Below are 72,089 nucleotides of genomic sequence, written 5' to 3'. Positions count from 1 at the left end.
AAAGAGTAAAAAAAGTAAACAAATAAATTGGCCGCTATGGAATGGGAGAAGGGACTACACGTAGTCCCTTCTCCCTTTCCATGGCAGGCAAAAAAGATATGTTGGTTGCCAGAAGAGCAAAGGTCAGAGCGGAAACCTGCTGTGGTGAGGGATTCACAGGATAGTAACGCCCGCATTCCAGCCAATCACAGGCATTGTAATATTGTTACAGCTGCCTGTCGGGTGCTTATCTTTATCAATGTATTCCACTAGATACATTTTTTCTGTTTGTGATACTGTAGCAGTCGTTCGATTAAGTGGACACCCTGCCATTTTTTTGGTATGTATTAAAATGCACACCTCCATTTACAGGAGAAGCCTGAATATACCCCATGAAAATCATGTCTAAGCATTTCTATATGAAAATGTGCCCTGGCAAAAAGTCGCCAAGTAGGCTATTTTTTTCCTGCACCCCTAAAAGCCTTTCCCAACATATTCTAAAATGAGTATTAATTACTATTTTAACTCCTGTACTAGAATATTTGGGGATCGTGCTTAATGGTTGTGCGAGTGAAAATTTAGGGAAATGCCACCGCCTGGTGACCTTTTCCCGAGCGACTTCATCACTGTTTGAGCTTGTGCTGAGCTCCAGTAAATTGCTAATAAAGGAGTTCAATTGGGTCATGGTGCTGATGTGGGAGCAGAATAGAAGCATATTGCTAGTACATTAGTTGGGTAAAAGCAGGATGTTGCCATAGGTGTTATGTTGCAGAATGCTGATGGCATAGGAGGCAGGCAGGTGCATGATCCTGGCCCAGTAGAACATGTAGGCTCATGGTGCAGAATACAGGAATCACAAATGAGCATACTCTTGCATAATAGTTGTTTAGGAGCATTGTGCTGGTAATGGTGATACATAGTAGCATGGCACTGATACATTAGTCATGAGGGAGCATGATGCTGATACAGGAGTCGTGTAGGAGCATCAGACTGACCAGAACTGAGCTGGTAAAGGAGCTGTGCAAGAGTTAGTTGATGGTTCAAACGAAATGGTACAGCAAGGTTCTGAATAGGTCAGTACCATTAATGTGGAATAGTTATTTATTGGTAGAAGAACAGCACTTTTGTTTCATACTGACTAGAGCAGTGTTGGTGCTGGAGGTCTTTGTGAGTTATTTTCAATACAAGAGCAGTGCCACAGATCAATACCGACTCGACCATTGGTGGTACTGGATCCAGCATGAGTAATTCAGCTGTACAAAACAGCACTCCAGTTCTATGACAATAGCATTTCTCCACATGAGCTAGATGCTGGAACAATGAGTATGTCAACTCGGGGATGGTATGGGAGTCCTTTGTGTTTTGCCAAAAGTTGTAGCTGGTCTCAGTAATGGTAGTGTATCTGTGTATACATGATACTTGAATTCCACTAGACCTCATCTACGGATCACAAAGACACTTGACTCTAGCCCCATTTTCTGTACGTCTCGCTGATGACACATATGCATTATTTTCCTCTTGCTTCACTGATTACCCACAGGCACCAATCATGTTTTATGCATGACTCGCCATTGTCTTCAGCACTCCAGTGTGCACCCCACTTCATCATAGCATAGAGAAAGCACTATACCATATTGGCAAGGATCTGCAAGGCCTAAGCAGGTATACATATCAGGAAATGGGTAGACAACACTTCCTTTATTGTCGGAGGCCCACGCATTTAGCTGCTTAGATAAATCGCCTTTAGGGTACTTCAGTGCAATATGGCGTCTCTCTGAAGGGCTTGAATCACTGTATGCAACTCAGCCCCAGCATAGCTCCATAGTTGTTTGGATATGTTATCAGAACGTACACAGCTTGAATATTGCTGTGTTTATGGTCTCTTGACACTTAGGAGCGTGCAGAAGATGAGTTGGTAGGGCGTTTGTTGACATGGAAAGTTAGCAGGAGTAGAGGGAAGGGAGAGATGTTGCTGTTGCTGCAACATTGCTGCATGCACAGTGGGTGAAACAGTGATCTTTATGTCGGTAAACCCTTGGTGTTTTTGGAGCCTACGTGTCTGCAGAAAACCATCATGGGTATACCCTTGGTGGAAATGTTTTGTATCAAAGGTGAGTTTGTGTTGATACACATCCCGGTCCATGAATGCATGTCTTGTGAGATTGTGATCGAGGAAGATTAGAATTTTGTGTTTTAGGGTAATTGTGGTCGGAAGGGATTCCTTGTCAGTTTGGGACGGAGTCTGGATGGTTTATCAATGGTTGGTATTGGATTTGAGAGTTGGAGTGCCACAGGAGGCTGGCTCTGGTACCTTCCATCGGGAAGGTTCCTTAGTGTTTAATAGTCCCCATTTTCTTTTATATATATATTTCTTTAATTGTGCATTTTGGTCAAACAAAATGACCTTAACACAAGATAAAAAAGAGGATTTACAATATCACATGATAACACAATAAGGTCACAGATCAATTCTACTTATTACATCATAAAAACATCAAATTTAAATTTAAAATGTAGACACATACAATACAATATACCCCAACACATTAACTATGGCACATTAGGGGGGGGCCCATGATAAAGTCCATCATGTAGCGCCCACCACATGCCTTACCACTTCTTGGATGTTGTTAGAGTTGGAGAACAAACTTCAATATGCCCTGCGATATGTATAAACGAGAGTTGTGCATTGAATCAGTATATGACGGCTAGATTCAATATGCAGAGCCGACACAGCCACTTCTCGAGAACCAAACCAGACCTGCTCCCAATATATTCGTAGGTTGGTAGGATTTTTAAACGTAAGTGTATGATAAAGTCTCTCATTTTTTGGGAGCAAGGTCTGGTCAGGTAGATGCATGGGCCATACCTTTTGAAGGCCTGCTGTGTGAACACTGTATATTGACTTTTCTCAGTGAGTTTGATTAAATAATTTGTACGGTCCCAATCCCAGATTTTCCTCTTCAGGGTAAAATAATCTGTAAAATCGATTGCATTAGAGAGCTGGAAACCTATCTCTTCGCAATGTAGCTCAGTGGTTTTAATCAATGCTCCCAGAAAGGGGATTTTACAGGTCGCACCAAGGCCGCAAGCGACTAGACTCAAATACTTATGGTCATCCAAAGGACATAAACACAGGGCACAGAATAGGTTACACCATTTAAGGAGGCAATATGCCTGAAGCGTCCAAACCCCCAGTTCTGAAGCCCAGTTCTTAGGGCTTTGACCGTAGTGGTCTTGGGGACAGCCAGAATAGACCTTAACAATTTGCCCTCTAGATTTTCCAACCAGGCCACATGTACCTCAGAAAGGAGATCCAAACCATAGGTCAGGGCAGGAATGATGCTTGTCTGATCAATCTTGATCAGAGCCTCCACATTGCCGCCACATGAGCTAGATGCAAACCGTTTTACCAGTAGCCATTTCTTCAGTATATGGCAAGTGATGGACTCACCAAAGAATCCCTTTGTTGGATTGGCGAATCACGAAACCCAAGTGTGAGTATCCCTCTACAACCTCTAACTTGGTGCCATTGAGCCACCATGCAGAGGGGAACCGCTGCTTTGACCTTCTGCCAAGGACCATGACCTTTGTTTTAGATGGATTTATTATCAGGTCATTTGCCCTTGCGTACTCCCCTAGTTCATTGATAGCTTGCTGGAGGCAAATTAGTGTGTGGTCCATTAAGATGGCATCATCCACATACATTATCCAAGTTAATGCCACCCCACGCATCTTAGGCGGGAATGATCTGATACCTTGCATAGCAAGGTCAAAATCTGATGTGTACAGGTTATATAATGTTGGTGCTAATGCACAACCCTGTTTTAAGCTGATGCTAGTTCTAATAGTATGGGACAAGACCCCCTCCTGTGATAGACAAATAGGGACCTGGGTGTTATATATAATTCCTTAATAAATGCAAGAGGACGGGATCTAGACCCCACTGTCAGAGTTTATGGCAGAGCCTATCACGACACGCTGTAACAAAAGCCCTTGAGTAATCAACAAAACACATGAAGATCTCCTGCTTACCGATGAGGCACTGAACGATACAGTTTTTGTGAATAGTGCAGTGACCCTTACAAAAGTCTGTTTGGCAACGGTGCATGCGACCAGAGGTTTCGGCCCAAATGTTACATTTTTTAAATAATAGAGTGGAGAAGATTTTAGCACACGAGTCCAGCATGGCTAGCAGTCTGTAATTAGAGAGGGCCCCTGGATCACGCCTCTTGAAGACCGCTATCAAGATGGACTCTCTCCAACTGCTTGGAATAATGCCTGAAGACAGAATACTGTGAAACTAGGGGACTACAATATTTGCCCATGCGAGTGGATTGGCATTAAATACAATGTTAGGAATAGAATCAGGTCTAACTGCAGGGGAGGAATTAAGATTTTAAAAACCGCCACAATCTCCTCCGTGTCAAACGCACCAAGGACTCCCCATGGAACAGGGGGCGCCGCCCCCCTGAAGGAGTTATTGAGGGATTAAAGAAAAGGCATCCCATGTACGTCAGCCAAGTTTCTTCTGGTATCGGGTTCAATTCCAGAGGGGAATGACCAAACAGATATGACTGGGAAAATGACCAGAACTTGGCATTATCATTGGTTTGGAGAAGGTCAAACATGTTGACCCATCTTGCACTCTGTAGGGACCTTTTATGATGGCGTAACCAGTTTTTATACTACGTGGAAAGTACTCTGAGCTTGCTTTCCCATCCACCGCTTCTTGATGGGAGCAAGTTCTGCTTGGGAAACCCTTTTCCTCTTTTTAATAACTGGGTCAAAAGGAGCACATTCACCTCTGGATCTCGCGGGTCCAACTCTGATCAGCTTTAGATGATTAAAAAAGCTGACCAATGTGGTCCGCAATAGATCAAGCTGTTGGTAATTGAATGACCCTGGTTCTCAAGAGGACTATTCATCCTGTTAATCACTGTGTCTGATCAACACAGGTGGTTACCCAAAATGTTCATCGCCACACTGGGGCAGGGCGACTTATTCCTCCTCCTGCCCCCTCCTCTTGCTCACTCCCAGGCCAGCACCAAATGATCACTCAAATTAGTTTAAACCGTGGTAATTTGGCTAAATAATCCCCATAGCTCTAGACATACAAAGACATAGGGCCTCATTATGACCCGGGTGATAAGGGATTACCGATACCGGTAAGGGCACCAGTACCGGTAATTCCTTACCGCCCTATTACGAGTTCCCTTTGCAGGTCCTCCCTTAACACCTGGTTTTACCATGCGTTAAGGACGGGACTCGCAAAGGGACTTTGGTGCTAATAACGGTACCGCAATTTGCGGTACCGTTATCAGCTCCTTCCCAATTCCCATTGAGCCCTATGGGGGCTCAAATGGGAATGGGAACGGCCCTGGTGAATGGGGAATTACCGCCCCTGCCAACCTTGGAACGGGGCGGTAATAGCTCCATTCACCAGGGCGGAGTCGGTAAGGATTTGGAGGCAGCCATGGCGCTAATAGCGCCATGGTTACCTCCAAACTCCTAATGAGGCCCATAGTCTATGCATGAATGATGCTCACCATTCGACCAAGTATACCTGACATCATTTCCCCTGTCAACTTTCTGTTCAGGCATATCATATTCCAAATATCTATCTAATTGAGCGAGCCAAACCTTAGGTGTAGAATATGTTGACAGTCCACCCTGTATTACTGATCTGTTCACATATGGACCCAACTACCCCCGCCCGGGTGGACTGAGCATATGTTCATTGAAATCCCCCGTAATGAGGGATGCCCCCCGGGGTGATAGGCATACCAGAGAGCCAACAATTCCATAACTCTCCTAGGAATAGCAGCTGCATTTGTCCCCCCGCCCTGGGGGTTTGTACAGGTTTATGATCCCCATTGTGTAAGGCAATTTTTGAATGGTAATCGTTCATATTCTGCAAAAGTAAATTAAAATACAACTACATGAGAAATATCATGACACATTATTGTATTTATTTTTTATTTATATTTATTGTGTTGTGGCTTGAAACAAACCTTTCACAAAATTCAATAAGAAAACAGTATTAGACGTAAAAGAGAATTCAGGAATGTTTCCTACAATGAAAAGGAAAAATGCATTAAACATACAAAACAAGGGGTCACACAATAATAATTCATAACACATATATTAAAAATGTGTTAGTAAAATGCACATTTGATAATTTTACAATGAATCTTCATATAAAAAAGTGTGAATTTTAATATCACTAACAAGGCCAAATCTTCCCATTAATACGTTAAATAAATAATAAGTTTGGAAAATAGATAGTAAAAATCTTTTCACTGCTAAAATAAGGGAAGTGTTATTTCCTTCATGGATCCAGTCCAAAATTCACCTGGTGATAGATAAAAAAAGTCCCTTGTATAATACAAAAACATTTCTGCCATAAGAAAGCTAAGCAACAACAATCAATCAGAAGATATTTTAGAGATTCAATGTTAGTCATAATCTTACAGAATCTACAATATCTCCCCGTTCTTGGTAGATTTTTCATAATTCCCATTATTTCATTAGTTGGGAGAGTATTCATCTTAAACCTTAAGAAGAGTTCATGTCTTTTAGGACAAGGAAATCTCATAAGGTATTTTTGGGTACCTCCAAGATGTTTCTCCAGGATAGCAGTATGTTTAAACAACTTTTGAACACTCCTCTATATTTAAGCACCACTCTCTCAGCCAAAGTTTCTTCTTTAGAATACTTGGGTGAGATATTAAAGATTGTATCATACATCTTAATTCTAATAACTTTTTGTCACAGAATGATGTCCTATCCTTACGGTACTACTTAGCAAGTTCCTGTTTTAGATGATAAAATAATGATCTTATAATGGATCCAAAATCTTGCTATATTGAGACAGGATTTTCCAAGTAACCGTCGCCTCAATAGACAGAAGACCGAATTCGAATCTAATAATTTGCCCAGGAACCCCATTTGGGAGGTTAACAACATACCTCCAATCCAATACGTACCATCAACTTTCCTCCACAAGATACCATCAGTAATACCCAGGGTCTACAAACCATATGTCACAGTGGGGAAAAACCTTGGCTTTGTAGAAATACATCAAAAGCATCATAGAAAGCATCCAAACTTTGTATGCAAATCTTTTGCTTGATTAGCGTGTTCTAAGGTTTTGACATGTATTCTATCATAAATCTTCTTTTTGGTTAGTTGCCTATGAAAGTCAAAACCCAAATATGTCATCTTGTCCACCACTTTTAATGATTATTCAACCAGACATATTTTTTTTCAGGGGGGGTCTTAAAGAATACCATAATTTTAGACATTTGCAAATTGATTTCAAAATTATTACTTGTAATATATGATTCTAGATCTAGCAGTTGATGTTGTAGTTCAATCTAATCAGTGCATAATCCATCAAGACCTGGTCATCCGCATATACAAGCCAGGAAACAGCTCCTTGTTGATGGGGAAAAGTTTCTTGGCTCTGTAAAAGCTTCTTTTATATGTGCACTATATACATTAAATATGGATGGAGTAAGAACACAGCCCTGCTTTAGACCTCTAGATGTCATTATAGCCCATATTAAAAATCCTCCCCCAGTTTTAAGTGAAACATGTATATTGGTATCTGAATGCAAATACCTTTGGCGGGGGGATCAGAGATTGTGGAACACCCCAAAGTGACAGTTTGGCCCAAAACATATTGTAGATGACTCGAATGCCATGGCAGGAACAATGAGGTCTAGGTAGACACTTTCAGGGTAATTCATAGAATTTCGCACAAAAGTGGCGCACGCGTCTGGCGCACAGCATGCCCGTGCGAATGTCTGCGCCAGCCACGTGCGCTACAATCTATTTCCGCGCACAGCGTATTTATGGATTTTCGCATCCAAAACCAGCCGTGGCGCAGCGTGGCGCAGCGACCCTGCAGCAGCACCAGTTACGCCCCCAAGAACGCCCTCGCGCAAGGAAAAGCCTTCAAAATCCCCAAATAATCGCAAAGGTCTGCGCTAACCCTGGACCAGTTCACAGGGCTGGCAAACAGCAAACGCCAAGCGGGAACGTGTATTTCAGTGGTTCGCGGGAAGTTCCGCACACGATTGTCCTGTGTACGTGTGCATCAGGGGTGCGCGGGAAGTATCACATGCAAAATCAGCAGGGTACGTGTATTTCAGGGTGCGCGGGGAGTATCACACGCGATTCCAGCAGGGTACGTGTATTTCAGGGGTGCGCTGGAAGTATCACACGCGATTCCAGCAGGGTACGTGTATTACAGGGGTGCGCGTGAAGTTCCACACGCGATTTCAGCAGGGTACGTGTATTTCAGGGGTGCGCGGGAAGTTCCACATGCGATTTCAGCAGGGTACGTGTATTTCAGGGGTGCGCGGGAAGTTCCACACGCGATTGGCCCCGTGCGAGCAGGGCACGTGTATTTCAGGGGTGCGCGGGAAGTTCCACACGCAATTTCAGCAGGGTACGTGTATTTTAGGGGTGCGCGGGAAGTTCCACACGTGATTTCAGCAGGGTACGTGTATTTCAAGGGTGCGCGGGAAGTTCCACACGCGATTGGCCCCGTGCGAGCAGGGTACGTGTATTTCAGGGGTGCGCGGGAAGTTCCACACGCGATTTCAGCAGGGTACGTGTATTTCAGGGGTTCTGGGGAGTACTACACGTGAATTGGCCGTATGGGTCCTCCCAGGTGTTCGCTCTACAACCTCCATGGCCCCTGCAGGCAGCTCACACCACGGGGGACTACCCTGCATCCCTGCTCATGTCCCGCAGGCAGCCCATCCACCATGGGCATGCCCCCCAGCAAACTCACATGTCACCTTGCACTACTGATCAACAATGCATGTCTCCCACCACCCCCACCCCCCAGCAGTGCAGGGGCAGCCTCCACCAGGCCCCCCACCCATGTCTACCACCACCCCCACCCCCAGCCACCAGGGGCAGCCTCCACCAGGCCCCCACTCATGTCTCCCACCACCCCCACCCCCCAGCAGTGCAGGGGCAGCCTCCACCAGGCCCCCACTCATGTCTCCCACCACCCCCACCCCCCAGTAGTGCAGGGGCAGCCTCCACCAGGCCCCCACCCATGTCTACCACCACCCCCACCCCCCAGCCACCAGGGGCAGCCTCCACCAGGCCCCCACTCATGTCCAACTCATGTCTCCCACCACCCTCACCCCCCAGCCACCAGGGGCAGCCTCCACCAGGCCCCCACTCATGTCTCCCACCACCCCCACCCATGTCTCCCACCACCCCCACCCCCCAGCAGTGCAGGGGAAGACTCCAACAGGCCCCCACCCATGTCTACCACCACCCCCACCCCCAGCCACCAGGGGCAGCCTCCACCAGGCCCCCACTCATGTCTCCCACCACCCCCACCCCCCAGCAGTGCAGGGGCAGCTTCCATCAGGCCCCCACCCACGTCTACCACCACCCCCACCCCCCAGCCACCAGGGACATCCTCCACCAGGCCCCCACTCATGTCTCCCACCACCCCCACCCCCCAGCAGTGCTGGGTAAGCCTCCACCAGGCCCCCACTCATGTCTACCACCACCCAGACCCCCCAGCCACCAGGGGCAGATTCCACCAGGCCCCCACCCATGTCTCCCACCACCCCACCCCCCAGCAGTGCAGGGGCAGCCTCCACCAGGCCCCCACTCATGTCCCCCTGCACCCCCACCCCCCAACAGTGCAGGGGCAGCCTCCACAGGCCCCCACTCATGTCTCCCACCACCCCCAGCCACCAGGAGCAGGCTCCACCAGGCCCCCACTCATGTCTCCCACCACCCCACCCCCCAGCAGTGCAGGGGCAGCCTCCACCAGGCCCCCACTCATGTCCCCCTGCACCCCCACCACCCAGCAGTGCAGGCGCAGCCTCCACCAGGCCCCCACTCATGTCTCCCACCACCCCCACCCCCCAGCAGTGCAGGGGCAGCCTCCACCAGGCCCCCACCCATGTCTACCACCACCTCCACCCCCAGCCACCAGGGGCAGCCTCCACCAGGCCCACACTCATGTCTCCCACCACCCCCACCCCCCAGCAGTGCAGGGGCAGCCTCCACCAGGCCCCCACTCATGTCTCCCACCACCCCCACCCCCCAGCAGTGCAGGGGCATCCTCCACCAGGCCCCCACCCATTTCTACCACCACCCCCACCCCCCAGCCACCAAGGGCAGCCTCCACCAGGCCAGGCCCCCACTCATGTCCAACTCATGTCTCCCACCACCCTCACCCCCAGGCCACCAGGGGCATCCTCCACCAGGCCCCCACTCATGTCTCCCACCACCCCCACCCCCACCCCCCAGCAGTGCAGGGGCAGCCTCCACCAGGCCCCCACTCATGTCTACCACCGCCCCCACCCCCCAGCCACCAGGGGCAGATTCCACCAGGACCCCTCTCATGTCTCCCACCACCCCACCACCCAGCAGTGCAGGGGCAGCCTCCACCAGGCCCCCACTCATGTCCCCCTGGATCCCCCACCCCCCAGCAGTACAGGGGCAGCCTCCACCAGGCCCCCACTCATGTTTCCCACCACCCCCACCCCCCAGCCACCAGGGGCAGCCTCCACCAGGCCCCCACTCATGTCTCCCACCACCCCCACCCCCCAGCAGTGCAGGGGCAGCCTCCACCAGGCCCCCACTCATGTCCCCCTGCACCCCCACCCCCAGCAGTGCAGGGGCAGCCTCCACCAGGCCCCCACCCATGTCTACCACCACACCCACCCCCCAGCCACCAGGGGCAGCCTCCACCAGGCCCCCACTCATGTCTCCCACCACCCCCACCCCCCAGCAGATCAGGGGCAGCCTCCACCAGGCCCCCACCCATGTCTACCACCACCCCCACCCCCCAGCCACCAGGGGCAGCCTCCACCAGGCCCCCACTCATGTCTCCCACCACCCCCACCCCCCAGCAGTGCAGGGGCAGCCTCCACCAGGCCCCCACTCATGTCTCCCACCACCCCCACCCCCCAGCAGTGCAGGGGCAGCCTCCACCAGGCCCCCACCCATGTCTACCACCACCCCCACCCCCCAGCCACCAGGGGCAGCCTCCACCAGGCCAGGCCCCCACTCATGTCCAACTCATGTCTCCCACCACCCTCACCCCCCAGCCATGAGGGGCAGCCTCCACTAGGCCCCCACTCATGTCTCCCACCACCCCCACAACCCCAGCAGTGCAGGGGCAGCCTCCACCAGGCCCCCACTCATGTCTCCCACCACCCCACCCCCCAGCAGTGCAGGGCAGCCTCCACCAGGCCCCCAAACATGTCTCCCACCACCCCCTACACCCCAGCAGTCAGGGGCACCCTCCACCAGGCCCCCACTCATGTCTACCACCACCCCCACCCCCCAGCCACCAGGGGCAGATTCCACCAGGCCCCCACTCATGTCTCCCACCACCCCCACCCCCCAGCAGTGCAGGGGCAGCCTCCACCAGGCCCCCACTCATGTCCCCCTGCACCCCCACCCCCCAGCAGTGCAGGGGCAGCCTCCACCAGGCCCACACCCATGTATACCACCACCTCCACCCCCCAGCCACCAGGGGCAGCCTCCACCAGGCCCCCACTCATGTCTCCCACCACCCCCACCCCCCAGCAGTGCAGGGGCAGCCTCCACCAGGCCCCCACTCATGTCTCCCACCACCCCCACCCCCCAGCAGTGCAGGGGCAGCCTCCACCAGGCCCCCACCCATGTCTACCACCACCCCCACCCCCCAGCCACCAGGGGCAGCCTCCACCAGGCCAGGCCCCCACTCATGTCCAACTCATGTCTCCCACCACCCTCACCCCCCAGCCACCAGGGGCATCCTCCACCAGGCCCCCACTCATGTCTCCCACCACCCCCACCCCCCAGCCGTGCAGGGGCAGCCTCCACCAGGCCCCCACTCATGTTTCCCACCACCCCCACCCCCCAGCCACCAGGGGCAGCCTCCACCAGGCCCCCACTCATGTCTCCCACCACCCCCACCCCCCAGCAGTGCAGGGGCAGCCTCCACCAGGCCCCCACTCATGTCCCCCTGCACCCCCACCCCCAGCAGTGCAGGGGCAGCCTCCACCAGGCCCCCACCCATGTCTACCACCACCCCCACCCCCCAGCCACCAGGGGCAGCCTCCACCAGGCCCCCACACATGTCTCCCACCACCCCCACCCCCAGCAGTGCAGGGGCAGCCTCCACCAGGCCCCCACCCATGTCTACCACCACCCCCACCCCCCAGCCACAAGGGGCAGCCTCCGCCAGGCCCCCACTCATGTCTCCCACCACCCCCACACCCCAGCAGTGCATGGGCAGCCTCCACCAGGCCCCCACTCATGTCTCCCACCACCCCCACCCCCCAGCAGTGCAGGGGCCACCTCCACCAGGCCCCCACCCATGTCTACCACCACCCCCACCGCCCAGCCACCAGGGGCAGCCTCCACCAGGCCAGGCCCCCACTCATGTCCGACTCATGTCTCCCACCACCCTCACCCCCAGCCACCAGGGGCAGCCTCCACTAGGCCCCCACTCATGTCTCCCACCACCCCACCCCCCCAGCAGTGCAGGGGCAGCCTCCACCAGGCCCCCACTCATGTCTCCCACCACCCCCACCCCCCAGCAGTGCAGGGGCAGCCTCCACCAGGCCCCCACTCATGTCCCCCTGCACCCCCACCCCCCAGCAGTACAGGGGCAGCCTCCACCAGGCCCCCACTCATGTTTCCCACCACCCCCACCCCCCAGCCACCAGGGGCAGCCTCCACCAGGCCCCCACTCATGTCTCCCACCACCCCCACCCCCCAGCAGTGCAGGGGCAGCCTCCACCAGGCCCCCACTCATGTCCCCCTGCACCCCCACCCCCAGCAGTGCAGGGGCAGCCTCCACCAGGCCCCCACCCATGTCTACCACCACCCCCACCCCCCAGCCACCAGGGGCAGCCTCCACCAGGCCCCCACACATGTCTCCCACCACCCCCACCCCCCGGCAGTGCAGGGGCAGCCTCCACCAGGCCCCCACCCATGTCTACCACCACCCCCACCCCCCAGCCACCAGGGGCAGCCTCCGCCAGGCCCCCACTCATGTCTCCCACCACCCCCACCCCCCAGCAGTGCAGGGGCAGCCTCCACCAGGCCCCCACCCATGTCTATCACCACCCCCACCCCCCAGCCACCAGGGGCAGCCTCCACCACGCCAGGCCCCCACTCAAGTCCGACTCATGTCTCCCACCACCCCCTACACCCCAGCAGTCAGGGGCACCCTCCACCAGGCCCCCACTCATGTCTACCACAACCCCCACCCCCCAGCCACCAGGGGCAGATTCCACCAGGCCCCCACTCATGTCCCCTTGCACCCCCACCCCCCAGCAGTGCAGGGGCAGCCTCCACCAGGCCCCCACTCATGTCTCCCACCACCCCCACCCCCCAGCAGTGCAGGGGCAGCCTCCACCAGGCCCCCACTCATGTCCCCCTGCACCCCCACCCCCCAGCAGTGCAGGGGCAGCCTCCACCAGGCCCCCACTCATGTCTACCACCACCCCCACCCCCCAGCCACCAGGGGCAGCCTCCACCAGGCCCCCACTCATGTCCCCCTGCACCCCCACCCCCCAGCAGTGCAGGGGCAGCCTCCACCAGGCCCCCACCCATGTCTACCACCACCCCCACCCCCAGCCACCAGGGGCAGCCTCCACCAGGCCCCCACTCATGTCTCCCACCACCCCCACCCCCCAGCAGTGCAGGGGCAGCCTCCACCAGGCCCCCACCCATGTCTACCACCACCCCCACCCCCAGCCACCAGGGGCAGCCTCGACCAGGCCCCCACTCATGTCTCCCACCACCCCCACCCCCCAGAAATGCAGGGGCAGCCTCCACCAGGCCCCCACTCATGTCTCCCACCACCCCCACCCCCCAGCAGTGCAGGGGCAGCCTCCACCAGGCCCCCACCCATGTCTCCCACCACCCCCTACCCCCCAGCAGTCAGGGGCACCCTCCACCAGGCCCCCACTCATGTCTACCACCACCCCCACCCCCCAGCCACCAGGGGCAGATTCCACCAGGCCCCCACTCATGTCCAACTCATGTCTCCCACCACCCTCACCCCCCCAGCAGTGCAGGGGCAGCCTCCACCAGGCCCCCACTCATGTTCCCCTGCACCCCCACCCCCAGCACCGTGGGGCACCTGCCAGCAGGCCCCCACTCATGTCCAACTCATGTTACCCTGCGCCCCCACCCCCCAGCCACCAGGGGCAGCCTCCACCAGGCCCCCACTCATGTCCCCCTGCACCCCCACCCCCCAGCAGTGCAGGGGCAGCCTCCACCAGGCCCCCACCCATGTCTACCCCCACCCCCCAGCCACCAGGGGCAGCCTCCACCAGGCCCCCACTCATGTCTCCCACCACCCCCACCCCCAGCAGTGCAGGGGCAGCCTCCACCAGGCCCCCACCCATGTCTACCACCACCCCCACCCCCCAGCCACCAGGGGCAGCCTCCACCAGGCCCCCACTCATGTCCAACTCATGTTCACCTGCACCCCCACCCCCCAGCACTGTGGGGCACCTGCCAGCAGGCCCCCAATCATGTCCAACTTATGTTCCCCTGCACCCCCACCCCCCAGCACTGTGGGGCACCTGCCAGCAGGCCCCCACTCATGTCCAACTCATGTTCCCCTGCACCCCCACCCCCCAGCACTGTGGGGCACCTGCCAGCAGGCCCCCACTCATGTCCACCTCATGTTCCCCAGCCAACATATCATCACAATCTAGATCCCCGGTCCCTATGGTCAGCCGCCAAATGCAAAACACCCACCCGAGTATTGCCTCCACCCACTCAAAAATGGCAATAACATGATAGAACTGCAATTGCAAGTTTGGAAACAAACACATGTCCCTCACATACACCCAATGGGTGTCAGTGAATCTCAAAACCCATATCATGATATGCATGAAACCAATGAGATGATACTACACATTAAAGTTTGATCAAAAAATATGCATTAAAAAAAACATGAATTGAATCAAAAATAAACTAACAGAAATGGGAATGTAAAAAAAGTAAAAAGAAGCATGTCCATGAAAAAATGCAAAACCAAAAATCAGAATCCAAAGGAATGGTGTCCAAAGTCACAGTCCAGAAAAGAAAATCCAATGGGAAATTATAATTGAAAGCCATTACTCCTTGGGTAAATAGTAAAAAGAAAAGAAAATCCAACAGTGAACTATGTACAGGTGAACAAGCCAGGGTCCATGATCCCAACAAAAGAAATGAAACCTATCTAACAACACTACCTAATAAAAAATAACTATATACAAAAATGTTGCCCATTGTCCAAAAGGTCCAAAGAAAATGCAAAAACAAAGGAAACCTAACACTAACTACATAACTATTTACATGGGCAGCGGGCTAGTCCAACGCCTCACTGGATGTTGTCATGGGCCAGGGCATCATCGAACTCCTGTTCAATGGCTTGTAGGCGGGCATGTTCCCTGGCCCCGAGGTCTCGCAGGGATAAAGCAGTGTCCAGCTCCAACTCCCTGCGAAGACCCTCGAGGCACTCAGCCCGCCTCAGCGCCCTCCGCATGGAGTTCTCCGCCCTGACCATTGTGAGCCGTTCCTCCTCTGCCCGCTGCCGCTCCGCACCTATCTGCTGGCCCAACCGCTCCCACACGGAAGCCACTCCCATTCCAGGGTTCTCCTGCCCTCCGGCTGATTCCTGCACCCCTGATGTTGATGGCCCCGAGCCATGATGCCTCCCACGTCGAGCCTGCCGCTGCCTCCGACGCAACTGCCTGTGCCAGCATGACGGCATCCAGGCTGATGGTATCCACCGAGGCCGTTGTGCACGTGCCCTGACCGATGATGCCGTCACATCCTCCATCTGCTGGGGTCCAGTTGCTGGTGTGTCCACCCCTGCTGGACCTCCGACTCCCGACTGTGGCAGGGATGGGATCCCCACCAAGCCGGCTGCATTGGTCGGGGCAGGTCCACAGGGGGCCCTGGTGGCATCTGGGCCGGAAGACGGCATGGAGAACGACTGGTGCATAGTCTCCATAGAGGAGGAGAGGGTCGCCAGATTGGCCGACACATGTAGGAAACCCCCGACCATGGCCGTTCCCAACTGGGCCACGTCGGCACAGTGCTCTCCGTGATGACGTGCACGCTCCTCCCGGGAAGCACGCACCTCATCACAAATTGCACCTGTGCGCAACGCGACACCAATCAGGACCTTCTCCATACGGCCAGGGGTCCCCTCGTACGCAGGTGGAGGGGAGTCAGATGACATGGACATCCCCTCTACCTGCGGACAGGCCTGGGATGGGGCATCCCTGCTGGTGCATGGTGGTGCAGTCACAGTGTCAGGGCCAGTGACATGCACAGGCCCCTCCACGGCGACCTTTGCTGCCTCCTGCCCCTGCCCCTGGACTGCAACACTTGCACCAGCAGGGATGCCCCCACCAGGCCCCATGTGCGCCTCAGTAGCAGCCTCCTCCTCCTCTGTGGAAACCACCAACCTGGATGGCTCCATCCCGTCTTCCACCGTTGCAAGCCCCTGTGGGGGTTCACCCACCCCTTCCGCTGCAGCCGTGGGGGCATCCCCGCCGCTTTGCTCCACAAAGCCGTCTCTGCCCTCTTCTTCACGTGGCGCTGTGTAGAGGGAGACATAGAACACAAGCATCAGTGTACTGTACAATGGTCCCCTAGACAGGAAGCAATAGCAGATGAGTGGCACTGTCAAAGATCACTTCCATCATGTCCCTCCACAACACATGGCCCAGTGCAGGTAAAACACATGCGATAACAGGCATGGCGCATGCTATGGACATTAGCATACATGGCCAAGTGATTCTTGAAACATACACTGTTGTTTTGGAACTCACATGCATCATGTGCCATGCCTATCACATGCACACACTTCACCCTATTTTCATCCATCTGGCCTCGTACACCACAGACACAGTGGATACAAGGATGACTAGGCTGCATCTGTGAACCTGAACATTGCGACAGACATGTGTCATGCATCCCTGGCATTCACAAGTCACAGACACGCAGGTCAGACACACAGACATGGACAGCAAACATGTACATGGCATCAGCACCCATCCCTCACCCATGTCCAAGAACAGAGACTGGCATGCTTTCATGTGGCCATTCCGCATAGGGCAACCCATGTTGCATTTGAACACATGCACCAACCATGTGGTTCACACATTACTGGTCTCACATGCATGACGTCCCTGCACACACACATGCATACATGGCCTATGTCACACATACAGGCAAGTATCAGACAACCAGCACACTGCGACATGTCCTGTCTCATACATCAATGCTTGGCCACTTACCGCTCAACTCCAGACGGGTCTGCCTCTCAAGGATCTGGGCGTGGAGCGCTGGGCCTACGCGTTCCAGGACCCTCATCTGGATGGTACTCATGCGGCCCCGGCCCCCCTCCACGAGGCGCCGGGCCTTCAAGAGGGTCCTGGACCTGCAGTCATCCCAGCGCTTCTTGACATGTTGGTAGTCGCGGACTGCCACCCCCTCCACGTTGATGGCAGTCACGATGTCCGTCCAGATCCGAGTCCGTCCTTCCTTGTTGGCGCACTTACTTCCGAAGAGGGCATCATACTGCCCCAGGACTTGCTCCACCAGGACACCAACTTCGGTGGCAGTGAAGCTGGTGCCCCTCTGCCTCTCTGGCCGGGGGTTGCCAGTGGTGCCAGATGTTGCAGTGCCCGACATGGCAAACCCAGAGGCAGGAGTGGGTGGGAAACTGGGTCCTGGGGCTGGGCTGTGGAGCGATGGTATCCCAGTCGGGAGTCTTTTGTTCCAGCAGGGGTGGACACAGCAAATGGACCCCTGCAGATGGCTGATGTGCAGGCACCAAATGGCAGGGCACGGTGGCAGCAGGCAGGCAGCAGCAGATGGCTCGTGGGAGACTGCTCGGGGCTCTGGAGGGCAGTAATTCAGCCTTTTGGGCAGGAGCGTGGTCTTCCGTGTGCTTACGCGTGGCCAGCTTGATACGGAGTGATTTGGCACGTGAAAATCCTGCACGTCTGCGTGTAAATCGAGGAAAGGCCCTTAGCGCGTATGCACGTCAGCAAGCATATGCGATTTCATTGGACCAAAGGGCCTTAGCGCGTGAGCGCGTCTGTGACGTGAGGCGCGCGGGTGTTTCCCTCATTACACGTGATGACAGAGCACACGTGGATTTCCACCAATCGCGTGTGGAACTTCCTGCTCACCCCAGAAATACACGTACCCAGGCCAATCGCGTGTACGGTCACTTCCCTCCGATTACACGCGATGACACTCGGACGTGCAGTTTTACCACGTGTGCTCGCATATGCGATTTCATTGGCCCAAAGGCCACCATGCGCAGCTGTGACGTCACGCGCATGGCCGTAGAGAATGGCGCGTGTAAAAATGAAGAGATACACGCCCGAGTGTCAAAGCGCGTAATTGGTGGAAATGGCCTCATTGCGTATGCGCGTCTGTGACGTGTGTATAAAAGGTACGTGTAGAATGCCATTTCCTTGTACGTGCTTTTTGTGGAGAGCGAGTGGGTGAAATCTGTACTTCTTGTCGGTTCACACACGATTTACTTCACGGCGTTTCCAGTTCGTACTCCCTGTTACCTCTGACAGCTTTTTCTCTTTTCCTCTTTTTCCTGGGCCTGTTTCCTCAAACAGCGTTCCCTACTACTGTTGTCCTGTCTCCTCAGACAGCATACAATTCTTCTTTTGGCGGGGGTGTTGCCAACGCGCACACTCGCATATTTTTCACGCTTTTGTTCCTGGCGGACGGTGAGTCATGCACGTATTTAACATCTGTGCTTGCCCCGTGTGTCGCGTACCCCTTCAGAGGTCATTCTAGGCTGCGTTACCGCATACGTTCATTCTTGTGTTCCTGGGTGCCACAGCATAGTGCAGGTTTATTTTTCCACGCACGTGGTCTAGGAGGGGTTGCGTGCACCTTACTTCGCTTTTTTGGGGTGCCTGTGCGTTGCCTGACCCGTCATCTTTCCCCAGGGGTGACATACAGCCTTGCTAGAGCACTATGGTACGATTACCATTTGGTACCCAACCCCTTTGTCCCCCAATTGCCCAGGACAATAGTTCACATCGACTCCCATACGCACAATAACATTAGTGCCATGGCTGGGAGGCGAACAAGCCGTAAGGGTGGCAAAGGTGGCCGAGCCCCAAGTGGTGGCCGTGGTGGATCCGGTAGGGGACGTGGCCGTGACTTGCAGGGTGCCCCTAGCCCCCCATGTGTAGAGGAGCAGTCAGGGACACCCATGCCCCCCCCCTGGTTGAGGTTACCGTGGCTGACACCATCCATGCTCAGCCCTTGTTGGACCCGCCCACTGTGGAACCAGACCTGGCACAGGGTGACTCCAGGGCTGACTTCCAGGTCAGCAGGTCTAGGCCACGTGCGCCGGTGAACGTTGGTGTCATCAGGCCACGTGGATCAGGGGCAGCTAGGTCATCTGCTGCCCCGCGTAGGCAGGCTGGGGAGGCTGCAGGGGCAGCTGCGGCTCCATCCACCCCACCTCTCACACACCCATCCAGGACAGTGTCGGTCCAAGTCCATCATGCTGACATTCCCCCTGACACCATCACACTTGAGATAATGCCTGCACCAACTCCCATGCTGAGTGTGCAATCCCACGCTCCTGCCCCTAGTGTCCAGAGCGGCGCAGGATACTCTGGATCCCCACCACCTTCCAAGCGGAAGAGGAAGAGTGCCCCAGACACGGCTACACAGTCCAGCCCGTCAAGGAAGCCCAGCTTCAATGAGGCCGAACTGAATGCACTTGTAGAGTATGTGTCCGCACATGACCTCGAAATGATGATTGTTGCAGGATCCAAGACCACACCTGCACAACGTCAGGCACACTGGCAGACCATTGCGGACATCATAAGTGCCCTTGAAATCGTGAGGTGCACATCTAATGAATGCTACAAGCGCTGGAATGACATGAAGTGCAGGGCAAAGAATAAGCTGGCCTCAAGTCATGCCGCAACTCTAGTGACTGGAGGTGGGTCTCCAGCAGATGACATAGAACTCACTCCACATGAGCAGGTTGCTGGGACCTACGTCACGTAGGAACAGATCCAAGGCGTGGGAGAAGTGGCAGATTACGAGGCATTGTCCGGTGAGTGCACATGCATGTGTGTGTCATCCATGTGCATGTGTGTGTGGGAGGGCTTCTGTTTGGGTGCCAGGGGAGGGTGTGTGTGCCTGAGTGGTTCGGCTCACCCATGTGCCTCTTCCTAAACATTCTTGGCAACAGCATTTGGGTATAGCAGCATCCCTTCGGCCAACATTAGACATCCAGCCCGACACCACGCCAGTTGCCCTTGGAGTGTCATCTTGCCACTACACTGTTGCTTATTTACCTCTGTTTATTCAGGCAGATTGTTTGCATACCACCACTTTTACTCAGGATTTCTCAGTCCTATTGTCACATGTCTGACATGGCTATGGTACAGTGGACTGGCTCAGTTTCGTGGACATGATTAGTTTGGACATGTCCCTGTGCTATAGGACCATTTTTGACTGGCAGCTGCATGTTAAACATTTGAACCATTACAATGAAAATAATCAATCAAATGAACAAACTGGACTGAATGAACAATTGGTGACCTCCTCTCCCTCTTCACTTCATGGCTAGGGTACATGCCATCTGTGTGATGGCATGTGTATTTGACCTGCCAATCACTGGCCAAGGTGTGATGCCACTGCTAGGCAGCATGCAGCAAATGTGTTCATCTTCCATCTTGGTGTCATCAATGTGTGCCATCTGCCTCCCCATCACACGCAGTGACGGTGCATGCATGGGAGTGTTTTAGTCATGTGGGACATGTGTCAATCAAGTACTGTTTCTGTAGCCTCTCAGCCCTCATTGTGTGCCATAGTGCTAATGCCTGTTTCCATTTGTTTTCTTTTATGTCTTTGCAGGGGAAGACGCACCTGATACTGCTGGGGTTGTGGAGATGGTGCAGACCCAGGAGGGGTCTGAGGGCCGACCGACCACCAGTGAGGGACGTGGTGTGGTGGTGGGTGAGAACCCACAACTGCTGCAGGTCATGCTCTCAAGGGGTGTCTCTGGCTGCACCTCCCCCGAGCTGTAATCAGGTGTTGATTCGGATGATGAGACCTACGTGCCGTCGCAGGTGAGTGTTCCTGGGAGGGATTCTGTTCTGTCCGACCCACCTGCACCAGGGTTAGAACCCTCAATGGGGATGTCAGTGTTGGCAGCTACGCCTTTGGTGGTTACGGATGCAGGGTCACACTCCGCAACATCTGATCCTGTTCCTGGGCCAGCAGATCAGAGGGGGAATTCAGTCCTGCAGCCTCAGGCAGTGCCGGCACAGCAAGGCGCAGTTCGACTTGCCCCAGACAGGTGTGGTGCCCGCCGACGTGGTGGCCGTACGCCACCTGGCAATACCGCATGGGAGCAATCCATTTACGGTATGGCAACCCAACAGGCAGCATCATCAGAGATGATGGCTCAGGCCATGGATAGGGTGGCCACTTCCATTGTCCCCCCGAAAGGCTGATGGAGCGACTACAGCAGGAAACTGACTCCATCTGCCAGTCACACATGGAGGACATGCTGGCTTCCTACAGGGACAGGCGGGCAGCACTGGCGACTCTGCAGGAAGCCATCTCCATAGAGTCCCAGGGCCACAGGGAAGCCTTGAGGCTGGAACTCCTTCACCTCAGGACGACTCTTGTTGAGCTTGAGGCTTCAACAAACCGAAGGACAGAACAGCAGCTGGAGCGTCTCACCCGTACGCTCTCAGCTGAGATGCCGGCAACTAGGGCAGAGGTCCGGGCATCCCGTGAGTTGTTGCAAGGGGACCTCCGCACACTTATCCTCCAGAACGAGACCTACCACACCTGCATGCTTGCAGCCATGGAGGAACAGACTAGGGCTTTGCGTGGGCTGCCTCCCATAGTGCCACCACCTCCGGATGCAGCTGCAGAGGGCGAGGATAGCGACAGCAGTGATACTCCCACAATAGGGTAGCCGCCTTGGCCATGAGCCCATGGAGGTGTTTTTTTTTTGCAAGATCCACACAGGTGGGTTTTGGTGTGCACCCTGTCGTCGGACCTCCTGGGTGGCCTCCCCAACACCCCCAGGCACATTAATGGCCATTTTTGATTTTATTTTATTTTATTTATTTTTTTTATTTTTTTTGGGACATTGTATTGCCTTGTGTGGCTCCCGTGGGCATACGCTCCATTGTGGCTGGGCACATGCAGGCTTGTCATGGATTTGGTTCAGATGCTTGGGTTTTTGTCACACACCCCTCCTGCTTCCCGTTTCCATGGGCTTGCAAAGGGTGTGCCCAAGTGACATTGACGTACATGGTGACATTGGACTCCCATGAGCTGTGTGGGCAGTCTGTAGTCAATACTGTGTATACATTCATAGTGCATATTGTTGTTGTATTGTACACTGCGTGGTGTATTGATATGTGCCTCTGCATCCATCTCATCCTCCATATTTGCAGGTCCATTCCTCATGTCTTCACAATGCGGTCCACCTTGGAACTGGAGTCCATGTTGTAAGCAGTGCACCTACACTCTTGCGTGGCGCTAACACTGTATACGTGGAAGTGTTCGGAGGGCTGTCATCATCAGGTGGTGAGGCTAGCTAATTTTTAAGTCTGTTTAAGGTAGGTTGAGGTTGTGTAGGTGATTGGTATTCTTGGTAAGTATTTGGTAATGTGGGTTGTAGGTCCTGCATTACTGTGAGCATTTCATGTGTGGACATGTTTCCATTAGGGACACTGTAGCTGCTGACACTTGGGGCATGTTGTGGGGATTCATTTCTTTCCTCTCACATTGCATGACATGCCATGGTGTGTTGTGTGGCCGTGCCGGGGAGGGGGTGGGTGACATGGCACTGTTTTCATGTAGTATTTTGCAAGTGGGTATTCATTTCTGCAGCATGGAAGTGTTTTTCATGACACTGCATTGGTGGTGTTTGTGTAGGTAGGGATGCACACATTGTGACACTTCCACATGAAAAATCTCAGGCTGCTATGGTTCTGACAGTTGACAGTTCCTTTGTTTGTCTTAATTGTCAGGTCGAGTCATCATTGCTTATCAGATGGTATGTGCCAGGCCTGTGTGCACTCCAGTGGGATGTGATTTCTATGTGAAGTAATTAGCCACCAGCTGCGTACGGGCTGCCTCACCCTGTGCCCTCTCCCCTCCCATGCGCTGCGGGCGTGCATGTGGTTGGGGATGTGGGGGCACCACCATGTCCACGGCCAGGCCCCGGCGTGTTGCAACATTGTGCAGGACACATGCTGCCACTATGATCCTGCACACTACTGGGGGCGCATATAACAGCTGCCCACCAGAACGGTCAAGGGAGCGAAAGCGTGACTTGAGCACTCCGAATGTGCGCCCCACTATGCCCCGGGTTGCAATATGGGCTGTGTTGTATCTTACCTCTGGAGGCGTGATGGGGTTCCGAATTGGCGTCATCATGTGGGTGCTCAGAGGGTAGGCACTGTCCCCTGGGGAGGATGTGATGGGTATCATTAGTGGGGTAGTGACATAACTCTGCATCTGACATACATGCATGTGCAGTGGCATTCATACTCACCAAGCAGCCATGTATCGCCATGCCGCCCAGCTTCTAGGTCCCGGCTTAGGGTAGACATTCGGTAAATGAAGCTGTCGTGGGTGGACCCTGGATAGTTGGCATATACTGAGGTGATGATTTCCTTAGCATTACATACTACCTGCACGTTGATGGAATGCCAGTGCTTGCGGTTCCTATAGATGTGCTCAGGTGCCCTGGGGGGATGTAGTGCCACATGGGTGCAGTCAATGGCACCTAGCACTTTTGGGAATTTTGCCACACTGTAGAAATCGAGGGTGGCAGCCTGCCTTTCTGCAGGTGTCCTGGGCAGGTATATGTGCCTACGGACTGATGGGCGTGCAGTGATGATGTTCAAGACCTGGTGTAGGCAGCGTGACTGCGTGGCCTGTGACACCCCACCCACTATGGCACTTGTCCGCTGAAATGATCCTGTGGCCAAGAAGTGCAGTACATTGAGGACCTTCTCCAGGGGGCTGAGTGCTTGGGAGCACAGGGTGGGTGATGTGAGGTCATCCTCCCACTCACTGACCAGGTCCAGTATTATGTGTGGGGGAAACCTGTACCTCCCATAGACCTGGTCATCAGGCATCCCAAAAAGGCTGGTTCTGGGAGTGAAAATTCGGGCCCTCACTATCCTCCTCCTCCTTTGGTAACCCACGGCCACTGCTGCTAGGAATGGTATATTCATCCTGGCGTATGAGCTTGTTTGTTGTTTGCGCACACTTTTATGCTGCGCGGGTCGACGTACGCCTGCTTCATGCTGGCGTACGTGTCTCAGGATTGGACCATTTTTCGGCACGTCGTAGGCGAACGTGTGAATCTTCGCGCCCACCCCAGGAATACACGTAGCACGCTCTCACAGGCACAGTCGCGGGTAAATATTCCCGCCAACCGCTGAAATACATGTAACCCACTCTCACAGGCCCAATCGCGTGTGGAAGTTCACGCGCACCCCGAAGTACACGTACCCAGGCCAATCGCGTGTGGGACTTCCCGCGCACCCCGAAGTACACGTACCCAAGCTAATCGCGTGTGGAACTTCCCACGCACCCCGTAGTACACGTACCCAGGCAAATCGTGTGTGGAAGTTCACGCGCACCCCGAAGTACATGTACCTAGGCTAATCGCGTGTGGAACTTCCCGCGCACCCCATAGTACACGTACCCAGGCAAATCGCGTTTGGAAGTTCACGCGCACCCCGAAGTACACGTACCCAGGCCAATCGCGTGTGGGACTTCCCGCGCACCTCGAAGTACACGTACCCAGGCTAATCGCGTGTGGAACTTTCCGCGCACCCCGTAGTACACGTACCCAGGCAAATCGCGTGTGGAAGTTCACGCGCACCCCGAAGTACATGTACCCATGCTAATCGCGTGTGGAACTTCCCGCGCACCCCATAGTACACGTACCCAGGCAAATCACGTGTGGAACTTCCCGCGCACCCCGAAATAACGTACCCAGGCTAATCGCGTGTGGAACTTCCCGCGCACCCTGAGGTACACATACCCAGGCCAATCGCGTGTGGAACTTCCAGCGCACCCCAAAGTATACGTACCCAGGCAAATCGCACGGCTGGGGGGTGGGGGTGGTGGGAGGCATGAGTTGGACCTGAGTGGGGGGCTGGTGGAGGCTGCCCCTGCACTGCTGGGGGGTGGGGGTGGTGGGAGACATGAGTGGGGGCCTGGTGGAGGCTGCCCCTGGTGGCTGTGGGATGGGGGTGGTGGGAGACATGAGTGTGGGCCTGGTGGAGGCTGCCTCTGCACTGCTGGCGGGTGGGGGTAATAGGGGACATGAGTGGGGGCCTGGTGGAGGCTGCCCCTGGTGGCTGGGGGGCGGGGGTGGTGGTAGACATGGGTGGGGGCCTGGTGGAGGCTGCCCCTGCACTGCTGGGGGGTGGGGGTGGTGGGAGACATGAGTGGGGGCCTGGTGGAGGCTGCCCCTGCACTGCTGGGGGGTGGGGGTGATAGGGGACATGAGTGGGGGCCTGGTGGTGGCTGCCCCTGCACTGCTGGGGGCTGGGGTGGTGGGAGACATGAGTGGGGGCTTGGTGGAGGCTGCCCCTGGTGGCTGGGGGGTGAGGGTGGTGGTAGACATGGGTGGGGGCCTGGTGGAGGCTGCCCCTGCGCTGCTGGGGAGTGGGGGTGGTGGGAGACATGAGTGGGGGCCTGGTGGAGGGTGCCCCTGGTGGCTGGGGGGTGGGGGTGGTGGTAGACATGGGTGGGGGCCTGGTGGAGGCTGCCCCTGCACTGCTGGAGGGTGCTGGTGGTGGTAGACATGAGTGGGGGCTTGGTGGAGGCTGCCTCTGGTGGCTGGGGGGTGAGGGTGGTGGGAGACATGAGTTGGACATGAGTGGGGGCCTGGTGGAGGGTGCCCCTGCACTGCTGGGGGGTGGGGGTGGTGGGAGACATGAATGGGGGCCTGGTGGAGGGTGCCCCTGGTGGCTGGGGGGTGGGGGTGGTGGGAGACATGAATGGGGGCCTGGTGGAGGGTGCCCCTGGTGGCTGGGGGGTGAGGGTGGTGGTAGACATGGGTGGGGGCCTGGTGGAGGCTGCCCCTGCACTGCTGGGGAGTGGGGGTGGTGGGAGACATGAGTGGGGGCCTGGTGGAGGCTGCCCCTGCACTGCTGGGGAGTGGGGGTGGTGGGAAACATGAGTGGGGGCCTGGTGGAGCCTGCCCCTGGTTGCTGGGGGGTGGGGGTGGTGGTAGACATGGGTGGGGGCCTGGTGGAGGCTGCCCCTGCACTGCTGGGGGGTGGGGGTAATAGGGGACATGAGTGGGGGCATGGTGGAGGCTGCCCCTGGTGGCTGGGGGGAGGGGTGGTGGTAGACATGAGTGGGGGCCTGGTGGAGGCTGCCCCTGGTGGCTGGGGGGTGGGGGTGGTGGTAGACATGCGTGGGGGCCTGGTGGAGGCTGCCCCTGCACTGCTGGGGGGTGGGGGTGGTGGGAGACATGAGTGGGGGCTTGGTGGAGGCTGCCCCTGGTGGCTGGGGGGTGAGGGTGGTGGGAGACATGAGTTGGACATGAGTGGGGGCCTGGTGGAGGGTGCCCCTGGTGGCTGGGGGGTGGCGGTGGTGGTGGACATGGGTGGGGGCATGGTGGAGGCTGCCCCTGCACTGCTGGGGGGTGGGGGTGGTGGGAGACATGAGTGGGGGCCTGGTGGAGGGTGCCCCTGGTGGCTGGGGGGTGGGGGTGGTGGTAGACATGGGTGGGGGCCTGGTGGAGGCTGCCCCTGCACTGCTGGGGAGTGGGGGTGGTGGGAGACATGAGTGGGGGCATGGTGGAGGCTGCCCCTGCACTGCTGGGGGGTGGTGGTGGTGGGAGACATGAGTGGGGGCTTGGTGGAGGCTGCCCCTGGTGGCTGGGGGTGAGGGTGGTGGGAGACATGAGTTGGACATGAGTGGGGGCCTGGTGGAGGGTGTCCCTGGTGGCTGGGGGGTGGGGGTGGTGGTAGACATGGGTGGGGGCCTGGTGGAGGCTGCCCCTGCACTGCTGGGGGGTGGGGGTGGTGGGAGACATGAGTGGGGGCCTGGTGGAGGTTGCCCCTGGTGGCTGGGGGGTGGGGGTGGTGGTAGACATGGGTGCGGGCCTGGTGGAGGATGCCCCTGCACTGCTGGCGGGTGGGGGTAATAGGGGACATGAGTGGGGGCCTGGTGGAGGCTGCCCCTGCACTGCTGGGGGGTGGGGGTGGTGGGAGACATGAGTGGGGGCCTGGTGGAGGCTGCCCCTGGTGGCTGTGGGATGGCGGTGGTGGGAGACATGAGTGGGGGCCTGGTGGAGGCTGCCCCTGCACTGCTGGGGGGTGGGGGTAATAGGGGATATGAGTGGGGGCCTGGTGGAGGCTGCCCCTGGTGGCTGGCGGTGGGGGTGGTGGTAGACATGAGTGGGGGCCTGGTGGAGGCTGCCCCTGCACTGCGGGGGGTGGGGGTAATAGGGGACATGAGTGGGTGCCTGGTGGAGGCTGCCCCTGCACTGCTGGGGGGTGGGGGTGGTGGGAGACATGAGTGGGGGCCTGGTGGAGGCTGCCCCTGGTGGCTGGGGGGTGGGGGTGGTGGTAGACATGAGTGGGGGCCTGGTGGAGGCTGCCCCTGCACTGCTGGGGGTGGGGGTTCTGGGAGACATGAGTGGGGGCCTGGTGGAGGCTGCCCCTGGTGGCTGGGGGATGGGGGTGGTGGGAGACATGAGTGGGGGGCTGGTGGTGGCTGCCCCTGCACTGCTGGGGGGTGGGGGTGGTGGGAGACATGAGTGGGGGCCTGGTGGAGGCTGCCCCTGGTGGATGGGGGTGGTGGGAGAAACGAGTGGGGGCCTGGTGGAGGCTGCCCCTGCACTGCTGGGGGGTTGGGGTGGTGGGAGACATGAGTGGGGGCCTGGTGGAGGCTGCCCCTGGTGGCTGGGGGGTGGGGGTGGTGGGAGACATGAGTGGGGGGCTGGTGGTGGCTGCCCCTGCACTGCTCGGGGGTGGGGGTGGTGGGAGACATGAGTGGGGGCCTGGTGGAGGCTGCCCCTGGTGGCTGTGGGATGGGGGTGGTGGGAGACATGAGTGGGGGCCTGGTGGAGGCTGCCTCTGCACTGCTGGCGGGTGGGGGTAATAGGGGACATGAGTGGGGGCCTGGTGGAGGCTGCCCCTGGTGGCTGGGGGGTGCGGGTGGTGGTAGACATGAGTGGGGCCTGGTGGAGGCTGCCCCTGCACTGCTGGGGGGTGGGGGTGGTGGGAGACATGAGTGGGGGCCTGGTGGAGGCTGCCCCTGGTGGCTGTGGGATGGGGGTGGTGGGAGACATGAGTGGGGGCCTGGTGGAGGCTGCCCCTGCACTGCTGGGGGGTGGGGGTAATAGGGGACATGAGTGGGGGCCTGGTGGAGGCTGCCCCTGGTGGCTGGGGGGTGGGGGTGGTGGAAGACATGTGTTGGTGATCAGTAGTGCAAGGTGACATGTGGGTTGGCTGGTGTGCATGGCCATGGTGGATGGGTTGCCTGTGGGACATGAGCAGGGGTGCAGGGTAGTACCCTGTGGTGTGGGCTGCCTGCAGGGGCCGTGGAGGGTGTAGAGGGAACACCTGGGGGGACCCACATGGCCAAATCACGTGTAGCATTCTCCGGCACCACCAAAATACACGTACCCTGCAGAACTCGCATGTGAATCTTCCGCGCACATCGGAATACACGTACCCAGGCCAATCGCGTGTGGAACTTCCCATGCACCCCGTAGTACACGTACCCAGGCTAATCGCGTGTGGAACTTCCCACACACCCAGGAACACGCGCACACGCTATTTTTCACACAGCGGGTGTCCGTGTTTGTCGGTGCCCCTTTGCACCTCATTTGTCCTAGAGGCCACTCTATGGGCCATTCATCATGGCTGTATATGGGTGCTTTTTGTTAGCGCACATTTTGGCGCACATTTTTTTCAGTCGCAGGGGCGCTACCGGCTGCTTTCTTGTGGCGTACTTGTTTGGCCCTGTGCGCGTCTTTGACCGTGCGCTGGTTTGCCCTATTCGATTCCATGAATACGGGTTGTAGGCGAGCGTGTGGGCGTTCCGCGCACTTCCCTCCTGTACTTCCCCCGTGACGCCCATATTTTCACGCGTTGTTCCCCATTCCGAGTGTTACGCCCCGTGTTCCGCCTACTTTTGTGATGTGCGCCGCGCTATGTGCGATTTCGCAGGGGCCGTGGCGCACGCTGTTGGATGACCTGTGCGCCGGCGTGCGCGGTGCACATTTTTAGCGCACATCCAATGTTTTTCTCGCGCACGGACTTCCATGAATCGCTGTGCGCTGGGTTTCCTGCGATTTTCGCACTTGCACTGCGATTTTCGCACTTTTCCTGCGATTCGCACGTTTTGGCACCTCTGCGCGGGAATTTTCGGCGCACATTAATTCCATGAATCAACCCCTTTGTTTTTTGATCCTTGAGTGATTTTGTAAGTGTGACAATATACAACTATTTAAGGAAGTGCTCATTTATTTTCTAAACCCTGATTGAAGAGAATCAACATTTGCAGATTGAAATGCCCATAGTTTTAGTTGTTTCAATAAAAGAACTGGAAACAATTGTACTTGTAGCATTAAGTAGTGCTATAGGGTGATCATTTTTTAGGGTAATCCATATCACCTTGTTGGCACTAAATGGTATGTTTTTCAGGAAGAAGGTGTGGGCCATTGCTAAATAAAACATTCAAATAAATTGGACAAAACACATGACCACAATTCTGGATTACACTTCAGAGTGAGGCTGGAAAGCCCATCGGGCACCGGAGCTCTTGATGGTTTAAGTTGTATAATTATTTGTAGAATGTCTTCTCTAGAGAAGTCAACTTGCCAAGATATGTTTCCCAGAAAAATAAAGCAACTTTGTTCTTTTGAAGGTCTGTTGAAGATAGAGCTAAAATGGGTAATCCACACTTCCTCAGAGATAGCATTATGTAAATAAAGTGCCTTTTCCACCCTCTGTGTTAATGAGTTTCCAGAAATTGGCTGAATTATTTGAGATCAGGATATGCAGCATTAATTCTGAATCCTGTTGGGCTAAGTAACATGTATGCATTGTCAGCTAGTTCTTGTAATTTAGCATTAAGCATTTTTCCAGTTCTCTTGCTTCCTCCGGATGTATACCGCAAAGCTTTTTGATATCCTGCCTTAGTTTTCTTTTGGTGATTTGAGCTTTTTTATTAAAGCAATGGGCATGAGGTGATATGATCTTCGAGGTAAACTGTTTAATACATTTAAGAGATTCTATGAACATGTGCGAAATGTCTCTCAGGTACAACAGACCTGTAGTTCCTCAGGGTGCTGGTTTTTAAGCTGAGTGTCAAAATGATCATTAAAAGTAGCAACATTACTCGAATTCCATGAGATATGTTTACATTGCAGGTTCAAATTAATGTTGTCAGAGTATTTAGATCTGAGGGTTACAACATTATGACCTACCCAAGAAAGGCAGAGCGCCGAGTGATCACTTCTATCAAGGTGCATAACAGTGAATTAAGAACAGCCAAAGAGAAAGAGAGAGGTACATATAGTCAAGTACTGCTTCAGATTGGCCATGGCCCCATGTTTATTCAGCAGGTATATCAGCCTTCAGATTACCATTCAATTTTTAGAAACCCCATGCATTCATTAATTGCAGCCATTTTTTATCAGGTGCTTTGTAACTCATTGTGATCACTGATCATGGAATCCTCGTTACATGACCAGTTCAAGTCAGCTGCCAGCAATATCATATTACCATTGTCTAGAAGTCTCCACCCCTCAAATATATATGCCATTGTTTAAAACAAATTGTGTTCTGTTGCCATTACAGGGTTCCAAAATACATTAATTAGAAGAACCGGCTCAGTGTGAGGATACAGGCATTCTTCCCACAATAGTTTAACCAGTTGAATATGGGGAGAGCGATCAGGCCCCAACAAGGCCACCATAAGGCCTTTCCTTTTTTCCATTTAAGGCTAGGTTCCGAAGGACTGTAAACCCATCTTACAGGGGTTTCTCTCTTAAAAAGACCCCCTGTAAGAAAAGTATATCAGATTTTCCCAAACTAAGATCATTTGTTTGATCACCAAATAAGTGAGAAAATCCCCTTGTCTTCCTTGAAAGACTTCCTAGTTTACGATTGTTAAAGGCAGTGTATGTTATCGAGCCATGTAGCGCTGTTGTTAGCCATGACCAGTTCTGGGAATCAAGTATTGTACAGTTTGGGGGGAAAACTGATCATTTTCTACCATAGAGTGTATTCCTATCACAGTTGACTAATGAGGGGACTAGACTCATAGGCTTGAAGTTGAATTTAGTACTGTTATTTGAAACATGCATATTAAACCACATATCCCTCCTATCCTTCACTTTGAATAGATCATATCCTGACACAATCAGCATAGGAGCAGCCCTAAGCAATACATCAACAATTAATCTCCAACGTATGTGAAGCAGAAATGTATTCAATTTAGTATCATGGACACATTCAACCTGATCCATAGCACTATATTTCAAACGTTTCAGACTAGAAACTGTGTCCAATATTGAAAGTACATTACATCTGTTTAGAATAATCAATGATTGGGAAGACACAATACGTTCCAAACCCAGATAGAAATCTAAAGCTTGTTGTGGCAGAGATATCAAATGATCTTTAACTATCCCAGGGGACAACAATCCAGTATCTTTTGCCAGTTTCTGGGCCTCATTATAAGGCTGGCGCTCCCGGAATGAAGGGGGCCGGTACAGCACCGGCCCCCTTCATTCCGGGAGCGCTGATTACAAGCTTCCCATCGCGGGACCCGGATCACACACCTGGTAAAACCAGGCGTGCTTTCCGGGTTCTGCAAGGGGAAGAGGGAGGCAATAACGGGCCAGATGTAATCTGCCCGTTATTACCTCCCTCTCCATTCCCATTGAGCCCTTTGGGGGCTCAAATGGGAATGGGAATGGGTTCCTGCAAGGAGGAATTACCGGGTCCTCCTATGTCGGAGTAACCCGGTAAGTCCCCATTGCAGGAACCCGGTAAAGGAGCCCGGAACGGAGACAGCCTTGGAGCTAATAGCTCCATGGCTAGCTCCATTCTCGTAATGAGGCCCTCTGTCTTTTTCTGCGGGAGTGCAGCAATCCTTTGAGCCCTCAGAAACTTGACCAATACTTTGCCCAGGCAAAAAGATGGCCACTTGCCAACCCAGCACACCAGCTGCACTGTGAAACTGCAGCTGCACCTAACCTGGCCACCGATTGGCTGCTGGCTGCTATTTCCCGGCCAATGAGAGCCGGTAAGCGAGAGAGCCGGCCTCCACACGAAGGCAGACACACAAAGGCTACCCCTGTCTTGAGCCTGTCCGGAGCCATAGGAGCCTGGGGCCCATATCTCTGCCCGCTCTGCTCCAGGTAAGCTGATACTGCCACATTGTTCCTCGTAACACTAACCTCCTTATCATATCCTACAGCAATGTACGTTGGCTAGTATCGCTGTGACTACGAATGACCCGCTCCAGTTGGAACCTTGCACCTCTATGTATCCAAATATAGACACTCCGCCAGTAAAGTCTTAGTCCAGATTGAACTTTAATGCTAGCAAATGCATATTCTGAATTTCCATCACAATGTACTACCCCTGTACTATGCGTCTCCGGCATGGATATATACTAACATAGCTTCTGCACGTGCAGACAGGATACAGTTATAGATACCTAATACATAGAGTAATCTGATTGCAATCCACACCTATTGCCTAGATGCTCACAGTATTGCCTCATTTCCTCTTAGCCTCCTTTGTATGCATGTTGCTTAGAGAGCTACAGATGCATTGTAAATGTACCCTCTCGACCTACCATAGTATCACTACATGTATTGCCTAAGGTTGCATTCTAGACACTGTTGGATTGTCGCATCTAGGTGCCCTTATGCTATGTATTTTAGTCACTGTTCAATTGCCACATTTAGGTGCCTTTATCATTTGCATTTCAGTCACTGTGGGTTTGTCGCATCTAGGTGCCCCTTATGCTATGTATTTTAGTCACTGTTCAATTGCCACATTTAGGTGCCTTTATCATTTGCATTTCAGTCACTGTGGGTTTGTCGCATCTAGGTGCCCCTTATGCTATGTATTTTAGTCCCTGTTCAATTGCCACACTTAGGTGCCTTTATCCTTTGCATTTCAGTCACTTTGGGATTATCGCATCTAGGTGCCCTTATGCTATGTATTTTAGTCACTGTTCAATTGCCACATTTAGGTGCCTTTATCCTTTGCATTTCGGTCACTGTTGGATTGTCGCATCTAGGTGCCCCTTGTGCTATGTATTTTAGTCACTGTTTAATTGCCACATTTAGGTGCCTTTAACCTTTGCATTTTAGTCACTGTTGGATTGTTGCATCTAGATATTATCTGTTAACTTCACCGACTACCCACACAGTTTAACTCACCAGCTAGGTCACCTTACCTTACGACAGGAAGCATCTACCCTGCATGACTACTACCCACCCAACTAGGGGCCGATTCATGGAACAAATGTGCGCTGAAAATCCATGTGCAAGCAGGCGCAAGGGAGCGCAAGCGTGAGAAGCGCACGCGCACGCGTGCGATTTTTATTTTGATGCTGCGCGTGTTTCCCGCTGTCCGTGCGCCCAATCCAGCCATTGCGCACGCAGGCATACACGGCGTAACTGGGGAAGTACTGCAGGGAACTACACGGAACAACCACACGCATGCGAACAACCCGTATTCATGGATCCGAATACGGGAAACTCGCACACGGCAAAAGACGCGCACAGGCGTCAACGCGTCTGCCACACGAAGGCAGGCGGAAGCGTCCCCGCGCACAGTATAAAAGTGCGCGCAAACAACAAACGCGTATATACAGCTACGATGAATGCCCCATTTGTCGCAGCACTGATCGTGGGACACCGCAGGAGGAGGAGAATAGCCAGGGCACGCATTTTCGCACCACGGACAAGCCTTTTTGGGATGCCTGACGACCAGGTCTGTGGCAGGTATAGGTTTCCACCCCATATCATCCTAGACCTGGTCAGGGAGTGGGAAGATGACCTTACATCCCCCACCCTTTGCTCCCAAGCATTGAGCCCCTTGGAGAAGCTGCTCAATGTCCTGTATTTTTTGGCCACTGGGTCATTTCAGCGGACCACTGCCATAGTGGGGGGGGTCTCACAGGCCACGCAGTCACGCTGCCTACACCAGGTACTGGCAATCATGACAGCGCGCCCCTCAGTCCACAGGCACATATACATGCCCAGAACACCCGCAGAAAGGCAGGCCATTGTCCTGGATTTTTTCAGGGTGGCACACTTCCCCAAAGTGCTCGGTGCCATAGATTGCACCCATGTGGCCCTACGTCCACCTAGTGCCACTGAGCACATCTACCGAAACCGCAAGCACTGGCATTCCATCAATGTACAGGTGGTATGCGATGCAAAGGGAATCATCACCTCTGTCCATGCAAACTACCCTGGCTCCACTCATGACAGTTTCATATACAAAATGTCAGCCCTGAGCCGGGCCCTGGAATCTGGGCAGCATGGCGACACATGGCTCCTAGGTCAGTACAAATGCCCTTGCACATGCATGCAAGTCACACACAGACAAATATCCAAACCCTAATAATCTCAACTATTATCACCTCCCCAGGGTACAGTGCCTACCCTCTGAGCAACCACATGATGACGCCAATCCGGAACCCCACCACACCACCCCAGGTAAGATACAACGCCGCCCATATTGCAACCAGGGCCATAGTGGAGCGCACATTCGGAGTGCTCAAGTCACATTTCCGCTCCCTTGACCGCTCTGGCGGGCAACTACTCTATGCACCACCAGTAGTGTGCAGGATCATTGTGGCAGCATGTGTCCTGCACAATGTTGCAACAGGGCAGGGCGTCCCGGTGGACATGGTGGTGCTCCCACATCCCCAACCACAGGCACAGGCACTGCCCATGGGAGGGGACAGGGCACGTGGCGAGGAAGCCTGGACCCAGCTTGTGGCCAAATTTTTCACCTAAACTCCCACCCCTGCGGAGTGCACACAGGCCTGGCACATACCAGGTGACAATCGATGATGACAAAGAGACAGTCAACTGTCACAACCCTACCACCCTGAGATAGTTGCCATGGAAGTGCCACATCCTCTGCATCCCTAGCTACTTAAACACAAGCTATCCCGTGTGACCAAAAGGCACACATATGACATATGACATGATATGGCCTATACACAAGTATTTCAAGGTGCAATGAGGCAGGGAGGGGGAACAAGCGAAGACAGACAACGGTACTACTAGGCCATGTGTCATTTAGATTGTGCAAGTGCAGGGGTAGGGGGAAGGAAAAGAGCAAAGGGAAGGGGGGCAGGGGGAGTGCAGTACAGGGGAAGTAGACCAAAAAAAAAATACAGTGCAGGGGTTGCCAGGGAGGCAGTGCAAGTGGAGAGTGGCTGGGCCAGGGACCGAGGTCGGTGAGAGTGGCCCAGTTGCAGCTCCAGTGCAGTTCCAGTGAAGAATTCTGCAAGGGAGAGGCAGAGAGAAAGCAGAAGCAAAGAGGAAGGTCTTGAGGTGCTTCCAGAACTGGAGATGGTTCCCCTCAAGTTCAAGTGAGGCAGGAAGGCTGTTCTAGAGGGAGGGCCCTGCCGCGGAGAGAGATCTACCCCCCCCAGCTAGTTGCTCTGAGAAGCGGATGACCCTGACATGCAAGGTGTGCATCACACACACCTGCAAAACAGGCCATGGCCATCACTGTCATGTCACTCAAAGCCTCCCAAACCACAACATGACATGGCAAGCAATACCCATACACCAACACAGTAACGATAAGGTACACATTGCCATGTCCTAAATGTACAGTGGCATCAGACAATGATGCCTGACCCGGAATCAGATGAAATGACAGACCAACAAAATCTCCCACCCAAAATAAGTCATTTCCAAATGCATTACAAGAGTTGTAGATGTAACATAACAATGAATGCTTGTCTACATGCACATTGTGCATTGCAAAATCAACACTGCAGCTCATGTGTGCTGTGTCCTACTCCTGCAACACACTGCTCAGCGCACAGCACAGTGAACAGCCATTGTGTGTGCTGCACACCCTGAGCATCACATCTAAGTGACAGACCGCATCAAACAGCAAATTAGGCATGTACAGGATCCATAATCGGTCACAGAACATGTGCTGCAGGGACACAGTGGGCACCAGAAGGCAAACAGTGTACACGTGGATATGCAAGGGTGGGAGTACATGTAGTGCATCAGAGTGCAAGTGTGTGGTTCTGCAAGGACATGCACTCCACATATGCATGTGCACTCAAGTGACCATTAGTGTTCTCTACACATCACATGTGAACATTCACCATGTGTACACCCCAGCATGTCAAACCACAACTATCCCCTCGCACCTGAAAGGTAAACACAACACATGAACAGGCATTGATCAGCAGAACACAACATGTACATGGGAACTCTGACATTGTAATGGTGGTATCCTATCACACTGCAGGGCAAGGCAACTATCAACAACAACCCCCCCCCTCCCTCACAAATGACCATGACCCACTGAACAACTGCACCTGGGTCATGGAGCCTTCAAACCTCAATTCCACCTGGCCACAGGATCACCTTTACCCTTCGTCACCATCTCCCACCTTGTGTGTAAAAAGGTGCCTGCACCCTCATAATCCACACTCATGTCCAAAATCACAAAATCCAAGCCAGAAAAACGAACCAAAACACCCTCCAGTAGATGACTTGACATAGCACTACCTCACAAAGGCCAAGTACTACCACAATGATGCAACAACCAAGGTAGCACAGTAAAACAATGTCACAACAGGATGTGAAACATGTGTGGTACATGACATAGGATGATGCACCATGAACGGATGTGTACTGTCACAGGTCCCCTGTACAGGCGCGGGAGTGTCACGAAACAACCACCCTCACCATGTCCCAGGTGCCTGCAAGGTCAAACTCACACAGGCCCCTGAGACCCTGGTGGGGAAGGAGGTTCAGGGATATGCAGTCAGGACAGGTGTTGACACACTGGATGACTGGAATGAGTGGCAGGAGAGGGGAGGAGGAATGACACATGAAACTAGGGAATGCACGAAAATGTACTACCTGCATGAACACATACACAATCCAAACAAACTTGGACATCATTGTCATGGCCTTCTGTAGTCCAGGCTCAGGAGTGGTACGAACCAACCACCCCCTCTAGGGTTTTGGCGCCTGCAAGTTCGGGGCTTACACAGGCATCCGCAACCCCAGCGGGGAAAGAGGGTCAGGGAACGTTGCTTGGATAGGTACAGGAAGCAGGAACACCGGGTAGAGGGTACAGGGTTCAAAATTGCATAGGATTACGGGTGATTAGGGAGAAAAAACATACCAAATTGAACCACACATACATCCATGCATTAGTACACTCCCCAGCAAGCCTATGCAGAGCAGTTTGAAAGAAAAACAACAAGACACTTAGCTCTGGTTTTGAGTGCTGGCCTCCTGCCTGCGCACTCTCAGGTCCGGTTACAGGAGCACTGCAATGCTGCAAAGAGAGCCACAGTCAACAACATGTACGCGCCAATTACACAAAAACACAACACCAAACATGCCCCATAGCAACAAACTACTCTACAAACAGACAATCTGGTGTAGATGCTTCGTACCCATATATAACATCACCCCTGTGACGGGTCATACACAGTCAATGCAGTAAGTCAGCCGCCGGTGGGTGCGTGGCAAATGGAACACCAATGTGTCACAATTCACACAACATGCAATGTTCCCTGGGTAAGCAGACAGACCCATATAGCAAGCCATGACTTCTGAGCAAGTTGCGTACCACCATGACCAAAACAAAGTTGGCAGTGCATTTATCATAAAGTACATGGAAAAGACATGCACTGCACCCGAGTATGTCCCTTGCTGTATGTCCCTGTGAGCTGCCCCTTTCCATGTCTCGGAAGGCTACATGGTTGATACAAGTGCCTCAATGGACCTTGGTGTACCGGAGGGTATGTGCCACTGCCCCTGCATGTGTCCCAGACAACCTTACTATCAACAGCCATCAGTCCACCAACACATCTGAGCTGCATTGTGTGCTTCAACACCAATATTCGTCTAAGCTCCCTCAATGCTGTGACTAAGCCTGCATGTGCAACTCGCCTGGTGCAAGCTTTGCTGTGTCGTGGCCCTCCTGTGCTGCTCACCTTGCCTGGAGTTCTTTGGAACATGTCAGCAGTTCTAGGATGTGGGTCTGCAATCCCTGTGCCTCTGCTTGTGCACACATGTGCATATGGGCACCAACAAACGTGTCCAGAATTCCGTCGTCCAATGGGCCATGTCTGCTGGCAAAGGTGCTCTGGAGGCTCATCCCCCTGCAGAAAGGGCATGAAACACATGATTAATGCTTCAAAGTCATCTGTGTGTGTCTCATCAGGCATCTCATTACTTGACCATGTCAGAGAGTCACATCACAAATCACACCATCAGTCCGTCTTTCACATCCAAAGTGTGGAACACTATCTACAGCATGAATTGCAACAAGCACGTGTACAGTAAAGATATGAAACATACTACACAATGCATAGCAATTAATGTACACATTAATCATGACACACCCCATCTAGCAAAAGCTGAACAGTGGACAATAACACCAAAATCATCCCCACTAGGGGTGTCAACACAAGTCACACAGCACCAGACATGCCACAGATATGACAGTCCAAAGCCCTTGTGTAAAATTCTGTAACACCGAACCATCCTTGCGAGCCTATGCATAAGGGAGGCAGGAGTGGCATATGTGAGTCAAGGACCCCAAGCAGCAAACACATACACAAGACAAACCTGAAGGGCCCAGCTGGAACAGACAGTGGATGCCTTCAAAAGCCACAAAGCACCGCACCGTCACATGAAAGCACAATAGACTAGCAATTTTAAACTAAATCAACTATTAACTAATTACACTAACAATGGAAAACCTACATTACCTAATTAAACTAACTATCAAACAGAAACTGAACTAACTAAACTAAAAGAAAAATCAAAAATGGCCACATACGACCCGGGGGGGAGGGGAGGCACCCAGGAGGGGGGAGGTACAGGGTGCTGCTCAACATCCACATGCGATGATGCTAAGCCTAAAAAAAACCTCCATGGGCTCAACACCTGCACAGCCCGACCTATGTGGGAGATAGATGGTCGTCTGAGTCTGGCTCATCCTGTAAAGGAGGACGTGGCACAGTAGCCTGGCCACGCCTAGCCCCAGCTTGCCCCTCGTCGGCAGCAAGTCTGCCGGACGGGTGAGCCTGGTTCTGTGTGGCGATGTGACGTAGGTCTGCATGCAGAACCTCACGTGATACACGTGCTTCCTCTTGCAAGGTAGCACGTGTAACACGGAGTTCCTCCTGCAAGGCCTGGCTGGACAACCGCTGCACCTCCCGACAAGCCTGTAGCTCAGCCGAGATGGTACGCTCAAGCTGTGAAAACCTCTCCTCTGCCTGCTGCCTCTGGGACATCATAAGGACACCCAGAGTGGATCTGAGGGAAGCATACTCCTCCCTCAGGGCATCCATGTGCGCCTCTGCGTGAGCAGCAATTGCTTGATGCAGAGATGACATTTCAGCCTGGCGTGCCCTGTCTGAGGCCGCCACGCCCAGCCTGAGCGAGCGGGCCGTGGACCGTGCCGCCTGCTGCTGGAGAAGCACATGCCTAGCAGGGGGGAGCACAGATCGGGCCACACGCTCCATGCTCTCAGCGATGTTCTCCATTGCTGCCCCCTGCCGTTCGGAATTGGCAGTCATGTTTTGCTCCCACTCAGTATACTGCGGTTGCGCGCGGCGACCGCGTTGCCGGGCTTGACCCCTGCGGGACCCAAGGACCGGGGGTCCTCGCTGTGTTGGCACCGCCCGCGACTGCACGACTACATGCCCTCGTCTACGTGAAGTCCCAGGCACATCAGTGACTGGTGTGGAGGGTGACCCTGCGTCCCGATCCACCACAGGCAGAGGAACCAAGACTGTCTGATCCCTCAGTGCAGGGGTCGCAGACAGAAGAGTGTCCACATCAGAATCACTCACCCCTGACACATGGACTTGATGCTCATCCAACTCAACATGGACGTCAGAGTCGTCATCAAGGCTGGACTCATAGGAAGCCAGAGACAAGATGGACTGCAGCACTTGGGGGTTTTCGTGGCCTACCACCCCACGACCCCCACTTGTGCCGGGTTGATGTGGTGTTACCAACCTTGTGTCTGGCATGACAACACCATCCTCTGCTCCATTGCGTCATCACCTGAAAAATAGAGAGAAAAAAGGTCACTACACATGTCAGAAGCACACAACACACACACACACCGACAGCAAACGCATCTGGCAGACATGTGACAAACAACATATAACCTGGCATGCATGCTGGGTCAACTTTGAACAGCTTCTGTGATCAGACCTGTTGAAAGGTGGCAGTTTCCATGGAAGTGGGTCTATGCAGTGCAGAAAATGTGTACGCCACTCACTACCTACATGTACAAGGACTCCATGGTGTGTGCCAGGAAATGTGAAGGCAGTGCTATGTCAAATTCAGACATCACGTGCATTGTGCATTCAATGTGTACCATATCTAGAAGCCAAGCACCCCTCCACCCCAGTACCAAAGCAGGGATGCCTAGCATGGTATCAAAAGGCTGACCATACACCTGTGTATTGACATGCAGTGTTGACTGGCATCAACAGCTTAATGTGATTCAAGTGACAACACTGCAAATGATGCTGGGACAGTAGGCAGGACACATGATGAAAACTCTGGAGGCCGCCCACGTGTAAAGAAGACACAACAAGAGTTGGACAGAGTCATTGGCCATTGAACAGGCTGAGGCCTGTGAGCCACACAGATTGTCAGAGCCTAAACATGTGTGCAACGCAGGACTGAGCCACAGTTGACATGGGAAGGCTGATGAGATGGCAGGCAATGTATGTAACCAAGGACTTGTATTAAAGTGATCATCCAGTCAAGGACACATAGGGGCATGTGTGCAATGCACATGGAGCATGAATGGGCACTCATGTCCCTGCGGGACATCTGACCCATGCACAGTACAAGTGAGATACCCTGCATCGAGTACTAAGGCTGTACCACATGGCATATGTCTGGCAGATTCTACGCTGGAAGTTAGCATCTACACAGGACACATGAACAAGAAAGTACACATTGGCAAGATTGAAGCAGACCAGTGCAAAGGTGGAACTGGGGTGCAGAGTGGCGGAGGAGGGGCAAGAGAGCATGCCTACATGGAGTCCCGCATGCAGGCAGAGGAGACATGCATGACGGAAGCATTGCATTACTTACACATCAGAACCATGTACACGTCACATGTAGCAGCAATCATGCACAACACATCCCACAAGTGAAACACACACGTCCTCAACAAACACGCATCAACACTCACTGGACTGCGCATCAAAGTCCAGCATCTCTCCCACTCCTTCGACCAATTCAGGTGGTATGAACTCCGCAATGAGAGCCTAATGCGGAGTGAGCTCTTCCTCCTCTGGTGCAGGCCCACCGCCAGTCACCAGAGTCAAGTTGTAATTAGAGGCAAGCTTAGCCTTAGTGCGGCGCTTGATGTCATTCCAACGCTTTTTGCACTCTTGCGCACCTCATGGCCGAATGAACTGACATGTTCCGCAACATGCTTCCAGTGGGTGTCACGTTGGGCAGCCGTAGTCTGACTATTGGCACTCACTAGCATATCACGGCTGTGGCCCCGCACGTAGTCCACGAGGAAGTCCAGTTCCTACTTACAGAAAGGCTTCTTCCTCAATGTGCAGGAGGTCGTGGCTGTGTGTGGGGTCCCAGCCTGTGCTGCAGGTGCAACCTTCCTCCTCTTGGACTGTGGCGCAGACCCTGGCTGGCTAATGCCGCCATGACCAGTATGGCCAGTGGGTTCGGTGGATTGAGCCAAGGGAGTGGCAGGTGGAGGGATGACCAAAGGCCTGACTTGTGTCAGTGGCAGCTGGGTGCCCACTAATGGACCCTGCGCAGCAACATCAGCTGTGGCAGGGACATTGACCGCAACGGTCCTGGTTGGCAGACTCACAACCGGGGTGCTGTTGGGTGCATCTGCCCCTGCACTTGCCAACACCCGGCTGTTCGGGGCAGCAGATGACATGACTGCCCCAGGGACACGTGTCTTGGTCTGAGCAGCCCGGCCTGCCCCTATGGTTTCCCCCCTGGCCTGTTGGAGGTCTACCAAGGGCTCTTCAAGTGCCAACGCAGCCTGCGCTGGCAGACCCTGAGCCTGGGTGGCGGTGTCCACAGCTGCACCTGCAGCTACCACTACCCTTGGGCACGTGGCAGTCGATGGAACGGACTGCAGGGTCAAACGGGTGCCAGTGCCAGATGCAGGAGCTGCATCCCCCGGAACCACAGGGGGTGGTGGCATGACTGCACCGACACATGGCACAACATTGTGCTCAAGTGGCGCACCCCTGCCTCTTCCCCCTCTGTGGCCGCCCTGGACACCATGGAGTCCCCCTACTCCCTGGTCACCACGGCCACGTACCCGACCACGCCCGCCACGTGGAGGACGCCCCTCACCTTTGGTGGCCTCCCAACCATGGCACTGATGTAGTAGTGCTGGCACAGATGGAGTGGTGCCAAGGGGAGGTGTACACCACAATTGACCTGGGCAATTGGGGTGAAGGGGGTGGGAAGCAAGATGTTAACAGCCCCCCTGCACCTGCAAGGCTGTATGTGACCCCGGTGATGTGGTGACGGGTCACGCAATGCTCAGGCACCCCAAAACTGCAGTAAAACCGTGCACGCAACCCTGCAGCCTTCGTGCGTGGATTCAACCTCCGGCAGTACGTGGTGCACCCAGTAACACGAATAATGCGTACGCATTGGACACGCAGGCTACTATGACATCGAAAATGGGCGCGATACACAGGGGCACCCGCAGTGGGAAAAGAGCGTGTGCGACTCACCGTCTGACTGGCGTGATGCAGAAAAACACGCGTAGCCAATACCCCTGCCAAAAGAAGAGATACGTCCTTGATAGCTGTGAAGTTGTGATGGCGCGCGAAACAACAGGAAGCAGCAACACACGTCGGTCTCCACGAAAGGCACGTACAGCGAACTGCTGGGCCCGCTCACCTTTAACCCGTGCTGAGGGAAACGCACGCGCGCGTCACGTCACTTACGCGCATGGGCCCTTTCCTCGTATTACACGCGCGCTGAAATGCCCATGCACGCCTGTACGCGTCACGTCACAGGGGCACTTGTGCTTGAGGGGCCTTCTGTCCAATGAAATTGCATATGCGTGCAGACGCGCTTACGCGCTAAGGGCCTTTCCTCGAATTACACGCTGACGTGCCGAATTTTCACGTGCCAAATCACTCCGTATCAAGCTGGCCATGCGTAAGCACACGGAAGACCACACTCCTGTCCAGAAGGCCGAACTACTGCCCCCCAAAGCCCCGAGCACGCTCCCACCTGCCATCTGCTGCTGCCTGACTGCCTGCTGCCCACGTGCCCTGCCATTTGCTGCCTGCACATCAGCCAGGGGTGCTGTTGCTGTGACCACCCCTGCTGGAACCGAAGACTCCCGACTGGGATTCCATTGCTCCACAGCCCAGCCCCAGGACCCAGTTGCCCACCCACTCCTGCCTCTGGGGTTGTCATGTCGGGGCAAACACCATCTGAGACCACTGACAACCCCCGGCCAGAGAGGCAGAGGGGCACCAGCTTCAGTGCCACCGAAGTTGGTGTCCTGGTGGAGCAAGTCCTGGGGCAGTATGATGCCCTCTTCGGAAGTTCCCGCGCCGACAAGGAAGGACGGACTCGGATCTGGACTGACATCGTGACTGCCATCAACGCGGAGGGGGTGGCAGTCCGCGACTTCCAACATGTCAAGAAGCGCTGGGAGGACTTCAGGTCCAGGACCCTGAACAAGGCCCGGCGCCTCTTGAAGGCAGCGGATGCCAAGGGGCGCCGGGGCCACTTGTCGGAAGAACAGATGAGGGTCCTGGAACGCATATCCCCAGCGCTCCACGTCCAGGTCCTTGAGAGGCAGACCCGTCTGGAGTCGAGCGGTAAGTGTACATGCATCCTGATTGTTAGCTGTGCGTGTGGTAATTTTTCAGTAGTGTGCAGGTTGCACATCTGTTTGTATGGGGTCGAGTATGGGTGGGGGTGTACAGGGCCGTGGGGCAAACACATGCAAGGGCTGGAATGTGTGAGACATGGATGGTGCTTGTGTGTGTAGGCTTGCATGCTTTATGCAGTTGTGTGGGCACACATGTTTGGATGAATGTGTATGTAAGTAGACATGTCCGTGATGTCACGCATGTATGTTGTTTTCAGCTGCATGTATCAGCACTGTGTACATGTGCATCTGTGTGTATTTGACAAGGGTGCAACAGTGATGCAACATGGATGCATGTGACAGCGGTATGTGGAAGCCTGATCGGCAGCTGTGACATGTATGCCCATCTGAACACTGCGACACTTGGCAGAGGTGTACACATGCATGCAAGTGTGGTGGTGTGTGTACATGTGTGGTGCACTTCCTGTGTTGCATGTGATGTCTGGCTCATGCTCTTGTATGTGTATGGATGGTGCTGGCGATATGGCTGTGGTATGGCTCATGTGTGCGAGTTGAAATGACATGTGTGTTGGGGATTGTGATGGCATGTCTGAGGTTTGCGAATGCCACTCATGTACAACTGTCATGTGTGTATGTGTCCATTGTACAGTGTCCTGATGCCTGTGTTTTATTTCTCCCTGTCTGCAGCGTCAACTGATGAAGAGGGCGGAGAAGGTGCTGTGGAGCACAGCGGCGGGGATCCCACCGCCAGCCGGAGACGCAAGACCCCGGCTCCCCTCCCATGTTGTCATCTCGTCGGGGAGTGAGGAGTCCGGTGCCGCGTCCCAGGCCGCAGCTGCCGGGGGGAGGTCCAAGTGGTGGAGGTTGGAGTTGGACTCCTCTGCAGCAGAAGGGGCAGCTGGGACCCCACAGGGCCCAATGGGGGAATATGGCACGGAGTCATCCAGGTTGGTGGGGGGTTTGGTGGAGGAGGAGGCCGTGCAAGCAACAGAGACGGGGTCTGGAGGTGGGGATCCCACTGGTGCTAGTGGTGCAGTGCAGGACCAGGGACAGGAGGCAGGACAGGCCGCCACGGAGGTGCCTGTGTGCAATCCTGTCCCTGATCCTGTCCCTGCATCATCTTGCACCAGCAGGGATGCCTACCTCCAGACCCGTTTTCAGGCAGGGGATGAGCTCACGACAACTGGCCTTCCTCTGCCTGCGGACGTGGCTATCCGGGTCCGGGTTGAGCCTGTTCTGACTGGTGTGGCGTTGCGTCAACGGGCCATGCGAGGTGACCTGCAGTCTTTTCATAAGGAGACTGCACGTCATCTCGAATGGCTCGTTGACCACGTCAGCCTGCTGGGACAGGTCACCCAGGTCGGATTCCTCCGTATGATGGGGCTTGCTACGACCCCCTCCTCAACTCAACCACCTACGCGCCAGTCGTCCTCCGTGCCATCTTCCCACCCATCAGTCACCTGGGTGCCCTGTGGAGCTGCCTCTGACGGTGCGGCCAGGCTGGTGGAGGAGGCATCCCTGCCACAGTCGGGAGTCGGACGTCCAGCAGGGGTGGCCACATCAACGACTGCACCCCAGCCGGCGGAGGATGTGCAGGCAGCAGGAGGCAGTGCACGGGCAGAGGCACAGCAGCAGCAGCAACGTGGTGGGAGCCATGAAGGCTCGGGGCCTTCAACATCGGAGGGGCAGGCATCGGCCGGAGGGCAGGAGGACCCAGGACAGAGTGTGTCTTCCGTGTGGCAGCGGTTGGGCCACGCCATAGATGCAGAGCGGCAGCGGGCGGAAGAGGCACGGCTCACAATGGTCAGGGCAGAGAACTCCATGCGGAGGGCCCTGAGGCGGGCCGAGTGCCTCGAAGAAATCCGCAGGGGTTTGAAGGTGGACACGTCGTCGGCCCTGCAGACCCTTGGGGCCATGGAGGAGGACCGCCTCCGGGACATTGAGCAGGAGTTCGATGATGCCCTGGCCCGGGACATCCAAAAGTGAGCCGTCAAACTAGCCCGCTGCCCTTGTACATAGTTATGTAGGTAGTGTTAGGTTTCCTTTTTTTTGGGATTTATTTTGGACCTTTTGGACATTGGCCACATTTTTGTATATAGTTTATTTTATTAGTTAGTGTAGTTAGATAGGTTTCATTTCTTTTGTTGGGATAATGGACCCTGGCTTGTTCGTATGTACGTAGTTCACTGTTGGATTGTATTTTTCTTTCACATTTTAACCATGGAGCAATGGCTTTCAATTTTATTTCCATTGGATTTTGTTTTGTGGACAGTGACTTTGGACACCATTACTTTGGATTATGATTTTTGGTTTTGCTTTTTTTCACGGACATGCTTCTTTTCATTTTTGTACATTCCCATTTCTGTTTCTTTATTTTTGATTCTATTTATGTTTCCTTTAATACATATTTTTTTATTGAACTTCAATGTGTAGTATCTCATTGGTTTCATGCATATCATGATATGGGTTTTGAGATTCACTGACACCCATTGGGTGTATGTGAGGGAAATGTGTTTGTTTCGGAACTTGCAATTGGTGTTCTGTCATGTAATTGCCAATTATGAGTGGGTGGATGCAATACTCGGGTGGGTGTTTTGCATTTGGAGGCTGACAATAGGGACTAGGGATCTAGATTGTGATGACATGTTGGCTGGGGAACATGAGTTGGACATGGGTGGGGGCCTGCTGGCAGGTGCCCCACAGTGTTGGGGGGTGGGGGTGGTGGGAGACATGGGTGGGGGCCTGGTGGAGGGTGACCCTGCACTGCTGGGGGGTAGGGGTGGTGGGAGACATGGGTGGGGGCCTGCTGGCAGGTGCCCCACAGTGCTGGGGGGTGGGGGGGTGGGAGACATGGGTGGGGGCCTGGTGGAGGGTGACCCTGCACTGCTGGGTTGTGGGGGTGGTGGGGAACATGAGTTGGACATGGGTGGGGGCCTGCTGGCAGGTGCCCCACAGTGCTGGGGGTGGGGGTGGTGAGGAACATGAGTTGGACATGGGTGGGGGCCTGCTGGCAGGTGCCCCACAGTGCTGGGGGGTGGGGGAGGTGGGAGACATGGGTGGGGGCCTGGTGGAGGGTGACCCTGCACTGCTGGGGGGAGGGGGGTGGTGGGAGACATGGGTGGGGGCCTGGTGGAGGGTGACCCTGCACTGCTGGGGGGTGGGGGTGGTGGGAGACATGGGTGGGGGCCTGCTGGCAGGTGCCCCACAGTGCTGGGGGGTGGGGGTGGTGGGAGATATGGGTGGGGGCCTGGTGGAGGGTGCCCCTGCACTGCTGGGGGGTGGGGGTGGTGGGAGACATGGGTGGGGGCCTGGTGGAGGGTGACCCTGCACTGTTGGGGGGATGGGGGGTGGGAGACATGGGTGGGGGCCTGATGGAGGGTGACCCTGCACTGCTGGGGGGTGGGGGGAGTGGGAGACATGGGTGGGGGCCTGGTGGAGGGTGCCCCTGCACTGCTGGGGGGTGGGGGTGGTGGGGAACATGAGTTAGACATGGGTGGGGGCCTGCTGGCAGGTGCCCCACAGGGCTGGGGGGTGGGGGTGGTGGGGAACATGAGTTGGACATGGGTGGGGGCCTGCTGGCAGGTGCCCCACAGTGCTGGGGGGTGGGGTGGTGTTGAACATGAGTTGGACATGGGTGGGGGCCTGCTGGCAGGTGCCCCACAGTGCTGGGGGGTGGGGGGGTGGGAGACATGGGTTGGGGCCTGGTGGAGGGTGACCCTGCAATGCTGGGGGTTGGGGGTGGTGGGAGACATGGGTGGGGGCCTGCTGGCTGGTGCCCCACAGTGCTGGGGGGGTGGGGATGGTGGGAGACATGGGTGGGGGCCTGCTGGCAGGTGCCCCACAGTGCTGGGGGGTGGGGGGAGTGGGAGACATGGGTGGGGACCTGGTGGAGGGTGACCCTGCACTGCTGGGGGGTGGGGGGTGGTGGGAGACATGGGTGGGGGCCTGCTGGCGGGTGCCCCACAGTGCTGGGTGGTGGGGGGGTGGGAGACATGGGTGGGGGCCTGCTGGCAGGTGCCCCACAGTGCTGGGGGGTGGGGGTGGTGGGAGACATGGGTGGGGGCCTGCTGGCAGGTGCCCCACAGTGCTGGGGGGTGGGGGGGGTGGGAGACATGGGTGGGGGCCTGGTGGAGGGTGACTCTGCACTGCTGGGGGGTGGGGGTGGTGGGGAACATGAGTTGGACATGGGTGGGGGCATGCTAGCAGGTGCCCCACAGTGCTGGGGGGTGGGGGTGGTGGGAGACATGGGTGTGGGCCTGGTGGAGGGTGACCCTGCACTGCTGGGGGGTGGGGGTGGTGGGAGACATGGGTTGGGGCCTGGTGGAGGGTGACCCTGCACTGCTGGGGGGTGGGGGGGTGGGAGACATGGGTGAGGGCCTGGTGGAGGGTGACCCTGCACTGCTGGGGGGTGGGGGGGTTGGAGACATGGGTGGGGGCCTGGTGGAGGGTGACCCTGCACTGCTGGGGGGTGGGGGTGGTGGGAGACATGGGTGGGGGCCTGTTGGCAGGTGCCCCACAGTGCTGGGGGGTCGGGGGGTGGGAGACATGGGTGGGGGCTTGGTGGAGGGTGACCCTGCACTGCTGGGGGGTGGGGGTGGTGGGGAACATGAGTTGGACATGGGTGGGGGCCTGCTGGCAGGTGCCCCACAGTGCTGGGGGGTGGGGGTGGTGGGAGACATGGGTGGGGGCCTGGTGGAGGGTGACCCTGCACTGCTGGGGGGTGGGGGTGGTGGGAGACATGGGTGGGGGCCTGGTGGAGGGTGACCCTGCACTGCTGGGGGGTGGGGGGGTGGGAGACATGGGTGGGGGCCTGGTGGAGGGTGACCCTGCACTGCTGGGGGGTGGGGGTGGTGGGAGACATGGGTGGGGGCCTGGTGGAGGGTGACCCTGCACTGCTGGGGGGTGGGGGTGGTGGGAGACATGGGTGGGGGCCTGCTGGCAGGTGCCCCACAGTGCTGGGGGGTGGGGGGGTGGGAGACATGGGTGGGGGCCTGCTGGCATGTGCCCCACAGTGCTGGGTGTGTGGGGGTGGTACGACATGGGTGGGGGCCTGGTGGAGGGTGCCCCTGGTGGCTGGGGGTGCAGGGGGACATGCGTTGGTGGGCAGTAGTGCAAGTTGACATGTGGGTTGGCTGGGGGGCATGGCCATGGTGGATGGGGTGCCTGCAGGACATGTGCAGGGTAGGCCCCTGTGGTGTGAGCCACCTGCAGGGGCAGTGGAGGGTGTAGAGGGAACACCTGGGAAGACCCACACGTGCAATTCAAGTGTGGTGCTCCCCGCGCACCCCTGTAATACACGTACCCTGATGGAATCGCGTGTGGAACTTCCCGCGCACCCCTGAAATACACGTACCCTGCTGATGTTTCGTGTGAAACTTCCCCCGCACCCTGAAATACACGTACTCTGATGAAATCACGTGTGGAACTTCCCACGCACCCCTGGAATACACGTACCCTGCTGATGTCGCGTGTTAAACTTCCCCCGCACCGTGAAATACACGTACCCTGATGAAATCGCGTGTAGAACTTCCCGCGCACGCCTAAAATACACGTACCCTGCGGAAACCGTGTGTGGAACTTCCCGTGCACCCCTGAAATACGCATACCCTGCTCGCACGGGGCCCATCGTGTGTGGAACTTCCCACGCACCCCTGAAATACACGTACCCTACTGAAATCGTGTGTGGAACTTCCCGCGCACCCCTGAAATACACGTACCCTGCGGAAATCGCGTGTGGAACTTCCCGCGCACCCCTGAAATACGCGTACCCTGCTCGCATGGGGCCAATCGCGTGAGGTACTTCCCGCGCACCCCAGTGATACACGTAGCCCGCTTGCCGTGTTGGTACAGGGTTAGCGCAGCCCTTTGTGCTGGATTGGGGATTTTGATGGCTTTTCCCTGCGCGAGAGGCGTTCTTGGGGGCGTAACTGGCGCTGCTGCAGGGTTGCTGCGCCACTGTGTGCCACGGCTGGTTTTGGTGGCTGGAATCCATGAATACGCTGTGCGCGGAAATGGATTTTAGCGCATGCGGCTGGCGCAGGGATTCGCACGCGCACACTTGAATTCTATGAATTACCCCCTAAGTGATAGCTTTGCATAATGTCAAGCCTACTCAGTATCTACTGTATCATGGCCACTGCTACACTCCTTGTCACCAGTAATCAGGTCGGCCACACAGGGGTCCCCCCATATGGACCTGTACCCCTCTCACTCATATCAACAGAAATAGCTACTAACACTCATGTCTACTCTGATTTAAAACACCAAGCCCTGCTAGGACCATTAGCCTACGCCTCCCAGCCTAGCCCCACTCACGATAGAAACAACAAACTACGTGCTAGACTCAACAAACTTCACGAGATACCTAGACGACTCCTCCCTCTTACAAAACGTGAGACGAAACGCCTAAATGATAAGGAATGCGATGCTTCCGATGTCACCCTAGCCTCAATGAATCCACAAACATCCAAATCTAAGACAAAATCTAGTGCTAAAAGTACTCCAAATCTTACACAACCTAAAGAGGAAACCAAGGATCACTCCTACAAAGGAGCGCTTCTCAATGCTAGGTCATTAGTTGCACATGCCCTTGATATAGCTGATTTAATCACTGAGGCGAATTTTGACTTTATTGCAATAACCGAGACCTGGCCACACAAGGCAGCAGGCCCTTCACTGATGTTAGCCATCCCCGACGGATACATTATATGTAGGCAAGACCACGAGGGCACCCGCGGAGGCGGAATTGCCATTATTTCCAAATCGAATCTAACGCTAAGGCTAGCCTCCATCCAAACCCTACAATATAGTGAAGCCCTCACTGCAAAACTCCTTATAAACAACACTCAATCCTTAACCATTCACCTTGGGCCCTTTGAAGAGGATCTGCACAAGTTACTAACCAACAATGCTAAAACCACTTCACAACTGCTGGTACTAGGGGATTTTAACCTAAGATTTAATGACCAAGCGGACGTGCACGCCTTGACCATTGCCAACGCTATTAACTCCCTAGGATTCTCCCAAAAAGTTAACAATCCCACCCATACGAAAGGCAGAATATTAGACTGGGTCGCTGACTCAAACTGTACAGCAGCTATCTCGTCTATCTCGCCATTACCATGGACTGAGCACTCACTAGTGTCCTTCAACCTCCTAACCTCCCGACCATCCTCTACAGTTGTTCCCATGGCACCATCATGCCCGACGAGAAACAAGAAGAATATGACAATAGACAATGTCATTCCTGCCATCCTTCCAACATTAAATGCACTGCGCGACAACTTAGACCTTAGTATATTAGTCCATGAGTATAATAAAATCATGACTGATACCATGGACAAAATTGACCCACTTAAAATGCGTACAAGTAAACCTAAAGCCCATTTAAATAAATGGTTTACATCTGAACTTAAGGCCCTACGCATCACTAAGAGAAAATGTGAATCTAATTGGAAACTATGCCCAACTGCTAAGAATAAGGCTAACCTAACATCTATCTCCAGCCACTACAAAAATGAAGTTTGCCTGGCAAAGAGGAATTCATACAATGATCGTATTGCCAACTCTAATTCAAGCATGAAGGAACTCTTCTCCATACTGAAGGAACTTGAATCACCCATTGCCATACCAGACACCTGCACTAAGGACCAGACCTGGTGCACAGATATCCAACACGCTCTAACTAATAAAATAAACACCCTCCAAAACAAAATTCAACTGAAAAAAGATTTGCTCAACCTTTCCAATCTGCCTAAGCCACCACCCAATGCCACCCACAATTCCCAGTCTAGCAAATTCTCCTTCACCAAAACCACCACACTAAAGGTAGAGAAAATCATCCTCACCCTCAAACCATCTAATTGCAAAGGTGACATCTGCCCAGCACAGTTAATAAAAGACGCTGCCAGAGATTTATCACTGTTTATCTCCAAACCTGTCAATGCATCCTTCTCCACAGGCATCATCCTTGCTAACTTAAAACAATCTTGGGTGCTCCCGTTGCTCAAAAAGCAAACACTAGACCCTCTTATCCCCACTAATTACCGTTCAATTACTACAATTCCATTTCTTTTGAAGATCTTGGACGAAGTGGCCTATACACAGATTCAAAAACTCCATGAATTGCATAAGCTACTAGGAACTAGAAAACCTGGCTTCCGCCCACTACATGGAACGCAAACAGCCCTTATCGATGTAAAGACCCAAATAGACGAACTGAGAGATCAAGGCAAGACAGCTCTCCTCCTCTTACTAGATCTCTCAGCTGCCTTCGACCTTGTGGACCACAAGGTCCTCTGCAGACATTTGGATTCTGCTGCTCACTTCTCCACCCAAGCCATCAGATGGATAGAATCCTTTCTGAGTGAGAGAACTATGAGAGTTTTTTCCCCATCGGCAGCAGCAGACCCTATACCCATCACATGTGGAGTCCCTAAGGGATCCTGCGTCTCCCCTACTCTATATAATATTTTCACCAAGCCTCTGTTCGATGATTTGGACAATCTAGGTATCACCTACACTAACTATGCAGATGATACACAGATTCTCCTCCCGCTTTCTGGGGATCATAGCAGGGACAGGAAGTTGGTGAACAGAGTGTATCTTATCATTCAGGCATGGATGGCTACCCATGGTCTCTGCCTGAATGATGATAAGACAGAGTTGATTATTCTGGGTACACAAGCCAACATCAACAAATTGGGCCCGGACTACTCAGCTTTCAGCATAGATGGAAATGTTATCAAAGTCTCGAGGGAAGTAAAAACACTTGGTTTTTACCTTGATTCTACCATGTCTTTCACCAAACAGGTCAACTCCTTAGCTTCCACCACTGCCTACACCTGTAAATTGATAAGAGCAGGCAAGCCCTTCCTATCCAATACTAGTTGTCTGATCCTGGCGAGAGCCGTAATACTCTCCCGACTCGACTATTGTAATGCCCTCTATAGTGATGCCAACAAAGCCACTACCCAAAGACTCCAAACTTTACAAAACAATGCTCTCAGAGCTGCACTTGGCATAAAGAAGAGGGAGCACATCTCCTCTATTAGGCGGTAACACAAATGGCTCTCGACTGACAACAAAATCCATCTAAAAATGATCTCCTTGACCCATAAGGCTCTTAATAATGCTGCTCCTAGTTACCTGATGGATAAAATAAAACGAAAAACATCTAATAGACCTACGAGACTTGCCAACTCTAGCTGCCTGGTAGTACCCAGATTTAGACTTGGCAAAAAATCGGTGGCACCAGTTTCCCTGTGAGAGCTGCTAACTTGTGGAACACACTGCCTCCCAACCTAAGAGTAGACCAACCTTTCTCACACTTCAGAAGGAACTTCATTAAACACATTAATGCTAACAATGCCTAGACACCTGTAAATGACTCCTCCGCACGCTTAGCCCCACTCAATGTACATAGTTGTTATTAGCTACCCCTATTATGTTTATAACTGCTAATATTGTATGCATACTCCTGTACATTATATAGTTTCTCCTGATAATCCTTCTAAATAGATTGTAAGTATGCAATTGTACACTTATGTAATATTGTAATATTGTAAATTTATTCATGTAACATTGTAAGTCTTGCATATACTTTCTGCTGCGCCTGGTAACCTTTGGGTCTGGAGCGCATTATAAATAAATAAACAAACAAACAAACGTGAGCAGTATCCATAGAGGCTTGATTCTCAATAGATTAGGGACAGATGTCTTGCAGTATCTGCTTACTGTCTGACAATCCCACAGAAGATTGATCAATTGTTATAGGTTGATCTATAGATAGTCTAAAGACAAATGGGGGTATGGATGATGTCTTATTCATAGTTTTAGCACCTAAACTGGTAGATAGCTTTTTACTTTTTATCCTTTGGTTTTTTTTTTTGTTCTTTTGGATACGTTTGTGTATCCAAAAAATCTTCTTCCATTATAATGGAGGGAATCGAGCGCAAGAATGTTTCTTCACGCTGGGTGTCGCTTTTGAAGCACTGCCTCTACTGCAGTCCTCCCACAACAAGATCCATGGGTCGAAGGGACTGGGTCTGCAGGAGACTGCACTTGTCCACTGCATTTTCACGCTGCGCTTCCCGCTGAGCCCTGCTTTTGAAGCGCTGCCTCCACTGGTGCTCCCAAGAAAGCAGCCCCTGCACAACAGGATCCGTGGGCTAATATCATAGAAAATTAGCAAGATATTGTAGGCTATTTCTTACTGGTACAAGTCAGCATTGTACAGCTGTAGAAGAACGTCAGAGGAAACACACCAACTGAACACGTTAGCTCAGTGGACTCTAAACTTGACTTTATGCTGGGCACTCTTGTGTAAGAGAAAATGTTATTTGCCCCCTTATCCTCATCATGACTCAAAGTGCAGCACGATTCATGCTTCATTAAAGGGCCTCGCAGCCCCTTGTACATATCCCCACACCCTCCTTGTTGGGCTTGGTCGACAGTGTGTTAAATAGCCTACGCACAGACAATACAACTGCATGCCAACATCTTCATCTCACATGCGTCTGCTGACTTATCACAGTACTATCGCAGTGCCAGGACATCTCCTTGTATCGGCAGCCATACACAAACACAGGTGCTCAGATACATCGTGTGTAGGCACTTGAGCACCCGCATAGTGTCCTGCAAGGGCTGGAACAGTGCAACCATGTCCACACCAGGGCAGTTCTCTTCAAGAGATTCTGCAGCTCATTCCTTTCTGCTATTCTTATCAGAACCTTGAAGCAGATACGCCCCATAATGTGGACAGCTCCGTGCAGGGACAGAAGCAGGGCACTTCAGCACCAGGACAGCTCCCTGCATCGAAGCAGGGAGAGGAAAGCGTAGAGGGGTGATGGAGAGGTCAAAGACATGTAGAAGATTTGACTTGGTTAAGTATTTCCAAATGACTTGGCCCAATTGTTCGCAAGTAGCCCAGCTGTCATAGTTGTGTGACCCCATGTCAAGACTTAACATGTGTTGTGACTTATTTCTGATCGGTAACGCCGGCATAGCCTAGTGCTTGCGAACCCCTTGATCCGATCGTACGTAACGTGTCATACGCCCTAAAACCACCGCTCACCTCATTTTCTGCATTTTGCTAGATGTACTATTTTTGCGTATTTTGGGGGATAGACTGACTGATTTTCAAGTCCAGCTTTAAAACCACGTCGAACTCAATGTTGAAGCCCAGAATGTCCAGATTGGCCGTGTATTCGGCACACCTGTAGCATTCCTTTTAGATAGATTTAGAGCAATTCCTTGCAAGCATTTGCAGGTCTATCGACTATAATTTGTGACCACTGGTGAAACAAGTTGAAAGCCAAATGAGCAAGATTTATGACATGGGCTAATATTTTTTTTGGGAGTCAGAATTAGGAGGTTGTGGACACTTCTCAGAACCTTTTAATGCGCTGATTAGAAATATGCGGCTCGTGGTTGCAAGTTTAACATAATATCAATGAGATAATGGACGCTAGGAGGTTGTCAGTCAATATTTTAATGTGTAATTCATGAATATAGGGGATGTCAGTTCAAAGAGAAATGGCATAAACAGGAAGTTATACAGAAGACAGGGGCAGAATTCCTGTACAATACTGGTTGGATGTCTGAATGAGAATAAACCAGTTGATGAAGGGCACATATCGAGGAGCAGAGACTGATGACGGTACCATTAGGGCCCAGTGCCATAAACTGGTCAATATTCACCTTCACACTAGACACCCCTGAGTGTGGCATTCATCAGGAGGGAATGGCTGGGGTCAGTTGGTGATGCACAGTAAGGTGATGAACAGGGACGAAGCACCATTGCTGGCTAATACATGGGTATTATGTCTTGTCTTAAGCAGTTTCACTGATTGGTTGGTTTTAATGACCATGGTGAATACATTCCAGTGGATGAAGGAAAGCAGAGCAAAGAAGCGAAAGCAAGGGGAGGTTAAAGGGGACCTGGAGACAGAAAGGTTGAGCAGGAGGATCACAGAGTTCGAGTGGGATAGAAGAAATGGATGTAGTCCTAGCCCTGCTAGGACCATTAGCCTACGCCTCCCAGCCTAGCCCCACTCACGATAGAAACAACAAACTACGTGCTAGACTCAACAAACTTCACGAGATACCTAGACGACTCCTCCCTCTTACAAAACGTGAGACGAAACGCCTAAATGATAAGGAATGCGATGCTTCCGATGTCACCCTAGCCTCAATGAATCCACAAACATCCAAATCTAAGACAAAATCTAGTGCTAAAAGTACTCCAAATCTTACACAACCTAAAGAGGAAACCAAGGATCACTCCTACAAAGGAGCGCTTCGCAATGCTAGGTCATTAGTTGCACATGCCCTTGATATAGCGGATTTAATCACTGAGGCGAATTTTGACTTTCTTGCAATAACCGAGACCTGGCCACACAAGGCAGCAGGCCCTTCACTGATGTTAGCCATCCCCGACGGATACATTATGTGTAGACAAGACCACGAGGGCACCCGCGGAGGCGGAATTGCCATCATTTCCACATCGAATCTAACGCTAAGGCTAGCCCCCATCCAAACCCTACAATCTTGTGACGCCCTCACTGCAAAACTCCTTATAAACAACACTCAATCCTTAACCATTCACCTTGGGCCCTTTGAAGAGGATCTGCACAAGTTACTAACCAACAATGCTAAAACCACTTCACAACTGCTGGTACTAGGGGATTTTAACCTAAGATTTAATGACCAAGCGGACGTGCACGCCTTGACCATTGCCAACGCTATTAACTCCCTAGGATTCTCCCCAAAAGTTAACAATCCCACCCATACGAAAGGCAGAATATTAGACTGGGTCGCTGACTCAAACTGTACAGCAGCTATCTCGTCTATCTCGCCATTACCATGGACTGAGCACTCACTAGTGTCCTTCAACCTCCTAACCTCCCGACCATCCTCTACAGTTGTTCCCATGGCACCATCATGCCCGACGAGAAACAAGAAGAATATGACAATAGACAATGTCATTCCTGCCATCCTTCCAACATTAAATGCACTGCCCGACAACTTAGACCTTAGTATATTAGTCCATGAGTATAATAAAATCATGACTGATACCATGGACAAAATTGACCCACTTAAAATGCGTACAAGTAAACCTAAAGCCCATTTAAATAAATGGTTTACATCTGAACTTAAGGCCCTACGCCTCACTAAGAGAAAATGTGAATCTAATTGGAAACTATGCCCAACTGCTGAGAATAAGGCTAACCTAACATCTATCTCCCGCCACTACAAAAATGAAGTTTGCCTGGCAAAGAGGAATTCATACAATGATCGTATTGCCAACTCTAATTCAAGCATGAAGGAACTCTTCTCCATACTGAAGTAACTTGAATCACCCATTGCCATACCAGACACCTGCACTAAGGACCAGACCTGGTGCACAGATATCCAACACGCTCTAACTAATAAAATAAACACCCTCCAAAACAAAATTCAACTGAACAAAGATTTGCTCAACCTTTCCAATCTGCCTAAGCCACCACCCAATGCCACCCACAATTCCCAGTATAGCAAATTCTCCTTCACCAAAACCACCACACTAAAGGTAGAGAAAATCATCCTCACCCTCAAACCATCTAATTGCAAAGGTGACATCTGCCCAGCACAGTTAATAAAAGACGCTGCCAGAGATTTATCACTGTTTATCTCCAAACCTGTCAATGCATCCTTCTCCACAGGCATCATCCTTGCTAACTTAAAACAATCTTGGGTGCTCCCGTTGCTCAAAAAGCAAACACTAGACCCTCTTATCCCCACTAATTACCGTTCAATTACTACAATTCCATTTCTTTTGAAGATCTTGGACAAAGTGGCCTATACACAGATTCAAAAACACCATGAATTGCATAAGCTACTAGGAACTAGAAAACCTGGCTTCCACCCACTACATGGAACGCAAACAGCCCTTATCGATGTAAAGACCCAAATAGACGAACTGAGAGATCAAGGCAAGACAGCTCTCCTCCTCTTACTAGATCTCTCAGCTGCCTTCGACCCTGTGGACCACAAGGTCCTCTGCAGACATTTGGATTCTGCTGCTCACTTCTCCACCCAAGCCATCAGATGGATAGAATCCTTTCTGAGTGAGAGAACTATGAGAGTTTTTTCCCCATCGGCAGCAGCAGACCCTATACCCATCACATGTGAAGTCCCTCAGGGATCCTGCGTCTCCCCTACTCTATATAATATTTTCACCAAGCCTCTGTTCGATGATTTGGACAATCTAGGTATCACCTACACTAACTAAGCAGATGATACACAGATTCTCCTCCCGCTTTCTGGGGATCATAGCAGGGACAGGAAGTTGGTGAACAGAGTGTATCTTATCATTCAGGCATGGATGGCTACCCATGGTCTCTGCCTGAATGATGATAAGACAGAGTTGATTATTCTGGGTACACAAGCCAACATCAACAAATTGGGCCCGGACTACTCAGCTTTCAGCATAGATGGAAATGTTATCAAAGTCTCGAGGGAAGTAAAAACACTTGGTTTTTACCTTGATTCTACCATGTCTTTCACCAAACAGGTCAACTCCTTAGCTTCCACCACTGCCTACACCTGTAAATTGATAAGAGCAGGCAAGCCCTTCCTATCCAATACTAGTTGTCTGATCCTGGCGAGAGCCGTAATACTCTCCCGACTCGACTATTGTAATGCCCTCTATAGTGGTGTCAACAAAGCCACTACCCAAAGACTCCAAACTTTACAAAACAATGCTCTCAGAGCTGCACTTGGCATAAAGAAGAGGTAGCACATCTCCTCTATTAGGCGGTAACACAGATGGCTCTCGACTGACAACAAAATCCATCTAAAAATGATCTCCTTGACCCATAAGGCTCTTAATAATGCTGCTCCTAGTTACCTGATGGATAAAATAAAACGAAAAACATCTAATAGACCTACGAGACTTGCCAACTCTAGCTGCCTGGTAGTACCCAGATTTAGACTTGGCAAAAAATCGGTGGCACCAGCATCCCTGTGAGAGCTGCTAACTTGTGGAACGCACTGCCACCCAACCTAAGAGTAGACCAACCTTTCTCACACTTCAGAAGGAACTTCATTAAACACATTAATGCTAACAATGCCTAGACACCTGTAAATGACTCCTCCGCACGCTTAGCCCCACTCAATGTACATAGTTGTTATTAGCTACCCCTATTATGTTTATAACTGCTAATATTGTATGCATACTCCTGTAAATTATATAGTTTCTCCTGATAATCCTTCTAAATAGATTGGGCCTCATTACGACCCTGGCGGAAATCGCGGTGCAATATGCACCATGGAGCACGGCGGAAAGCTGCCGATAGCGCCATGGGGGTTGGCGGATTTACCGCCCCATTCCGACCTTGGCGGGGCGGTAAATCCCCATTCCCCATTTTACCCTTCCCCATTCCCATTTTTGCCCCATAGGGTATAATGGGAGTGGGGAAGGCGTTAATTACGCCACCGTAAAATACGGTGGCGTAATTAACAACAAGGTCCCGTAGCGCCATGGATTTTTCCGCCCGGAAAAACCAGGCGGAAAACGCTCCATGGCGCTACGGGAACTCGTAGTAGGGCGGACGGGTCCGCCGCGAATACCGCTGGCGTAAACCCACTCCGCCAGGGTCGTAATGAGGCCCATTGTAAGTATGCAATTGTACACTTATGTAATATTGTAATATTGTAAATGTATTCATGTAACATTGTAAGTCTTGCATATACTTTCTGCTGCGCCTGGTAACCTTTGGGTCTGGAGCACATTATAAATAAATAAACAAACAAACGTGAGCAGTATCCATAGAGGCTTGATTCTCAATAGATTAGGGACAGATGTCTTGAAGTATCTGCTTACTGTCTGACAATCCCACAGAAGATTGATCAATTGTTATAGGTTGATCTATAGATAGTCTAAAAACAAATGGGGGTATGGATGATGTCTTATTCATAGTTTTAGCACCTAAACTGGTAGATAGCTTTTTACTTTTTATCCTTTGTTTTTTTTTTGTTCTTTTGGATACGTTTGTGTATCCAAAAAATCTTCTTCCATTATAATGGAGGGAATCGAGCGAAAGAATGTTTCTTCACGCTGGGTGTCGCTTTTGAAGCACTGCCTCTACTGCAGTCCTCCCACAACAAGATCCATGGGTCGAAGGGACTGGGTCTGCAGGAGACTGCACTTGTCCACCGCATTTTCACGCTGCGCTTCCCGCTGAGCCCTGCTTTTGAAGCGCTGCCTCCACTGGTGCTCCCAAGAAAGCAGCCCCTGCACAACAGGATCCGTGGGCCAATATCATAGAAAATTAGCAAGATATTGTAGGCTATTTCTTACTGGTACAAGTCAGCATTGTACAGCTGTAGAAGAACGTCAGAGGAAACACACCAACGGAACACGTTAGCTCAGTGGACTCTAAACTTGACTTTATGCTGGGCACTCTTGTGTAAGAGAAAATGTTATTTGCCCCCTTATCCTCATCATGACTCAAAGTGCAGCACGATTCATGCTTCATTAAAGGGCCTCGCAGCCCCTTGTACATATCCCCACACCCTCCTTGTTGGGCTTGGTCGACAGTGTGTTAAATAGCCTACGCACAGACAATACAACTGCATGCCAACATCTTCATCTCACATGCGTCTGCTGTCTTATTACAGTACTATCGCAGTGCCAGGACATCTCCTTGTATCGGCAGCCATACACAAACACAGGTGCTCAGATACATCGTGTGTAGGCACTTGAGCACCCGCATAGTGTCCTGCAAGGGCTGGAACAGTGCAACCATGTCCACACCAGGGCAGTTCTCTTCAAGAGATTCTGCAGCTCATTCCTTTCTGCTATTCTTATCAGAACCTTGAAGCAGATACGCCCCATAATGTGGACAGCTCCGTGCAGGGACAGAAGCAGGGCACTTCAGCACCAGGACAGCTCCCTGCATCGAAGCAGGGAGAGGAAAGCGTAGAGGGGTGATGGAGAGGTCAAAGACATGTAGAAGTATTGACTTGGTTAAGTATTTCCAAATGACTTGGCCCAATTGTTCGCAAGTAGCCCAGCTGTCATAGTTGTGTGACCCCATGCCAAGACTTAACATGTGTTGTGACTTATTTCTGATCGGTAACGCCGGCATAGCCTAGTGCTTGCGAACCCCTTGATCCGATCGTACGTAACGTGTCATACGCCCTAAAACCACCGCTCACCTAATTTTCTGCATTTTGCTAGATGTACTATTTTTGCGTATTTTGGGGGATAGACTGACTGATTTTCAAGTCCAGCTTTAAAACCACGTCGAACTCAATGTTGAAGCCCAGAATGTCCAGATTGGCCGTGTATTCGGCACACCTGTAGCATTCCTTTTAGATAGATTTAGAGCAATTCCTTGCAAGCATTTGCAGGTCTATCGACTATAATTGGTGACCACTGGTGAAACAAGTTGAAGGCCATATGAGCAAGATTTATGACATGGGCTAATATTTTTTTTGGGAGTCAGAATTAGGAGGTTGTGGACACTCCTCAGAACCTTTTAATGCGCTGATTAGAAATATGCGGCTCGTGGTTGCAATTTTAACATAATATCAATGAGATAATGGACGCTAGGAGGTTGTCAGTCAATATTTTAATGTGTTTTTCATGAATATAGGGGATGTCAGTTCAAAGAGAAATGGCATAAACAGGAAGTAATACAGAAGACAGGGGCAGAATTCCTGTACAATACTGGTTGGATGTCTGAATGAGAATAAACCAGTTGATGAAGGGCGCATATCGAGGGGCAGAGACTGATGACGGTACCATTAGGGCCCAGTGCCATAAACTGGTCAATATTCACCTTCACACTAGACACCCCTGAGTGTGGCATTCATCAGGAGGGAATGGCTGGGGTCAGTTGGTGATGAACAGGGACGAAGCACCATTGCTGGCTAATACATGGGTATTATGTCTTGTCTTAAGCAGTTTCACTGATTGGTTGGTTTTAATGACCATGGTGAATAGATTCCAGTGGATGAAGGAAAGCAGAGCAAATAAGCGAAAGCAAGGGGAGGTTAAAGGGGACCTGGAGACAGAAAGGTTGAGCAGGAGGATCACAGAGTTCGAGTGGGATAGAAGAAAGGGATGTAGTCAGAGCGATAGAGGGGGGCGAGTCCATGGATGGATTTATAGAGGAGTAGCAACTTGAAGACAAGGCAGTTTTGCAAGGAGAGCCACCCACTGTGGTGCTGGTGTGCAGAGGTTTGAGCAGGTCCTCTTGAGTTGTAGAGGGCCCGAATAGCAAAGTTGAGGTCTTTGTTAAGGGGTGAGAAGGAGTAGAGGGTTAGACCAAGGAATAGACTTGATCAAGAATCACATGTTTTAAAGCACCATGGGAGAGATTACAGTTTGGGGGGGCATTGTGGGCGAGGTGGGGTGAATTTCTTTCTGCTTCAAAGTTTAATCCTGGCATCAGTGGTAGTTACCTTTATGAAATGCTGGAGTCTTTGGGCACTGTCAGAGAGGATGCCAAATTCATGGTTGGATGGCCTAGAGGGAACGCTGCAGATTTCCCGGTAGGCCTCTGCACCCTGGGCCTCATTTGTGTGGTAACCCATTTCATTGCCACATTTCCTCATTGGAAAAGGGTTGGGCTGGCTGAACATGTGAAATATGGGGCCACTTTGCACAATATCTCTAGGGCCTCTTTTGGTTCCCAGTACACTCCTGACCAAGTTGCAAGCCTTGGGTGACATAGTGAGGAAGTCAGGTGGGACGGAGATGGGAGAATGGAGCGCGCCATCAGCATTGGCGGTGGGGATGAAGATGACTTCTGTTTTAGAGGAGTTTAGCATTGGGCAGTGTAGAGGCATCCAGTGACAGATGGCTGCTAGGCAGACGGTCAATCATGTATTCCAAGTTATCGGGGAAAGCAAGAAAAGGAGGAAAAGGAAAGATAGAAAAAGCAGGCGTGGTAAGCGGAGATGACTGATGCAAGCTCTATAATTGTTTTTGGGGTTAAGGAGTACGTGGGGGCAGAGGGTGGGTTAGCCAAGTCAATGATGAATATGAGTCAGTGGGAAAATGGGGGGAACTGGGATAGTTAGGAGAGGGTGAAGGTAACTGGCGGTGGCATAAAGGAGAGAGGGATTAGGAGAGAAAAGAGAGTCTGCAGTATATTGTTAATGTTAGTGATTTTGGAGTAGAAATAGGAGGCATTTTTATCAACTGAGAGACAGGCTACAGAGGGCCTCATCAGAAGTTGGGTGGTATCCCAGTACTAAATCTGCCGGAATATCGCCCAATGCAATTACCGTTACCGCAACTGGGTCGGATGGTATTAGCACCAGATCCGAAGTTGCGGTAGTGGTGTAAGTCCTCATTTTCTTTTGAGTCTATAGAACTCAATGGGACATTTTTGGTGCAATTACCGCAGCTGGAGGTGAATCCTCAGAGTTTCCCCTGAACTCGGAATTGGGCCATGCGGTAATGCAGTGGTAATAACATTACTGTAGCATTTATACCGCTCCACCAAACCCCTGATGATGCCCAGAGTGTTTTATGCAAGAACTGCCTGGAATGTCTTAAAACATTTGGATGGGTGAGAGTTAATGACGAATAGGCAGTCGGTGTGTAGTTAGAACACTTTTCATAGTTAAGAGACATAGAAAAAGCATGGAGAAGAGTAGAGTGATTCTTGCACCAGCAGCATGAGTGAAGCTTCATAGATATCTTCAGCGCTTGAATGGCTAGTGAGATAAAAGGTTGTAGGCTGGGTCATGAGGGGATGAAGGATCAAGCAGGATAGTTATAGTCAAAAGAGGCAGAGAGAATGGTATTGAACTCACTGAATTTGAGTTTGATAGAGTGGGCAAGCGAAGAAGAGAGGGCATGTATGGAGGACATGACTTGGTCCGCATTTGGGTCTCTTGAGTCAGGTCTGAACTTCCTTGTAGTGATTGTTTTGTGTCCAGGTGGTTAAAAATGGCGCAGTTAGAGTCATAGCTGGACTCTCTTATAGGACCCATGTCTCTGAAGCGCGTCAAGCTCTGCACTGGCTCCCTGTGGAGTCTCAGATATCCTTCAGACTTTTGGTCATCATAAATATGTTAAGGGTACGATGCCACCATATTTACAAAGGTACATAGGAAAAAAACCCTGCCTTAGAAACTTGCGTTCTAACAATCATAACCTCCTTAACCAGCCGAGATTTTAAACCAAAAAAGCGCAACTGGGTGCCTTTGTGTTTGCAGCCCCGGCGCTTTGGAATGCCCTGCCCATTCACCTGAGAAACTCTTCAATCTTGAGTAACTTCAAAAAGGGTCTTAAAACCTTCCTCTTTAATTAGCATTCATCCGATATCCTTCTCTCTGGTAACTCTTTGGCCTTAGGATATCCACTGCTTGTTTCTCGTTAGTTTGTCCTTTGTCCGCGCCCTCACACCCATGGGTCTATGGCTGTGCATTACAAATGTTATAAAGTAAAAGTAAAGTCCTCTTCGGCACCCTTCTCTCCTCTCACCCCTTGGACTCCTCCATTCCTTTGCAGATGCCCCGATTGGAGCGTAAACCTTCCATCATGAGCCCTGATGCGAATCCGGAAGATCAGCTGTTCCACTTTTGTCCAAGAGGAGGAGGAGGCCTGACGTGATTGGCTGGCCGTCCTAACAAGATGCCCATCAGCAATGGAGCCAGCGGGCGAGGTCGTACTTAATGAAGCCTGCCTTTGGATGATCATTTTGTCCCCTTCTGCACCCTTCCCTCCTCTCACCAATTGGACTCCCTCCATCCCTTTGCAGATGCTCAGAGTGGAGTGGAGACATTCCATCATGGCCGCCACCATGGCATGTGGAAAATCAGCTGTTCCTCTTTTTAACCTCATTGGCTGGCCATTCTAACAACATGCCCACCAGTGTCAGAGCCAGCAGGTGATCGCCGTCACCTTGAAGGGCCTCATCAAAGGGCCAGGGTTTTCCCTATCTGACCCTGTCCGGGCCTGGATGGCCTGGCGCCCTCTGCATCCTATGTGTTCCTGGCTGCCATCTACGCTCAGTTGAGTCTCTCCCATTATCAACATCATGCCCCCCTGCCTTCCTTGCACTGTGATCTACCTGCTGCCTGCATTGTACCACGTATAGCTGAAGAAGTCTGGGAAACTCTTTCACTTGGATATGTGGCAATCATCTGATGCTATGATATCTTTAAAGGGATGCTGCACCTGACTCTCGAAGTTTGATGCCCGCATTGCTGCGCTCCGCGCACAACCCACTTCTGGGTCTCCATCTGGTGATGGCACTTAAACTGGTGTCTCACTATTCTCCGAGCCCTCCATGATATCTGACCACCTTCCACTTAACTTGTGTCCTGCCTTGGGCCACCCCCTTCCCCCTCCCCCTAATGCCCTACTCCACCTCATCTAAATCCCCCTGTACTTGTATGTATGTGCCTCTATGCCTGCTCCCCTTATTTTGATGTCCCCCCTGTACTTGTATGTATGTGCCTGTATATCTGATTCCCATTTTCATGCCCCCCTGTATTTCACCCCCCCCCCTTACACCTGTTCACTCAGGAGTTGTCTGGCTGGCTGTTCTAACAACATGCCCATAAGCATCGGAGCCAGCGGGCGAGGCCGTACTTAATGAAGCCTGCCTTTGGATGATCATTTTGTCCCCCTCTGCACCCTTCCCTCCTCTCACCAATTGGACTCCCTCCATCCCTTTGCAGATGCCCAGAGTGGAGTGGAGACATTCCATCATGGCCGCCACCGCGGCATGCGGAAAATCAGCTGTTCCTCTTTTTAACCTCATGGAAGAGGAGGACATATTTTGATGTCCCCCCTGTACTTGTATGTATGAGCCTGTATATCTGATTCCCGTTTTTATGCCCCTCTGTATTCTTACACCTGTTCACTGAGGAGTTGCCTTGATTCACTATGGTTGTCACCATCACCAACCTGTTGCCAACGTTTGGATTTGACTTTATGGACAGATTAGGCCTCATTATGACATCGCGGCGGTGGCCGTGCCTGTAATACAGGCACGGCTGTCACCGGTGTCATTTATTTCCGGCACCCGCGAATGGGCAATTACCCGGTCATCACAGCCCTGCCAGACCCGGTAATAGCCCATTTGCGGGTGCCGGAAAAAAGATGCTCCCCATTCCCATTCAGCCCCATTGGGCTGAAAGGGAATGGGGAGGTTGGATGCACCAGCACCATTTATAACGGTGCTGGTGCATCCGACATGTTATGCTTGCGGGTGCGTTTCTGCCTGCCAGGTCTGTCCTGGTGGGCAGAAAGGCACCCGCAAACACAACTCGTAGTTTGCTGGTCAGGGAACTACTGTACCGGCATGCTTACCTGTACCGTAGTTCCTGGACCGGCAAACTTATAATGAGGCCCATTGACTTTGGTGCTTCACATTCTCAACTCTCATGCTGGACCTCCCTGGATCTCGTACTCAGGAATGCCCTGATTCATGCTGTGACCATCGTCTATTTTTGAAACCTAGCCTACATTTCTGTTCCCTGCAACATTATGTATTTTACTGACCTCTGCAACTGTATTCTCTCTCCACTCTGCTCTTTTTCACTGTGTATTCTCTGTTCTCTCCTCTCCCTTCTCCCTCTCTCCCTTACGTTCTCTAAGCACTTACTCTATCAGGATTGTCCCTTAACCGAGCATGATAACAACAAATGTGTGTCTCCTCCCCCTTCCCATACTTTTTCTCCTCCCCCTCCAGCACTACCTGACATGTTGTGAGGCCTAGTACGATAGTCACTTGTTTTGTTCCTCTCCCTCCTCTCTCCACCCCTCTCCCTCACCTCTTGTAAAACTCCGGCTCTACCAGAAATGTCGTCAGGCCTAGTACGGTAGTCGCCTGTCTGTTTCCCATTCTTCCCTATCTGTGTCTTTGCTCTTACATTATCTGAAATGTCGCCTGGCCGAGTATGATAGTTAATTTTACATTCTTGTTGTTCATGGCCTGTAAGAATGTCTTTGTACTTTTCCCTTGTTCCCTCCCTTGCCTTGAAGTGCTTTGACACACATTGTGTATAAGCGCTATATAAATAAACGATCATATCATATCATGTGTGGGAGTAGTGAGAGTGGATGAGGAAAAAATATGGTGAAGTGGATAAGTGATTGATCAAAGGGAGAGGGGTCCACGGAGAGAGCAGAGGAGTTATGGTGGAGGAAAGAAAGATGAGCTCAAGAGATTTCCCGTGGGTATGGGTTAGAAGGTTAAATAGGTTGACCTGGGAGTGGTTATTGAGAGTGGAGCTAGAATGCAGTAGATTGGCCTTACTAGTGTCGGAGAGGTTGAGTTTCCCACAATGACCATGGGAATATCAGGCGGAATCCTTGAAAATAGTAGGTCAAGTTCTGGGAAGTATTTAAGGGTGACAAGTTGTCGGAATTGAAACAATATTATGCCTCCTATCGCAACAATTGTATGTGTATTGGCCTACGCCAAGTTGTCTAAAAACATCATTTGCGAACGAACTCCGCGGCAAGTTCTTGACCTTAGAGAAAAGTAATGTAAGTCGCTATCTTGGATTAAACCGCCATTTTAGGTTCTCTTGTAATATGGAAGTCACCCTGAACATCAAAATGGAGGCCGAATGACATTCTGAGTAAAATTCTGGCCGTAGTGACCTCCGTACACATGAATGATTAATATGCCTGCAGGCCACTTGTCGGGGTCGCGAACTGAGACCTTGTCCTACCGTTGACCTATGTGTAAATGTACAACTATATCAGCGAAACTAATCAAAATCCATATATTATAAGATTGACCTGGCAAGGAACCCATAGGCCCGACTGCTAGAATGGTTAACCCGCGAGGGGGTTGGCCAAGGGCTGGAAAAAGAGTATAAAAAGCCCAAGTATTTCAATGTACGGTCTCTCTCACTAATGCATCGAACCTTCGTTGAAGTTCGTTACGTTACTCTGAGAGCCGAATAGCTATCCGTTTGTCAATTGACTTTGGTAACTGTTGTAGCTTTTAAATAAAGCACTTGTATGTTCTTTGTAAACTGTGTTGGTGTGTTTCCTTTTGGGCTTCCCGGTCTCATATTATCTTTCTGTTTCCACAGTTGGCGCCCGAATAGGGACCCTCAAGATTGATGCTGGATCATTGAAGGTTGACGCAGACTATCGAACCGGGATCGGACGGTGTGATACTACGGGCCCAACCGAACGAGACGCGATACCTCGGCAGCGCTGCACGATACGATCCTTGGACGATAGTCGTGTGGTCTGACACGGCATCTTGATGAGGGTTCATTTTTGAGGCAGGCAGATTTGTCGAAACCACCAAACACAAGGTAAAATTCGTTAGGTAAGTTCTTTGGTAAACCGTACGGTCCTCCATAGGTTTGGTCAGGTGCAGTCGTGACCCGGCTCTTAATTTAACCCTGACAATTTGAATTTGGCATATTGTATCTGCAGACACAATTATTGACCAGGTAACACCAATTTTTTGTGAAATGCCTGGAAAATTGTCTAGCTGCTTTAGGGCTCTGTTCCGCTGCGATCGACAATCTTTGGAATTTAGCCACCCGGCACCACAGGAGGGGTCACCGGCATGTACTATGTACTGTAAGTATGGCATTGGAAGTATAGTATTTAATGATATTTGGCACAGACAAACCAGACATGCCTCCGAATTTCAGTGGCCAATCAATGGTAGTTTCGAGATCCCCCGTATTGAATACCTAGAATCGGTCTTGCTAAAAAAGAAGGCCAGACCTGCAGCATTTGATGTTTTGCAGAATTGGAAAAAAGAAGCGTTGCAGCAGCTTAAAAGTAGGGATAAACATGCACGCCGTCATAAAACAAATGCCGAAAAGGCGTTGTGATATGATAAAGAAAAACATTCGGAGTCAGTTAGAAATATGGATAGGGCTTTCTCACTAGGTATCCAGAAAATGTATCCCTCTAAAGATTTCCATGTTTCCGAAGAATTTATTGAAAAATTGTTAAACGAACGCAGGCCTGGTGCCTCCGCGCCACCTCCGTATGATCCTCTCCCGGGTGCTCTGCCCATTCCTGCTGTTATTCCTGCTGTTATTCCTGTTCCCCCAGTGCAACCTATTGTTCCTATTCCTCTAGTTGTTGTTCCTCCACCTATCGCACCGCCCCTTCCTCTTACACCGATCGTTGCACCCCCATTGAATTTGCCCACACCTCTGCTCCCGAGTGGTTCTGTATTGACTGAAGTTGATCGGGATGCGGGGTCGAAAATTGTCACTCGAAATACTGTTTCTGCAGACAAGAAACAGGAATTGTTTGCATGGGCTAAGCACTGTATGGAGAAAGATGATCAAGTTAACGTTTTTTCCACATTATCAAATATGGACAATTTTCCCGAGAAAAATGTTTTTATCGAAGGTTTGGGGACTCATTTATGTGTAATGTGGGGTAGATTACAAAATTCGGATCTCCCACAAGGGGTGAGGGATCTAAATACTTTAGCGCTTTCGAGGGACACAGAGGAGAAAGTACATGGTCATGTTGAGAGATTGTTTGAGTATAGGAGTATGTATGTACAGAAACGGTTCCTTCCGTGTCGTAGATCGGCACCTGAGGAAGTACGAATTTGTACCAAAGATGCGATTCGATGGATCTCGGATTCATCGATACCGCCAGATGAAGTATATGACACGTATAGTCAGTATACAGTAGAAATGCAAAAGAAGGTGATTCAGGTAATGGTACAGTACCTGCAGGAAGAATGTGTAAGGAAGAAGGTTAGTTGTCCTATAGAATTATTGGGTATTTGTAAGAGGGCTTTTTCGCCCGACACTTCTTCAGCTGCCTTAGCACTCGACCTGGCTCTGTTGCTTAGTAAGCGGTCAGAGTTACCTACATCTCAGTTGCCTATGAGAGAGGTTCCTCCGACATTTGTCCCTAAGGTTGAGATTCCCGCTAACGTTGGGACTGGTGCACCCGCTGTGGACATCCCTGCACACTATGTAACACAATTTGTTCACGTCCCGTTTTCACGACAGGAAGTGAACACTATTAGACAATCAATTCCCGATATTAGGAAAAATTCGACAGGATTCTACAAAGAGATAGAGTCCGTTTTGCAGTTCTCTGTGTTCACTTTAAGTGACATTGACTTGCTATTCCCTGTACTCCTGCCCGTAGATTTATGGAAGCAGGTACTAACAATAGACAATGTGCCAGGGTTAGGAGATACGTGGGCTAACATGACTAGGTTTGATGGGGAAAGACCAGCTGGTGAGAAACCACCTCAGGTAATACTTACTTTGCCTGATAGAATTGTCGCAAAATTGAAAACCATAATTCCTGAGAAAAGAATTATTTGGGACAAGCTTACGGCCTGTGTTCAAGGGAAAACCGAAGGTGCCACCGAGTTCTTTAATAGATTCGAACAGGTATTCTCTGATTTCAGTGGACAGGACTTGGGCACAGAGTCCGGGAAAAGGTTGTTTGTGGACAAATTTGTACGTGGGTTGTTACCCGACATCCAGTCACAGATTATGTCCTCTGAGAGCGCTTGGCAGGCGAAATCCCAATATGAAGTTTTGCACATGGCTCAGTATTATGAGAACCGTGTGAATAATGAAAAAGAGAAAATAGAGAAGAGGAAAGGAGATTTGAAGACTAAAGTATTGTTACAACAAATTGTTAGAAATCCCAGAGGAGGTACGTCACAGACCAGAGGTCAGTATGTCCCAAAAGGAAACGCTCCTTTGGGTTCTCTGAATATAAATCAATGTGCCTATTGCCGCCAGGAAGGTCATTGGCGAGCACAGTGCCCCGTCCTTCGCCAAAGGTCAAGAAATGCATTTGGGAGTATGGGTAGACGACCTAGAGGTCGCCCCGGAGCGGAGTGCCCTGATAGAGGTCAGTTTTCGCAAGATCCTCAGCAACCTTTTTCACGGGAAAATCAGACTTCGAGTGTGGACACGAGAAACATATTTGATCACCCTTCTGCTGCCTACCTTTCTGAAGAGCTTCCTTCTGATGATATTTTGTTTCGTTAGGACTGCCCGAAGCAGGGTTTGGAACCTTCACCTATTCCCGTTAATCAGAAAGGTCCCTACGTTGAATTGTTAGTGGGGAATAGGAAACATCAGTTTTTGATAGACACTGGAGCACAGAAGTGCTCCATTGATCATTCCCGGGTTCCAAACATTCTACTGTCAGGGCAAACAAATGTTTCTGTAGGGTTTTCTTGTATACCAATTGTTTGTCCGGTTTCTTCGTCTGTGTCTGTTTCTTTGGGTCCCTTTACGGACCATTGTCCTTTCCTTCTGACTTTGAACTGTGGAGAGAATTTGCTGGGGTTAAATTTGTTGAAGAAACTGAATGCAGTAATTCATTGTTCCTCTGATGGAGTACGACTGATGGTTTCACCACAGCAACTTCCCAGTTCTCAGTTTTTGACTCGACCATTGCCTCCTGAGTTTAGTGTTGTCCCGGAATGTTTATGGGCGGTTGACGACAATGATGTCGGGGTACTACAGATTGAGCCCGTTAAAATAGTTTTGAAACATGGAGTTAAATTACCACCATTCCGCAGTATAAAATATCAGTTGAGGGCGAGCGTGCTTTGAAGTGCATTGTCTCCGATTTTGTGCATCGAGGGGTGATTGAAGAGATTGCAGGTAGTTTATGTAACAGCCCGATTTTGCCTGTATACAAGAAAGGCGACAATGCAATCTCATATCGTTTTATAATTGATCTTCGTGCTATTAACAAAGTTGTCGCCCCACAATTTCCAATTGTGCCTGATGTAACAACGATACTAACAATGATCCCTGCTACGGATACGCACTTTAGTGTTGTGGATTTAAAGAATGCTTTCTTTAGCATTCCTATACACAAGGAGAGTAGATATTTGTTCGCGTTCACCTTGGGAGGACGTTCATTTACATTTACTCGGGCACCTCAAGGGTATACTGAAAGTCCAAGCATTTATAGTAGAGCTTCGAAAG

This window comes from Ambystoma mexicanum, chromosome 8 (assembly GCF_040938575.1).
Source record: "Ambystoma mexicanum isolate Mex_15411 chromosome 8, UKY_AmexF1_1, whole genome shotgun sequence".
Taxonomy (NCBI): Eukaryota; Metazoa; Chordata; class Amphibia; order Caudata; family Ambystomatidae; genus Ambystoma; species Ambystoma mexicanum.
The sequence above is the reverse complement of the archived record's forward strand: the minus strand, read 5'-3'. Positions refer to the sequence as shown.